This window comes from Amphiura filiformis, chromosome 10 (genome assembly GCF_039555335.1).
Source record: "Amphiura filiformis chromosome 10, Afil_fr2py, whole genome shotgun sequence".
Lineage (NCBI taxonomy): Eukaryota > Metazoa > Echinodermata > Ophiuroidea > Amphilepidida > Amphiuridae > Amphiura > Amphiura filiformis.
This window is the reverse complement of record NC_092637.1, coordinates 12699829-12762856: the sequence shown is the minus strand read 5'-3', so window position 1 is coordinate 12762856 and position 63028 is coordinate 12699829. Positions and strand designations below refer to the sequence as shown.

Below are 63028 nucleotides of genomic sequence, written 5' to 3'. Positions count from 1 at the left end.
ACACGGCTGGGTCTCAAAAATACTTTTATCGTCATTCTTAAACTGATCAACTGTAAATCATAATTATTATTATGATGTAATTTACGTCTACTTCTTATGGCAATAGCTCAACCAATCACTCCCGTGCAGAAAATTGACGAATCCATTAAGTACTTCACATCCGGAATATCGCACCGTGCAGATGCGATCGATCGGTGCTCGCATTATACGCTACACTCAACACACGAAATTCTAGAATGCAAACAATAATATGTGTGTGAAATATTTTGGATGAAAACCTTAGGGGAGTTAGTACACCCCCACCCCTTCGTGTTGCAAAAAATGTTTGTTTGTTTTTGTTTTGTCCTATAAAGGTGTTAAAATGTTACGTGAATTTTACAATACTCTGTTCCAGTCGTGCTAATAATTTAAAAAAATTGAATTACGTGCCTATAACGTAAGCTTTGCAATGCCAGGATTTTGGCAGATTCCAACTTAAATTTTACACTTATAAGAGTAAAATAAATTACATTAATATTGTCAACAATAGGCCTACAATAAAATTGCCAAAAAGATAGTTTAAAAAACACAATTTCCAATTATTGCACATTATGGCTTTAAGTATATGTAACTACCCCACACCCACTTGAGGAAACAAAAGTCGTAAAATACTTGTGGTTGAATTAAAGATTTAACCGAAATTTAGTTGAAATTGCACACGGAACAAAATCACACAAAATACCATACCGCAGCATTGTTCATGACTGAATAACAATGGATGTATTATTTATCTACTGTTTTGCCAGAACTGTTTAATTAAGTTTGTTTCGTGTGTTTGTGGTATTTTTCCAATAAAGTTATTTTCGGTTTCCTATCTTGTTAGCAGGTCTGTTTTGAAACATAAGCAAAAATACCTGCACAGTTACTGTTTTTGTAATCACCTCTTCTTCTGATCCTTATTTTCCTCCTCCTGATTCCTCTTCTCCTTATTCTTTTCCTCCGCCTCTTCTACTTCTTCCTATACTTATTTATTTATTTATTTAACTTCCTATTCCTCTTCTTCCTCATCCTCTCTTTCCTCTTCTTCCTCTTTCTCTATCTCCCTCTTCCTTTTTTTCTTCTTCTTCTTCCTCGTCTTCCTCTTCCTATATATTTTCTTTTCTTCTTCATCTTCTTCTCCTTCTTCTTCTTTTCCTCCTTCAGGTTAAGCTGCGATTGAAAAAGCATTCTTCTTCATCGGGGTTGAGAAATGAAATTCTTCCTTATGACGTCAGGATCAACGTTACTCTGTTTCCCTTTTCTCCCTATTTATTTTTGTTCTTTGTTATACATAATTTCCTCAATTTTGATAAAAAAAAGTAATATTGCTAGGAGTGGTGCGCCCATCTCCCCCACTCTCGACATCCCGGTTCTCCATCGTCATCTTTTCTTTTGCCTCTTCCTCTCCCGCTTCTTATATATTTTCACAAGAGGTTCAATTGCCTGTTAGATACCATTACCCTTTTCTGAAACATGACATCATTCTACATGTATGTATATTAACAACACGTTTGAATGTTCTAATTAAGTAAAAAATACCTCTTTCTTTATTATCAACGCTTAGAGTAACAACACTGATAGCTAAAAGTTAAAAGCGTATAATAACAACCAACAGAATAGAGAATAAAACATGTTAAGTGTTTTTCTTAAAACTCATTCAGTTATAAGTATTACTCGTCAATTACAGTTGTTATAAAGGAAGCCCTACATTGGCTACGATTTTGCCTACCGGGAGCACTTTCGAGGAACTTCCTCGTCGTAAGCCCAGAAAACAACAAAGCTAACATATTGAGCACATACATATTTACATTGTTGAAAAGAATCATAATCATCAAGTATCATTAATAAATTCATGGCATTTATAAAGTGTCAAATACAAAAGAAAATATGAAAAACAAATGCGTAAAGACCACTCAGTATTAGGAATAAAGTTAATAATAATTATTGTTCTCTAACAAGATAATACTTTAAAATAGAAACAAAGACTCAGATGTACGCTACATGAATACAGCAGTATACAGTCATACACAAGAATCTTCTTTTGAGCCTCTTCTCGTTCATCGTCTTTAAGGGTAGGCGAGGTATTGTTGGTCGAAGCAACCTAAAAATCGATTTTCATTATCTAGATCAATATATTATTGAAAATTAACACCTTGATGTTTTGCAAAAGTTCATCCTACAAATCGTATACTTTGCAAACTTGCTTAATTTATTGTTGTTAATTAGTTATGTACATTTTACAAAAGTGTTGTTGTTTCAGCCACCTTTATAACGTAACTCAAGAACCACAGCGCCTATAAAGGTATATCTGTGATATTTTAATTCTTCTACACGCTCGCTATGAATTGAGCAATGCAGTTTTTGCTAAAGCTCATTGCCATTCGTAAGATGCTGTGAACTACCAAATCACAACAGTTTAAAATAATTAATAACCTTAACTATCCTTCTATTCGATTAAACAAGACCAATAATGTTATCTGGGTGTGCCAAAAGCGAGCTACGATCGTTGCGTGAAAATGACACGCAGTTTTATTTGAATGGCGTCTTCGGAGTTCCTTCAATTCAAGAACTGCAGCTTGAACCAGTTTGCACTTGATGCATGATTACAGAGATTCGCTGAATTTAGAGACTAGACACAAATCGTTGCCTGATGACAGCCAATTATGGCATTTCCACGCAGTTTGTGGTGATTAAATCTACATACACACCATGACGCTAATCCACCTGTCATCCAGTTGATATCTACAGAAACTTGCGAAGAATATTTGACGGATGAGGAATTGTCCTGTACCTGCATCTTATCATTAATCTAAGGACTACTTTAAAGTGCGGATGGCGCCATGCGTAAATCAACGGGTTAAGTGATGAATTCACAAGACTTATTACCACCGCATAGACACGTAGGAAATCTGGAAGAGAATCAATGCTGTTAACTACAACGACTGGCATGAGACAGACTAACAACACACAGACGACAAGAAACAGGTTTTTGGTGATTTCTACCATGTCTCTTCTCTTCCTATTGTCCGAGGGATGATGCACCACACCTTTTGTATAAGCAGACGCGGATGGATTCGTGTTTGACATTGCGCTATGATCTGCGGTCACCGTGGATGAATAAGATGAAAGCTCTTGATGATCTCCAGCTGCAGATAAAGGTCTCGTATGGAGATGTTTTGTCTTCTTAAAGTGACGCTTAACGTGAATAAATATCAATACATAGCAAACCGCGATAGTTAAGAGCAAAAAGCCAGTCACAATACTTTGATATATATCATACTTCTCAGCTTCGGGTGTATTAATAACATCACTACACGTATGAAGGTGTCGCTCAAAACCGATTTTGCCAAATCCTAAGAAAGTTGGTATGCTTACTAGAGTTACCGGAATGATCCAACTCAAGACCACCATAACCGCAACCGCGTAAGGAGAAAATACCCTCTGATAGGTTCTGAATGATCTGGTGATGAGTATGAGCCTGTTGATAGCAATGAAAGTCATATTCCACATGCTACAACCGATTGATATGAAGACGATCATTCCAGCCGCTTGACAAAGTCCCTCCGTTCCAGGTAACAGCCATTGGTCCTTACTCAGAAGAGCGACGCTCCACCAAGGCATCGCAAGGCAGGCACACATATCAGCTATGGTTAGATTCACCACAAAAATGTTTGTTTTAGTCTGTAATGTCTTGGAGATACCAACGGCTGTAATTACCATCAGGTTACCAATGGCGCCAAAGGCAGAAATGAAGAGTACAATACAGGCAAGAACTATGCGTTCTTGGTAGCTGTTGTATGGCGTGATTGTACTGTTATCCATCGTGTTGAATTGTTCTTGAAATTGTGAGTTCGAATTCGGCTTGCTGAAAACTGGATTGCAGAAAGAACGTAGAAAAAACCAGGTCCAAATCTTTTTTTTAATCACGAATGTGCGTTTTTGCGACCGCGCAGCATTTAGATTCTCGATAATAATACCGAATACATGCAATAACACAAGTTGCTCTTTCAGTAGCAATGTCAGAATTACCTAAGTAAGTACAGGAAGCTCATCCACCGCTATTGACGTCAGGCTTTTTTTCATAATATTATCGATAATAGAACCGCAATATATTAAAAACACGTTTTTTCTGTATGAGTCTTCTAACGAAACTGACTTCTTTACAATCAAATACGCGTATATTTTACCCACTCATCTATATACCTGTTTTTTAATATTCATTGAATCGTTTAATTAGAAGGTCAATGTCAATGTCAAATCTACTAAAGGAATAGTGGACGATATGGATTGTTACACAATATGTTTATCTATGGCAGGCTACGGACAATAGAAGTGCTTCGGGTTTTCCCCGATGTAAAAGTCCTACCCATTCAAATATTTGTGGGGTTTCCCCGCAAAATCCACGCTATTCATAAACAAAGTCCTTTAAAACTTTTCATAAACAATTCGACTGATCAGTGCCAGAAGTGGGTAAGTGCAATAGCTGCCCTGCGAACATTTGGCAATTCACACACATTATATTGTGCTCATCGACATATTACAGCTACACGTGGCAGCCATTGTACTTACTCACTTCTGGCACTGAGCAGTTGAATTATTAATTACCCAGCAAACAAAAACAAACAAACGCTTTCGACAATATTCGCAAAAGGTTAGAAACGTTTGACAGAAAGCGTTTAAATGCCGGGTTATATAAAGGGTATAAAACGCTGTCATAACATTCAGAAACAATTTTTGATGACCCAGCAAACACAAAACGTTTTCGACATCATCGCAAAAGGTTATAAAAGGATGTCAGAAAACGTTTTCGTCGGGTTATATAAAGGGATACATTAATGGTATAAAACGTTTTCATAACATTAAATAACATTTGTTGGTAATTTACTGCACAGCAAACACAAATGTTTTACAGAAAACATTTAAATATCGGGTTATATAAAGGGTATAAAAACGTCTTAATAAAATTCCAAAAACATTTTTGAAAACTTGGTACAAATCATTCTAAACAGAATGTTATTTTGGGGTTGAAAAAATATTTTGCAAAAAAATGTTTGCCCAAAATATTTACAATAACGTTTTTAAAATGTTTTCACGACCGTTTTGTACAAAATTTTAAGAACATTTCTGTGTCTGCTGGGGTGGAAATATTCTAACATAGTGTTATTTAAGTGTTGACAAAATATTTGGTCAAAAATGTTTGGAAAAATAGTTTACAATGACATTTCGACAACATTTTAAAAATATTGTTGTAGTGTGTTTTCATACAAAACGTTTTAAAACGATTTCATTACCTTTATATAACCCGACATTTTAATACGTTTTAAAACGTTTTTACCTAAACCAAAACCCAAAATATAACTTATTTAAAACGTTTTAAAAACGTTTTTGTGTTTGCTGGGAACTTACTGCAAATATTCTAACATAATGTTATTAAAGTATTGCCAAAATATTTTGCAATCAATATTTGCCAAAAACATTTTATAATTACAAGACATTCCACAAATAACCATCGCAACCAGGATCAGCTCCCCGAGTTTCGTACGGGCTACAACAAGACAATTAGCAGTTAGTTCCTTGTCCAGGGGAATTTCTAGCTAACTCGATTTTTCCACGAGAGCGTACTAGGCACCGCCAGGGTTCGAACCCGCAACCTCTTGCACCATAGTCGAACGCCTTATCGATTGAGCTAATGAAATCAACTTCATTGTATACCTGCCAGAACACATTACACAAAATGCAAACTGCATGGATTATTTTTTTCTTATCAAATTCATTGTATACCTGCCAGAACACATTACACAAAATGCAAACTGCATGGATTATTTTTTTCTTATCAAATTCATTGTATACCTGCCATAATACTTTTGGTGTAAAGCCTTGTGTGATTTGCTCCCCAGCGACATCCTTAATCCTTGAATTTCTACTTTTTGCATGATTGTAATGCCCAGTGGTGTATTACAATAACACGTGAACGACTAATGCCTGAAGTGTTTAATTACAGTAAAAATGTGTATATTAAATCTGGAGATATCCGGTTTTATTCAGAGTTCACCGATCGAGTGCTTGTTAAAACGTCTCGTCAATGTCAGCTCATGTACACATGTATCATTGAATCATTGTCGTTTAAATTGTGTGCATATCGTTATTCGTCGTATGTCTGACGGTGTATATACAGTCTGCCGGTTGCTAAGGCCTTAATCTCCTGTTGTTAAACACATTTTAATGCTCCATTGACTGCACTGACGCTGCCCAGTGCAGTAAACAACACAGTTTGGGGACTAAAAATGAGTTAAAAGCACTCCAATTATGATACAAATGCCTGGATTATTTTGATTATCAACAACGTAAACTTGAACCCCGATTTTAAATCATCGTAATTGGCTACACAACGGCCGAGATGCATGCGGGTACGTTTTGTACACAAAACTGTTCAATTCGGCACATACACAGTGGCTAAAACAACGCTCAAAATTCGCCATTTGTTAAATTGTCCCCCTCTCAATTTCAGACTTAGCTTGAGACATGTTTTCTAGAAGTTCATAGAAAATCGTATGACGATGTGATATTGCGAACGAAGAAAGAAGTACGTTTTACTATCGCTATGGAAAACTTGATCCATTACTATTCGATCTTAATCCACCACACAACGAGCGAGATGCATGTGAATACATTTTGTACACAAACCTACTCAATAGTGGTAATAACGACGCTCAAAAGTCACTTTCTCTTTAATTATACATGATAAGACATGTTTTCAAGAAATTCACAGAAAATTGCATGATGACACGTATTTGTGAGCGAATGGGATATCTATAGCCAATTAAAATTCGAGCACATGAAGTAGATTTCTGGGGGTTGTGATACACTTGTTAACTGTGTCTGGATACGTCCCGGCGATTACGTTCACGAAAAGTGTAAAAATATTTAAAATGTTTGGCATCGTTGTCTTTCTGATATTTTCTGGATTATTACACAGATTTCTTTGAATCATTTTACCAAAATACACATTGAAAGTGGTAGACGCAAAGCAATATTTTATCTCCCGTTTTATTCACGTGGCGTAAATCCACCATTACACAACACTGATAGACTTTTGTCAAGTATGTTACGTGTAATATCTGGTAGAAATATATTATCGTCATCAGACATTCGTTAGAACTTACACATTACTGGAAATAGAATGGGACTAGATTAAATAACGTAGATATGTTACATCAAATATTATACGTCGAATACGTCTGTAGCAGCCCTTAGTGTACTTTCTTTTTCTTTCTTTTGATAGGTATATACTGTTTTCTGGACTTTACCTGTAGAAGTAAGATTTCAAGAATACACGCAGATGGGGACAACGGACAATATATAGGCGGATATATGAGTGGTGATGATACTGATGCTACAGTGACATTTGGAAGGGCAATTTCGACGGGCACCGGCGGTGGGCTACCAAAAGAATCATTGGAAAGTAATGATCCGAACTTTGGAACCGGTGCACGTATTTTGGATATGCCAGTTCAGGGTGGTAGGGAGCGTGTTGGAGCCTTCTATTGTCAAGCCGTAAAAGGAAACGTGACTGAACGGATAACAATAATTGTCATGGCTAAAGACAGTAAGTAAATTTGTATGGCCTTGTTGCCACATGCGCATGCAACTTTGCCTGTATGGAGCTAAAATATTTTTGATTTACTAAAGAGAAAGCGGTCTATATTTTCGTAAGGGGAGTGTATTGCAAATGGGACAGCGCCATCAAAGTTCCGAGTACAAAGAATACAATGGTAGCTACTGGTATCCAAGAGCTACCAAGAAAAGAAATAAACAACAGGGTGATTCGCTACGTGATTCGATCAGTCTAAATTTAGGCTAAACGCTATAAAAGCTTTGAAATGCAAATTGAATGTGCCGCGCTGTTATGTGTACTGTATTTAAGCACTTGATTGACATAAGGATTGCACGTCAAAGTCGCTAATAGTCGTAATCGCGAATATTAGCACTCGTCGCAACCTTTGACTATTATTATACTAAATAGCTGGGTACTAACCGTGATAAATGCTTATGGTAACAAATATTGTAAATAATGTTTCCAGTCTGATTATTTTGTTCTTTTCAACGTTTATTTTAATTGATCCATTCAGGTGTTATCACTCCAGAATCGATTTCTCACACTGTTAGCATCGGGGAAAGCTTAACGCTGACGGTACATGTAAATCAAGAGATAAATCCGTTTTATTGGCGAAGAAATTCGAGTTTAATACTTCCACGATCGGATTGGGATAACAAAAACATGATCGAAATTGATCACGTTTCTCTGGAACATGGCGGGATATATGACTGCCATGAGCAAGCGAATCGCACTGGTTTCCAGGCAATATTTCAAGTAGTTGTAAGAGGTATTTATTGTTGCTTTTGAATATTGTCTTTATTCAGGTAGATGACTCAAATTTCTGACAACCCATTATCCTATGAACTATACCAATATGAACCTAACACCGTCAGTATTGCCAATGCAAAATCTAGAAAATCTGCTACTGGCTGAATATTAGTTAGCTTCATGTTGATGTATAATTCATGCTGCAATATGATTGCTTGGATTACAAAAATAATGCCATATGGATTTTTTTTTTTTTCCTCATATAATTTTATTAACTTATATATTAAATGGTGTGTGAAAAAGATTTGCACAATTAGCACTACTTCAAGGGTTAATGGGGGTACCAAATTTTTCAATAGCAATAACACTAAACACGTCTATTTAGAACTCTTTGGAAGGATAATGTGTCTGTCCATTTCCATGGTCTGATATTTTTGATTTACTGAAGAGAAAGCGGTCTCTATTTCTTGCAAATGGGACAGCGCCGCGCCATCAAAGTTCCGAGTAAAAAGAATACAATTTTAACTCCTGGTATCCAAGAGATACCAAGAAAAGTAATAAACAACAGGGTGATTCGCTACGTACTTCGATCAGTCTAAATGTAGGCTAAACGCTATAAAAGCTTCAAAATGCAAATTGAATGTATCGCGCTAATGCATGGTCTATTTTTCAACCATACTACAGCTTGTGTGTCATACAAATGGGGTCCTAATTGTTCCTATGACTGCCCAATTTGTATTAATGGAGGAATATGTGACGATAGGTCAGGTGTTTGTGTCTGCGCACCAGGATTTATTGGAAAGAACTGTGAAGAAGGTAACGTTATCGTTAATCATTGTTATTGTTTTAATTTCGTTGTAACTGTATTAAAATAGCAAAAAAGAGAGCGTTTAAGCTTATGCAGTATAGTATAATTTAGTTTTTAAATAAAACGAAAACTTACTCACTTTTAATTACAGGCCAATAATTCTCTTTTTATGTTGCAGAATTAAAAGACAAATAACTATCTAATAAATATAAACACATAAACAACCATGTATACCTATATTAAGTATTTAACTTAAAATTGCCAAGTTCTTCGAAGAAATTATTCTACTTCTGACACCTTGAAGCAAGACAAGCAATTTGATTATTATAGGGTCAGCGCGGATCCAAATACGACAAATATAGCTAAAGGGGTGCATGTCAACCCACTTTTCCTATTAGACTATTAACACTTGATTCAGAGTTTTCCGTCGTCCCGTCTGTGTTTGAAATTTACACCGGCTTTTGAATTCATTATTGCGATTTTTTTCAAAAGTGAAAATTCAAATGTATTTTTTGCGGTAAAAAGAAAATCGTGTGTGATATGCCCTGATTACTTTAATTTGATTATTGATCTTTGTTTACAATTTGAAGCTATTTGAGATATTAGAGATGGAACCCCACTTTTAAGTAACCCTGCAAGAGTTTGTGTATCAAGACATAAATGGGGAATCTGAAAAACAAATGCAACTAGACTTAGCTGTGGTCTAAGACCACGAACACAGCCGTGTTGTGACCCCTTAATGGCCTTTGACCCCAAAATATATGAAAACCCCATAGACATTGGCTAATGTCAATGTATGTGTGCACGTGGCATAACTTTGCCATGTTATTTTTTGGCAGAAGGGGCATTTTGAAGGTTTTTTGTCTCAGACCGGAAGTGACCCCTTAATGACCTTGTACCCCAAATAAAAAATACCACGTATACACTGAGTAACATCAATTCATGTGTGAATGTACCGTCTCTGTGCTATATTTTTCTTGGCTGATAACGTTTTTTGAAGTTATTTCGTTTTATACCGGAAGTGACCCCTTAATGACCTTTGACACCAAATCTGTGTACACCCTATAGACACTGGGTAATAACAATGCATGTGTGCGAGTGGCATCACTGTCCCACATAATTTGTGGAAGAAGATGCATTTTAAAGGTATTTCTTTTTATACCGGAAGTGACCCCTTAATGAGCTTTGACCCCAATTAAAAAAAATACCACATATACATTGGGTGATTGCAGATCATATGTGAACATACTGTTACTGTGCTATGTTTTACTTAGCTAATAAAAATTTGTGATGGTTTTTCGTTTTATACCGGAAGTGACTCTTTAATGACCTTTGACCCCAAAACTGTGTACACCAAATAGACACTGGGTAATAACAATGCATGTGTGCAAGTGAGGTCGCTGTCCTACGTAAGATGTGGGAGAAGATGCATTTTTAGTTGAAATCACGTTTTTGACCCCTATGACCCCTGCGTGACCTTTGACCCCACGGGTTTCCTGTGACATGTAGGGGCACGGTCAATGATCATTGCGACCAAGTTAGGTCAAAATCGATGTGAGCATGTGAGTGCTAGAGCAAATGTAATGGTTGACAGAAAGAAAGAAAGAAACTAGATATATTGCATCCTTAGTAAGGCTGCGAAGTCTAGCCGTGACCTTGAAATGACATCTGATGACCTTGAAATGACCTTCACCACATTTTGCATCATATCCACATAACATATACTAATTTTCATTCAAATTGAATAAACTTTGTAATTTGACCCCTTTTGACCTTTAATTGACCTCTGGTGACCTTGAAATGACCTCCAATATATTTTGAATCATATCAAGATCACATATACTAATTTTCATCTAAATTGGACAAATATTAGAATTTGACCCCTTTTGACCTTTCGTTGACCTCTGGTGACCTTGAAATGACCTCCAATATATTTTGAATCATATCAAGATCACATATACTAATTTTCATTTAAATTGGACAAACTTTAGAATTTTACCCCTTTTGACCCCTAAACAGACCCCTCCTCCATGTTTAAGCCAAATCTGATTACAATCGTATATGAACATAATGCTACAGCCCTTTTGGCATTATTCTGATGATCACAGCACGTAATATGCAGAAAATATTGAATTTTAAAGTGATTTTCAGTAATCAACCATTTTTGTCCCCTGTTTGACCTTGAACTCAAAATCTGTGAGAACCCCATAGACACCAACTAATGTCAATGCATATGTGTCAATCGCATCTCTGTACCATAGAATCTGTAGGAAAAGAAGCATTTTGAAGGTATTTGGTTATGTGCCGGAAATACCCCCTTAATGACCTTTGACCCCAAATCTGTGAGGACCCCATAGGCCCCGGCTATAGCCAAGGTAAATGTCCAAATCTCGATACTCTACCATGTAATCTGTAGGAGAAGGAGCATTTTTGGTAAAAATCACATTTTTAGCCAAAATTACTCATGCGTGACGTTTGACCCCAAATGGGTCATGTCAAATTTAAAGGCTGGGGTAGTGGAGCTTGTGCCCAAGTTTGGTCATAATCGGTCAAATAATGAAGGAGCTAGAGCAAATTAGGTTAAATGTTGACAGAAGAAGAAGAAGAACTAGATATATTGCATCCTTAGTAAGGCTGCGAAGTCTAGCCGTGACCTTGAAATGACCTCTGATGACCTGGAAATGACCTTCACCACATATTTTGCATCATATCCACATAACGTATACTAATTTCCATGCAAATTGAACAAACTTTGCAATTTGACCCCTTTTGACCTTTGGTTGACCTCTGGTGACCTTGAAATGAAATCCATTATATTTTGAATCATATCAAGATCACATACACTAATTTTCATTTAAATTGGACAAACTTTAGAACTTGACCCCTTTTGACCTTTGGTTGACCTCTGCTGACCTTGACATGACCTCCAATATATTTTGAATCATATCAAGATCACATATACTAAATTTCATTTCAATCTGACAAACTTTAGAATTTTACACCTTTTGACCCCAAAACAGACCCTCCTCCATGTTTAAGCCAAATCTGATTACAGTCGTATATGAACATAATGCTAGAGCCCTTTTGGCATTATTCGGATGATCACAGCACGTAATATGCAGAAAATATTGAATTTTAAAGTGATTTTCAGTAATCAACCATTTTTGTCCCCTGTATGACCTTGAACTCAAAATCTGTGAGGACCCCATAGACACCAACTAATGTCAATGCATATGTGTCAGTCGCATCTCTGTACCATAGAATCTGTAGGAAAAGAAGCATTTTGAAGGTATTTGGTTATGTGCCGGAAATACCACCTTAATGACCTTTGACCCCAAATCTGTGAGGACCCCATAGGCCCCGGCTATAGCCAAGGTCAATGTATAAATCTCATTACTGTACCATGTAATCTGTAGGAGAAGAAGCATTTTTGGTAAAAATCACATTTTTAGCCAAAATTACTCATGCATGACGTTTGACCCCAAATGGGTCATGTCAAATGTAAAGGCTGGGGTAGTGGAGCTTGTGCCCAAGTTTGGTCATACTCGGTCAAATAATAAAGGAGCTAGAGCAAATTATGTTAAATGTTGACAGAAAGAAGAAGAAGAACTAGATATATTGCATCCTTAGTAAGGCTGCGAAGTCTAGCCGTGACCTTGAAATGACATCTGATGACCTTGAAATGACCTTCACCACATTTTGCATCATATCCACATAACATATACTAATTTTCATTCAAATTGAATAAACTTTGTAATTTGACCCCTTTTGACCTTTAGTTGACTTCTGGTGACCTTGAAATGACCTCCAATATATTTTGAATCATATCAAGATCACATATACTTATTTTCATCTAAATTGGACAAATATTAGAACTTGACCCCTTTTGACCTTTGGTTGACCTCTGCTGACCTTGAAATGACCTCCAATATATTTTGAATCATATCAAGATCACATATACTAAATTTCATTTCAATCTGACAAACTTTAGAATTTTACACCTTTTGACCCCAAAACAGACCCCTCCTCCATGTTTAAGCCAAATCTGATTACAGTCGTATATGAACATAATGCTAGAGCCCTTTTGGCATTATTCGGATGATCACAGCACGTAATATGCAGAAAATATTGAATTTTAAAGTGATTTTCAGTAATCAACCATTTTTGTCCCCTGTATGACCTTGAACTCAAAATCTGTGAGGACCCCATAGACACCAACTAATGTCAATGCATATGTGTCAGTCGCATCTCTGTACCATAGAATCTGTAGGAAAAGAAGCATTTTGAAGGTATTTGGTTATGTGCCGGAAATACCACCTTAATGACCTTTGACCCCAAATCTGTGAGGACCCCATAGGCCCCGGCTATAGCCAAGGTCAATGTATAAATCTCATTACTGTACCATGTAATCTGTAGGAGAAGAAGCATTTTGGTAAAAATCACATTTTTAGCCAAAATTACTCATGCATGACGTTTGACCCCAAATGGGTCATGTCAAATGTAAAGGCTGGGGTAGTGGAGCTTGTGCCCAAGTTTGGTCATACTCGGTCAAATAATAAAGGAGCTAGAGCAAATTATGTTAAATGTTGACAGAAAGAAGAAGAAGAACTAGATATATTGCATCCTTAGTAAGGCTGCGAAGTCTAGCCGTGACCTTGAAATGACATCTGATGACCTTGAAATGACCTTCACCACATTTTGCATCATATCCACATAACATATACTAATTTTCATTCAAATTGAATAAACTTTGTAATTTGACCCTTTTGACCTTTAGTTGACTTCTGGTGACCTTGAAATGACCTCCAATATATTTTGAATCATATCAAGATCACATATACTTATTTTCATCTAAATTGGACAAATATTAGAATTTGACCCCTTTTGACCTTTCGTTGACCTCTGGTGACCTTGAAATGACCTCCAATATATTTTGAATCATATCAAGATCACATATACTAATTTTCATTTAAATTGGACAAACTTTAGAATTTTACCCTTTTGACCCCAAAACAGACCCTCCTCCATGTTTAAGCCAAATCTGATTACAATCGTATATGAACATAATGCTAGAGCCCTTTTGGCATTATTCTGATGATCACAGCACGTAATATGCAGAAAATATTGAATTTTAAAGTGATTTTCAGTAATCAACCATTTTTGTCCCCTGTTTGACCTTGAACTCAAAATCTGTGAGGACCCCATAGACACCAACTAATGTCAATGCATATGTGTCAGTCGCATCTCTGTACCATAGAATCTGTAGGAAAAGAAGCATTTTGAAGGTATTTGGTTATGTGCCGGAAATACCCCTTAATGACCTTTGACCCCAAATCTGTGAGGACCCCATAGGCCCCGGCTATAGCCAAGGTCAATGTATAAATCTCATTACTGTACCATATAATCTGTAGGAGAAGAAGCATTTTTGGTAAAAATCACATTTTTAGCCAAAATTACTCATGCGTGACGTTTGACCCCAAATGGGTCATGTCATATGTAAAGGCTGGGGTAGTTGAGCTTGTGCGCAAGTTTGGTCATAATCGGTCAAATAATGAAGGAGCTATAGCAAATTATATCAAATGTTGACAGAAAGAAGAAGAAGAAGAAGAAGAAGAAGAAAGAAACTACTGGGATTCAAGAGTCTAGCCGCCGCTCGGCTAGACTAAGAAGAAGAAGAAGAAGAAGAAAGAAACTACTGGGAAACAGGAGTCTAGCCGCCGCTCGGCTAGACTAAGAAGAAGAAGAAAGAAATCGCCCAAAAAGCAGGAGTCTAGCCGCCGCTCGGCTAGACTAACTAGAGCAACTGTGCCCTTTGCAAGGGCACGAGGTAAGTTAGGCGGATGATTGTGACGATCTGATGAAGCAGCAATACTGTGCTGGATAAGATAAGGATCATTGCCTTTAAATTTCAGCTCAATTGAAGCATTTTGAAAATTGACCTTTGACCCCTTTAATGCCCCCTAATGACCTTAAATGAATTTTAAAATGTTTTTAAAATGTTCAGAACATCATAAGGATTATTGCATATAAATTTCAGCTCAATTGGAGCATTTTGAAAAACTTGACCTTTGACCCCTTTATTACCTCTTAATGACCTGAATTAAATTTTAAAATATTTTTTATATGTTTAGAATGTCATAAGGATCATTGCATTTACATTTCAGCTCATTTGGAGCATTTTGAAAAACTTGACCTTTGACCCCTTTATGGCCCCTTAATGATCTTAAATGAACATCAAAATATTTTAAACATGTTTAGAAAGTCATAAGCATCATTAAGTTAGGCGGGCAGCCTAACTTATTTCTTTCTTTGCATTTCTTTCTTTCTTTAGTCTAGCCGAGCGGCGGCTAGACTCCTGTTTCTGGGCGATTTCTTTCTTCTTCTTCTTCTTCTTCTTCTTCTTCTTCTTCTGTCAACATTTAACATAATTTGCTCTAGCTCCTTTATTATTTGACCGATTATGACCAAACTTGGGCACAAGCTCCACTACCCCAGCCTTTACATTTGACATGACCCATTTGGGGTCAAACGTCATGCATGAGTAATTTTGGGTAAAAATGTGATTTTTACCAAAAAATGCTTCTTCTCCTACAGATTATATGGTACAGTAATGAGATTTATACATTGACCTTGGCTATAGCCGGGGCCTATGGGGTCCTCACAGATTTGGGGTCAAAGGTCATTAAGGTGGTATTTCCAGCACATAACCAAATACCTTCAAAATGCTTCTTTTCCTACAGATTCTATGGTACAGAGATGCGACTGACACATATGCATTGACATTAGTTGGTGTCTATGGGGTCCTCACAGATTTTGAGTTCAAGGTCATACAGGGGACAAAAATGGTTGATTACTGAAAATCACTTTAAAATTCAATATTTTCTGCATATTACGTGCTGTGATCATCCGAATAATGTCAAAAGGGCTCTAGCATTATGTTCATATACGATTGTAATCAGATTTGGCTTAAACATGGAGGAGGGGTCTGTTTTGGGGTCAAAAAGGGTAAAATTCTAAAGTTTGTCCAATTTTAATGAAAATTAGTATTTGTGATCTTGATATGATTCAAAATATATTGGAGGTCATTTCAAGGGCACCAGAGGTCAACCAAAGGTCAAAAGGGTTCAAAATTCTAAAGTTTGTCCAATTTAGATGAAAATTAGTATATGTGATCTTGATATGATTCAAAATATATTGGAGGTCATTTCAAGGTCACCAGAGGTCAACTAAAGGTCAAAAGGTGTCAAATTACAAAGTTTATTCAATTTGAATGAAAATTAGTATATGTTATGTGGATATGATGCAAAATGTGGTGATGGTCATTTCAAGGTCATCAGATGTCATTTCAAGGTCACGGCTAGACTTCGCAGCCTTACTAAGGATGCAATATATCTAGTTCTTTCTTCTTTCTTCTTTCTTCTCACAATTTGCTACTACTTCCACATCCTTGATCGGATTTCGACCAAACTCAGTCACAAGCAGTATTGGGTAGCTGGCTACAAAAGGTATGGGTTGTTTAACATGAAAGGTCATCCAAGGGGTCACAGGGGTCAAAAAAGGTCATTTTAACAGAAAATGCTCCGATTGAGCTGAAATTTAAATGCAATGATCCTAATGACATTCTAAACATGTTTAAAACATTTTCAAATTTATTTAAGGTCATTAAGGGGCCATAAAGGGGTCAAAGGTCAAGTTTTTCAAAATGCTCCAATTGAGCTGAAATTTAAATGCAATAATCCTTATGACATTCTAAACATGTTAAAAATATTTTTAAATTCATTTCAGCTCATTAAGGGGCAATAAAGGGGTCAAAGGTCAAGTTTTCAAAATGCTTCAATTGAGCTGAAATTTAAATGCAATGATCCTTATGACATTCTTTACATGTTTTAAATATTTCAAAATTCATTTAATGTCATTAAGGGGGTCATACCTGTAGAGGTCAAAGGTCAAGTTTTCAAAATGCCAGCTTTCCACGATCAAGGTATATTAAAACGGCAATTGATGAAACAGTCTTATTAAAATCAATACTATCCAGCACCCAGCACAGTATTGCTGCTTGATCAGATCGTCACAATCATCCGCCTAACTTACTTCGTGCCCTTGCAAAGGGCACAGTTGCCCTAGTTGTATTTAAATTTCAGCTCAATTGGAGCATTTTTCGGTTAAATGACCTTTTTTGACCTCTGTGACCCCTGGATGACCTTGGACGTTGAAAAAACCCATAACTTTTGTAGCCATCCACCCAATACTGCTTGTGACTGAGTTTGGTCGAAATCCGATCAAGGATGTGGCAGAAGAAGCAAATTGTGAGAAAGAAAGAAAGAAAGAAGAAATGCAAAGAAAGAAATAAGTTAGGCTGCACGCCTAACTTAAGAACTAGACTTAGCTGTGGTCTAAGACCACAAACACAGCCGTGTTGTAATCCCTTAATCACCTTTGAAACCAAAATATATGAAAACCCCATAGACATTGGCTAATGTCAATGCACGAGTCCACGTGGCATCATTTTGCTATGCATTTTGTGGCAGAAGGGGCATTTTGAAGGTATATCGTTTTATACCGGAAGTGACCCCTTAATGACCTTTGACCCCAAATCTGTGTACACCCCATAGACACTGGGTAATGACAATGCATGTGTGCAAGTGGCGTCACTGTCCTACAGAATCTTTGGAAGAAGATGTATTTTAAAGGAATTTCGTTTTATACCGGAAGTGACCCCTTAATGAGATTTGACCCCAAATAAAAAATACCACATATACACTGGGTGACTGCAGATCATGTGTGAACATACCGTTACTGTCCCATGTTTTACTTAACTAATAAAAATATTTGAATGTATTTCGTTTTATACCGAAGTGACCCCTTAATGACCTTTGACCCCAAATCTGTGTACACTCCATAGACATTGGGTAATAACAATGCATGTGTGTAAGTGGCGTCTCTGTCCCACATAATTTGTGGAAGAAGATGCATTTTAAAGGTATTTATTTTCATACCGGAAGTGACCCCTTAATGAGCTTTGACCCCAAATAAAAAAAAAAAATACCACATATACATTGGGGACTGCAGATCATATATGAACATACCGTTACTGTGCTATGTTTTATTTAGCTAATAAAATTTTTTGAAGGTTTTTCGTTTTGTACCGGAAGTGACCCTTTAATGACCTTTGACCCCAAATCTGTGTACACCACATAGACACTGGGTAATAACAATGCATGTGTGCAAGTGGGTTCGCTATCCTGCGTAAATTGTGGGAGAAGATCCATTTTTAGTTGAAATCACGTTTTGACCCCTGTGATCCCTGCGTGACCCCGCGAGTTTCATGTGACATGTAGGGGCACGGTCAATTATCATCGTGACCAAGTTAGGTCAAAATCGATGTAAGCATGTGAGTGCTAGAGCAAATGTAATGGTTGACAGAAAGAAGAAAGAAAGAAGAACCTGTAAGAAAAAGACACAGCCGTGACTAACGTCACGGCTGTGTAAAGAACCTAAGAAAAAAGACACAGCCGTGACGTTAACGTCACGGCTGTGTAAAGAAAGAAAGAACTAGACTTAGCTGTGGTCTAAGACCACGAACACAGCCGTGTTGTGACCCCTTAATGACCTTTGACCCTAAAATATATGAAAACCCCATAGACATTGGCTAATGTCAATGCATGTGTGCACGTGGCATCACTTTGCCATGTTATTTGTGGCAGAAGGGGCATTTTGAAGGTTTTTTGTCTCAGACCGGAAGTGACACCTTAATGACCTTTTACCCCCAAATAAAAAAATACCACGTATACACTGAGTAACATCAATTCATGTGTGAATGTACCGTCTCTGTGCTATATTTTTCTTGGCTGATAAAGTTTTTGAAGTTATTTCGTTTTATACCGGAAGTGACCCCTTAATGACCTTTGACCCCAAATCTGTGTACACCCCATTGACACTGGGTAATAACAATGCATGTGTGCAAGTGGCATCACTGTCCTACGTAATTTGTGGGAGAAGATGTATTTTAAAGCTATTTCGTTTTATACCGGAAATTACCCCTTAATGACCTTTGACCCCAAATAAAAAAATACCATATATACATTGGGTAGACATAATTCATATGTGAACATACCATCACTCTCCTATATTTTTCTTAGCTAATAGAATTTTTTCAGGTATTTCGTTTTATACCGGAAGTGACCCCTTAATGACCTTTGACCCAAAATCTGTGTACACCCCATAGACACTGGGTAATAGAAGATGCATTTTAAAGGTATTTCTTTTTATACCGGAAGTGACCCCTTAATGAGCTTTGACCCCAAATAAAAAAAAAATACCACATATACATTGGGTGACTGCAGATCATATGTGAACATACCGTTACTGTCCCATGTTTTACTGAGCTAATAAAAAATTTTGTAGGTTTTTCGTTTTATACCGGAAGTGACCCCTTAATGACCTTTGACCCCAAATCTGTGTACACCTTATAGACACTGGGTAATTACAATGCATGTGTGTAATTTGTAGGAGAAGGTGCATTTTGAGCTGAAATCACGTTTTTGACCCCTGTGACCCCTGCGTGACCTTTGACCCAACAAGTTTCATGTGACATGTAGGGGCACGGTCAATGATCATTGTGACCAAGTTAGGTCAAAATCGATGTAAGCATGTGAGTGCTAGAGCAAATGTAATGGTGTAAGAAAGAAAGAACTAGACCACCAGCCATGCCGCGACATGGCACACAAGACGGCCCGAAAATGGATTTTCAACTTTTTGAACTTAAACTTTGACCATTTGGGCCGAGGCTATTATAGACTTCCCCCACCATTAATGGTGCATCACTGTAGCATATAGGGGCTTAATCCGTCTTCCATAGGCTGAGATATAGCCACTTTTCCGTAATTAAAAAAAAAATGGCAAATTTGACGTTTTGGCCCCCTTAATGACCTTTGACCCCGATATAAAAAAAACCTCATCTACACCGAGAAAATGCATTGTTACAGTTTAAATTTAAAAATCTACTATGCTTAGTTATGGAGATAAAAATTCTTGAAGTTATTTAGCTTAAAACCGGAAATGACGTCTAAATGACCTTTGACCAAAAATAAAAAATACCGTGCATACATCGGGTAACACTAATGCATATATGAAGTTTATGTCACTCTACGTTTTGAGATAAAAAAAATAAAAATATTTTATGATTTTTGTTTTTGACCGGAAGCGACCCTTAATGACCTTTGACCCCAAAACTGTAGACACCTTAAAGACCCTGGTTGGTAGCAATGCATGTGTGCTAATGGCAACACTCTGCTATGTAATTTGTAAAAACAGTGATTTTTTGAATATTTTTAGCTTTCAGACCGGAAATGACCCCTTAATGACCTTTGACCCCTTATCTGTGAACACCCTATAGACACCGACCAAAGTCAAGTCACATGACCTAAGCATTTTAGCCATTGTGAGCAGGTCAAAGGTCAAATGGAGTTCAATGTCATGTAACATGTGGGGACATGGTCAGTGGTGTTTGTGACCAAGTATGATCAAAATCGGTCAAAGCATAGCAGAACAAATCACGCAAAATGTCACGTTTTGCTAAGAAAAAGCAAAAAAATCTCGTTTTTGACCATTGTAGCTAGGTCAAAGGTCAGATGCAAGTCAAAGTCATATGACCTGTGCGGGCAAGGTAAGTGGTTATCCTTACCAAGTTTAGTCACAATCCATCAACCAACGACTGAGCTATAGGCACGAACGTGGTTGACAGAAGAAGAAAGAAGAAGATCCCAAGCAAGACAGGACAAGACGGCGCAGCCTGCGCCGTCTTGTAAGAACCTGTAAGAAAAAGACACAGCCGTGACTAACGTCACGGCTGTGTAATCATATATTTTTTCCCGATCTTGAAAATTCCTATTATGGCTCCGTATTACCATGACCATTGCATTGCATGATGTAGGAAAGTCCCCTTGGATGTAATAAGGTAAAAGTGACTGAGATAATTAATTATAGCTGGGGGATTTCCAGTATTCATACCTTGGAATAAAAAGTGAAAGCAAGAGTTTTCTCGTGGCTGATAGGATCAAGAGAGTGATGGTTGGTATTAATCTATGTTTCTTTAAAAAGGTACCAGTCCCTTTGCATAGCCAATAATGTGCTATTAATACAGCATGTGCAGGGACATACCTGCCTGTCCCCGCACAGGCAGGTATGTCCGGAGTTTTTTCTCTGGTATATCTGCCTATGCATGTTATGTTTCCATTTGTAAATTCATGTTTAAATGTGCTAGTGTAAGATGCGTAATTCTTCTTTCCCCTGTAAATCATATTATACTTTTCATTAAAGATTCAGATTTTGTTAACTGAATAAAACTAAGGTGTTATTGTTCTTTATTTGTGTGAGAACTGGGAAAAGGTAATTTTGGCCTTGAGTCATTACGGATCATAACACGAGTGCACCTTATTTCTTTTACTCTGAATCTGATTTCGCTTTGCGTAGACCTACACAGGCTGGAGAGAGCATTCCTAGAAACCTAGTAAATCGTACCTGAATACTGCGTTTAATCAAGCATTTTACCTGATAATGAAAAGAATGAATAATGAAAATGTTACCCGCTGTCGTATTTCCTGCAATTCAATTGTTGAACATTATTAACTATCATCGTGATTATTAACCTTACAGTTCTAGGAAGCAATAGATGGGGTCAAGACGGCCAACTCTTTTGTTCAGATGATGATCCACACAGTCATGCGTGTCAGGGTTCTCTCTTCTGTCTTCCTCATCCCTACGGATGCTCATGTGCTGCTGGATTCTATGGGATTGACTGTGATCAAGGTAAAGGAAAATGATGGTGCATTACGTACTGGACATTGGTAATCGACTTATCCTTATTTTCATGTTAAGCCATTTGATGGTATTTTTGTCATGCACTATTGAAAGGTGACTGTAGCTATAGGCTGTGGGCAGCCTATTTAAATGTTGAACCAAAGCAAAACGTATCAAAACGGGATGTTCTAAGCTTTTCAAATCTGTTCAAAATTCATGGACCGATAATTGGTAGTGTACAGGGGTGTAGCCAGCTTTCTGGGTCTCCCGGTTGCATTATTTTGACTTGGTATTATTAGTGGGATATACATATACCCTTTATAGAGAGACTGTGTATATAAGTCGTCGAGCGTCAGAAAAGGGCTTTCTTTGAAATGTGTCCCCGCGTATTTCCGCAAAAAGTTCGGGCTCCTTTTCCCTTCTCTTTTCTCTTTCATTTTTTGTCAGAGGACACTTTTCTCTTTCATTTTTTTATCAGGGGGCACTCCCTGACACACCACCACTACCCCAACACCCCAAAACCCCTCCCACACACACACACACACACACACCCACACCCCGATCCACCCCCACACTGGCTACGCTACTGGTAATGTAGCCCACATTGTCGCAAAATGTGCCCTTCGCAATCGCGGGCATTAGAAAACGGAGAAATCATTTATCACCTAAAGCAGGTGGCAAAATTGGGACGTTATTACTCTGACCTAATAGATATAAACTACAAGCCCATTGTGTTATCGATGGATGAAGGTGGGTGGGAGGTTCAAGGATCCATAACCGTTAAGGCAATTGTAGTTTTTTAATGATAACAATATTTTCATTCGGTTCATCTTTCTTGAATACTAATGAGATCCCAGGAATGAGATCATTATGGGGAATTGCATACCTGTAAAATATGGGAGCAGCGTGGCACACTGGTTAAGGTCTTTGCCTTTGGTGCGAGAGGTCCCGGTTCAATTCCCCGCAGGACCAAAAAAAATCTCCGCTCTCCTCGTGGTTCATTTGGTAATGGCGAGGCAAATGATCCATGATAAAGAACTCGTTTACAGGCGGTTCCGATCAGGGTATTAAACGCCCGATTGTCGGCTACACTTGCCTGTCTTGTAAAAATACAACGACCAGCTATCTACGGCGACCCCCTTCGTTCACCAGGTCACTTGTGCCTGGCCGATGTCAGCGTTATCTCCTAGATTTCAGCTGTTAATGCCTAGATATGCCCAACATAAAAAAAATAATACTGATCAATTCAGTATGTCCAGTATATCCATGCCTCTACGATATGGGAGAATGTGACGTTGGACAGTGTGCAGATGGGCGGTCTGGAAATAACTGTCAACGTAAGGCTGCACGTCAAGTTTAGTGCCATAGCGATATCCTGGGTTTTGAAGCAAAATAATGCAATGTTATGATGATTCTTTTTCGTTTCAATAGCCTTATTATTGTTAATAAGTATTGTGGCTTATGATTAAAATAATTTCAGTATGTCCAGCTGGTTACTTCGGAGCTGGTTGTAAGTTGGAATGCCATTGTGCTACTGGTGTATCCTGCCTCTACGATACGGGAGAATGCGATGGTGGACAATGTGAATGCGGATGGTCTGGAGTGAACTGTCAACGTAAGAGCATATTAATAAAGCCAGTTTTTTACTTGAACAAAATATGCCCAGTTCGTCAAATACGTTGTTATTATATTGCTAATCATTCAGATTAGCGCCAAAAATGGAACGTTACTGAACTAAAGATTATACTCCACGCGACAACTGCCTCTATTTGACTTCGTTGAATATGAATATGTCTTAGGCCTTCTGGAGCTGTGGGGCTTTTATTCTTGTTCTTGCTTCTGCGTTATGAAATGACCCTTGGACAAAGATAGAACAATGTCACATGTTCTGATTCTCTTAATGCCAGACACCAATTATGAAAATAAGGTTACCAATTGTAATATTACCCCCCATCATATCCGACATTAGGCTGGATCAGATCACATGACTAGTAAATGTTTGCATTCTACATAAAAACTTATATGTTTCACCGTCGTCATCAGGAAAGTCCTGACATTTTACTGTCATTTAGAAAGGTCCCGTTATGACATTCATTGTACAAACATAATACATATACAACAAACTTTGTTTAAATGATCTAACAATAAACTTCGCCCGCTCCACAACCAACGGACTTGTCATGACATTCATTGTTATCCCTGTCCATGTTGTCGTAGCTAATCTGCTTAGATCCGAATTGTTGTTCCTTTGTTATACTCACCGAGATAACACAAAAGGACCATTGCAATGTTAACATTGATCCTTTCTTTCTGTCATATGCTATCAAATGTAATCCTGTGTTGCCATCCTAATGATGCCTGACGTTTTCAATCATTTGATGACAGAATACTGTACTGGTAAGAGTGATAAACAAATAATTTTTAATAATTTGCCATAAAATGTGTTTTATATCGCCAATTTCAAAAAATCAAAATTACTTGATATCAGAAGGACATTCCTCGTATTCAGAATGCAATTTGATATGTCTGATGTCCTCTCATGTCCCCCAAAAAATACTGCAAACGTTGCTATTTGATCCCTTAACGTGTTTAATATTGCAAAAACTGAACATGCTACACAAACTTTTTATCTGCTATTGCATTCAGTTTAGTCTTATAAAATACGACATTGAATGTGTGATTGATTTATTGCTTGATTTATTGCTTGATTGCTTGATTTATTTATTAATTGATTGATTGACTGCATCGTGATGTCAAAAAAAAAAAAATTTTGCTGGGTATGAAGCTGATGAAAATGGTATCATCATAAAAAATATTCAGACTTGCTTGAGCAAGTCAGCCTGGGTTGAGTTAAACGAGATCTGCTCAAAATTAGCCATCGAGTTGGTTAAATCAAACAACGAAAACTTTGCGTATGCCATAAAGGCAGGTGAAACTGTTATGGTTTGTCACAAAGTAATTTATCATTTTATCATAAAGAAACTGACTGAAACTGAACTAAGCAACTGGAAAAATCTTGAATCACAGGGAAGACTTGCGGACCTTGAGAAAGCAGATTATGCATGTTCGATGGAGCATTTAAAGAATGGTGATTTAAGTGTCGACCTGATTAAGTTTATCACCAAAGCTAGACTCCAAATCGCTGAATCAAATTCATTGCTCCATGTAATGTTTCCTCAGGTTAGCAAGTCGTGCCCTCTTTGCAGAAATCCATATGATACAATTTCACATGTAGCAAATGGCTGCATGCAATTTCGTTACAATTACATTTCAAGACATAACCGGATCATGAATATCCTTGAAAAGGAAATTAAAAAATACAACAGGTGTGATATCTACCGTGAAAAGATCATCTCAGGTGCCCTGATCACGAATGACGATGATGAAATTGAATTCGCAAACATCTTTCAGGACATTCAAGCAAGAAAACCAGACCTATTTCTCATTGATCACGAAAACATGAAGTGTTTCATCTTGGAAGTAACTTGTCCTTTCGATGCTTTCATTGAGGAAAGTTACAACACAAAGTTCCAAAAGTATACTCCTCTTTGTAAATTGCTCACATTGTGCGGATTTGATTGCAAAATCCTTGTCTTCGTGATTGGGTCACTCGGCCATATTCATCACCGTTTCCGAAGTGGGTTGAAGCAACTTGGCTTCCCCAAACGTGTTGCCAAGGCTGTTGCCAAGTATGCTTCTGTCAGTTCCATGATTGGAACCAACATCATTTGGAGACTGCGATACAGGCTCACCAAAATCAATTAATTCTTCCTGTTCAATTTCATGTTGTTTGTAATTTATTCATGTAATGATTTATAATGCCGCTTTGGTGGCCCAAATGTATTTGTTCATTATTGAATAAAAAATTCGTATATGTATGTATGTATGTATGTATGTATGTATGTATGTATGTATGTATGTATGTATGTATGTATATTTGAAGTATGTATGAATAAGGGAGCTATAATTTTCTTTGGAAGGGAGTCCCAGATCAAATAATTTTTCTAACCCACCATCTGGAGTTTATCAGCACTGTGGCCCCTCCCTTGAGAAGAACCTTCGTTGCACTGAATGCACTCACAGCATGATCCACCTAATGGCGTCAACAACAATTTTGTGACCCCTTTGCAAAGAAAATATCAGTCCCTTCCTCTTTTCATCATGATAGCATATCATTTGATTTGTCATATATCACGGTTACATTCTCACTATAATTTAACTTTATATCATATTCCTTAAAACGGGCTGATCATGGTGATCGCTAACTTAGTAAGGAGATACATTTCATTACTATTCTACAAACAAACTGGAACTGTGTTTTGTTTATTTCACAAATAGCACCATCTGCACCACCATGTGCTGTTACCACTTCTTCTGTGACATCCAGAAGCATTACTTTCCAATGGTCGAAACCACCATGTGAACACATAAATGGTCCAATTACGTCGTACTCTTATATTCTGCGTTATGAAAATGGCGACGTTATAGAAAAATCTACTGTACCAAACACAACTACAACTGTGACTATTCATGATTTGACTCCATATACCAACTACAGTTTTGAGATATCCAGCTCGACTGACGCGGGAGAAGGACCTTCTCACACATTGTCAATAACCTCTAACCAATCAGGTATATAAACAGTGGGAGAGGTTTCATAAGAATTAGTAAGTGTTCTTAGCGGGTTTGCCGTGGGCGAACCCGCTAGTTTTGACAGTTCGAATCCAAGCATGTCCGACGAAGAATCCGGTAAAAAACTTACTAATGAGGCATATAGTTGTATTTTTGAAACACAGCAATACGTGTAATAAATATGGTCGTGTGTCACAACCTGGGGTACCTTTGTGTTACATAGTGAAAAAATAAAATGCTTCAAACATTTTACCTACACATCTCATTTGAAGTGGTTCATCCTCCTGAGCATTTTGACACCTTTTTTATGGAAATCGGTTAAAAAATGAGAGAGTGCAGGCAAAAACAATCACAAAGTAGGTGGGATTTAACCCCACCTCTTTTTCCACATTTACAATCATTCTGAGCAAGTATTAGTCTTTTACATGACCTTCTGTATTTATTTACTTGGTTTAGATGTCTGGGAGTTCATTTAGACATTTTTTTACTAGATTCAAATTTTTAATGGGGGTTTTAGATCAAATTTACGATACGAATCCCTCCCCTAATCCTCCCCCCTAATCCTCAGCCACCCTTGGCACATTTCATGGCAAACGTCATAAGAAAATAATTAAACATTATTTTTAAAAAGGATAAAAACATGAGTAATATAGAATAAATTAGCCTCGATTTAAGACCTAATTGAATCTTCTAAGTGAAGGAATACTCAGGCGACACTGTTTTGAAGTCCAAACTGCACATCAAAATGTAACAAAGCCACCTTTTTGGGTATCCCAGTATAAGACACAGGATCATATACTAAGAATTTAGCTCAATCGGTTCAGTGCAGAAAGGAGCTGCTTACCCTATTTGCAATGGTATGGCCATTTGTCGCCTTTAAAGTAACCGTCGTCTATTATATTGTGATTTTGCATTGTGTTTCAGTTGTTCTTGCTAACAAACAAGTTATCGGAGGATGGCACGATTTCAATACATGCTATTCCCCCATAGCTGAATGACTTTGACCACCACTCCCCAACTATGATTTTCACACCGGTTTGTCACTCCCGTAGTTTGATATGGGAGCCAATATGCGCATTTGGAGGCTCTACAATACTGTGGGAACAAGAAGCAGGTTAACTCAATATGAACAGATCATCGCAGTCCTATACTCTCACATGCTTACTGAAAAAGGGGGCTTTCCATTGATACCAAAAGCTGAATTCTGATGCCAAATATCTATTTATATTAAAAAATTGTCTCTTTTTATGCTGTCACGTAATTTTTCCCGACCTGGCTACATTAACTTATACTTTGATCAGCTCGTAATCGGAGCGCCTTATAACACCACGGATTAATATCGAAATATTTTATTTTGCGAATTGTCTTGTGACATCTCGCCAGAATCACAACGAAATATTAATTCAATCCTATACTTTGTCTACTTTCTTTAACACTCAAAATATAGCCCAGACGGGTCAACTAATAGCACTCTTTACGTGGGTCTACTTGTAGTGGTAAAAGCCTAACATTTCCCGCCTATTACGAGCTGATCAAACTATACGTATTGTTTGTCATCTCACAGAAGTTTATGGAATCACATGCGTCAGTTCACTTTCACGAATAGATATTAACGGCGACGACAACAACACCATTGGCGTTTACAAAAATGACGCAGGTATAATAGAAGTATCATTCGGTCGTTTGTTTAGAACTCATAATATTGGAGGTGACTTCCTGCCACCAGCAGCGACAGAAAAGGACATTCTAGATGGAAGAGCAAGGCTATTGACAATGAGAGTGGAAGACACAAACAAACGAATTGGAGTGTTTTACTGCGACTCTACGAAGAATGGTATAACGGAAAAAATCAACACGATTATTATGGACAGAAATAGTAAATATTATTATTATTATTATTATTATTATTATTATTATTATTATTATTATTATTATTATTATTATTATTATTATTATTATTATTATTATTATTATTATTATTATTATTATTATTATTATTATTATTATTATTATTAAATGTATTAAATAATATGAAATATATCATAATATAGCACTGTTAATTTCACCTAGGCGTCATCACCCCTACGCAAATATCGCAAACTGTGAGCGTCGGAGAAAATGTAACATTGAGTGTAGTAACAGATATTGATGACCAACTAGTGTGGAGGAGAAATGTTGACGGAGACAAGCTGGTTTTTACCAAAAATAAATACTTAACAAAAAACAACGTCACCGTGGCTAATGCAGGAGTTTACGAATGTCACCCACAAGGGATTCGCACTGGCACACAGGCAATATTTCAACTGGTCGTTAGATGTAAGTTTCTTCATTATTCTTACGTTTATAGTTTATCATTTCAACATTGTATACTATGTAGGCTGATTAGGGTTCCGCGACTGTACAAAGCTATGTTCCTGAATGGTGCTAAATGATTTGATAAGGTGTGCGTGTGTCGTTGACCAGTGGTCAGCGAATAACGCTAGTGCGTCGAAACCTGTGTTCTATATTCACTGTCGTCAATATTGGGTTCCATTTGACTCATTTTGTTCCTCTGTTCCTTTTTACTCAACATTGATTGATTTGTACTATTATTCTGTGTCATTTTAAGCAGTATTAAAATGACACAGAAACAATCCCTTTACATTGTTTTCACTGTTTATTATAAGTATATCCTCTTCTGTAATCTGTTTGATTATGTGTTGTTCCCTAAAAAGCGTGTCCATCTTCAAAATGGGGCCCACGCTGTACATATAACTGTTCAAACTGTCTAAATGGCGGTATTTGTGACGAAAGATCTGGTGTCTGTGTCTGTGCGCCTGGATTCATTGGAAACAACTGTCAAACAGGTAAGCCACGATATTATGAAATGGTTATTGCCATGATTAGTATGCATTAATTTCTTTAAACGGGTGGATTGAGATATTTTAATAGCTAAAATGAGATTTCTCTGCACCTTTGGTCGTTGTTTCGCTAGAGTCTTGGGTTGGGTATAGTTCGCTCGATTAGAGAATCTCCTATTATATATTTGGCTATAGTACGGCTGAGAGTGTAGGTACTTGGTATTAAAATATGGTCGATTCTCACGACAAGTGGACAAAAAAGTGATCTTTACTAAATCACATTTCGTCGGGTGCATCACATACTGGTCTATCTTGAATTTTTGACTTTTTTGAGAAAATTGGTATATAGTTCTTTTTTACGGAGCTCTTCAAATACAACAAATTACAGACCTCAATTTTTCCTAGATAATTAGTTATAAAATGTTTAATTTAAACTATCTATGATTTTTTCGAAATACGTATTTTCACATACTGATCTATCTCGAAAAAATCACGCATTTCTAGAAAATCGCAATTGAAGATCTTCGTATTAAGTTTACCTTTCTATAATTTAATTAGACTACGGATTTTCATGAAAGTGGTTTTAAATAAAGCATATACTTAGCAGATTTATTTAAGTGGAATCTTTAATTATATTTACGTATGTAATATTGCTTAAAACTACACTTAAGTTGTAGTTCTGTATGTGAAATCGTTAATTTCCCGATATCGTATTGAAAGTGCATTACATACTGGTCTATCTCGAGATAGACCAGCATGTGATGCGTCTAAAGTCACATCATTGTTCGCGAAATCGAGATAGCCCCCAAGATAGACCAGTATGAAAAGAATTTTAAATACGATGTCGGGAAATTAACTATTTCACATACAGAACTACAACTTTAGTGTAGTTTTAAGCAATACTGCATACATAAATATAATTCAAAATTCCACTTAAATAAATTTGTTATGTATATGCTTTCACACCTAACTAAAGGACATAAAATTTAATTTAGATATTCAGCATGCAGTGATTATTTCTTCCCTCATACGGATGTGCTCTATTTCAGTTCTTGGAAGTAATCGGTGGGGACAAGATGGTTCATTTGCGTGTTCTAGAGCTGATGGCGATGATCCGCACAGTACTGCTTGCAAAAACCATCTTTTCTGTCTTCCTCATCCCTATGGATGCTCATGCGCAGCCGGATTCCATGGGATTGACTGTGATCAAAGTAAGCTTACTACTACCGTATTCACAATGTATTTTTTGTTTTATGATATTTGCACAACCCTTTGTTTATCATGTTAATTGGCATCATAATAATTGTCTTTTTTATAATTAATATTCGTGTGGCATTCAAGATTTAGTTTGTACATTAATATTCGTGTGGCATTCAAGATTTAGTTTGTACATGTGTTTCTTCGTTGTTTTATGATTTTGTTATTATTAGATTTATATTTAAACATTATTATTATTATTATTATTATTATTATTATTATTATTATTATTATTATTATTATTATTATTATTATTATTTACTTAATGCTTAATAGCGTCAACCGTAAACACCGATAAAATTTCAATCATATTCCACGTTTTAGGTTGTAAGCCTGGTTATTTCGGAGCCGGTTGTAAGTTGGAATGCCATTGTGCTCCCGGTGTATCCTGCCTTTATGACACAGGAGAATGCGATGTTGGACAATGTGAGTGCGGATGGTCTGGAGTCAACTGTCAACGTAAGAACAATAATAAGTTGCTAATACTGCTTTACCGAAACAATGAGAGTGGTTGTCGTCTACTAGTCTGCTTTCATCAGAATTGCCGTTTGTTGTTGTTTTGTTATACTCGCCGAGATATAAAAAGGAACAATTCCAATTTTAACATTGCTCTTTCTTTCTTTCTGTTTATATATGCCATCAAATATAATCCTGTGTTGCAATTACTGATGATTTTTTTCAAACCTTTGACGGCAGAAAATTGCACTGGTAAGAGAAATAAAAAGATGACCTTTTTTTACAAAATGGACGTGAATGAGGGGCTGGGGGTTATGTTGAGTAAGTGAGTTGAGTGGGAGAGTGAGTGAACATGGTGAGTGATAAACGAACAGCAATCGTGACGGCACCAGGAATTTAGCACAAATTGCCGCAAAAAGTGGACATTTTTGCAATTTTGGGTTCTTTGCATTAAAAGTGCGAGAGACATAGGGCCTGCACTTTGGCTCGACATTTGAAAGGGGCGTGAATTCATTTTTGGATACGCCCCTATTATAATTAGGTAATACTCGACTCACACACATTCCCTATTATGTATATACATGTACCACATGTAGTAAATCTGTCTGCTTTATCTGTATTGTGCCGTTCTTAAGCAAATAGTTAAACACGATTTCATCAAACATAATAACAATAGCTCTTTTACAGTGTGCAATCATCCCGGGCAATAATTTGGCAATAATAGAGGATGTGCGTGAAATTATTGATTGGCTCCATACAAAGGATTTGAACCGGTGTCCTTCACCGTAATCATGGCGCAATGCAGTGCATTCAATCAAACGGTGTCGTCAACCTATTTGATCGTATAGTGCATTAAATTTGTTATGTGTGTGAGACGAGCTGTCGCGGTAGATTGCAATTCAGTATCGAAGTTACGTAATGTTACTATGTCAACGGGATCACGCGCCAGAGTAATGAACCACGATCGAAATGATCACCACATAAAGTATATGGCACTCGAAGGCATACCAAAGTAGCGTGATCCGGTAACCAAGAGAATTACGTAACCACTTCGATGCTGAATAGCTTGTAATCATGCTTTTGTTGAATGAATTTGAGTACTCCGCCATATGTACGGTATGCTACGTCATAATCTAGGTGATTATTTGCATTGGATGTCTTGAATACGCTGGCGAAGTTGTGTAATAATCGGACTAATGCTATAACAGTAGGTGAATACAAGTATTGAATATAGGCCTATCGCGTTGCAAAGCCCAATTCAGTGATCCCAGCGAAAGTGAAAAAAAATCAAATTGTTACTTTTATAAAAAAATTTAATGAAAAAAATTGGCAAAAAACCCAAGAAAACGGCAGTAGGCCCTATCGACGAAGTTGAAGCCCCATTCAAATAGGCCTACATGTAGCTAATTTATATAGGCCTACTGTCTGTAATTACAGATTCACGTAAATGCATTATTTTTGTCTTAAATAGGCCTACACGGCTTTTGGCTGAACCACTAGCAGAAGACACCAAATTGATGTTTTCATGACCTTTGACATTCTTTTGTGGCGAGTGACATGGTCAGTTCAATTCACGCCGAGTGTCCTTGACAGGTTTGACCCTGCTTCAGTGGTCATGAAAGAATTCAAAAGATAACCTCTGCTCCAACAATCCCAAGCAATTGTCTGAAACTGCTTTTCGGATGATGTATCATAAGAACTCAGTCGTCAAATGATGATAGTCATATAATGACCAAAAGATTATTACTGACTACTATATCATTGAAGACTGAGTTCCGCAGTCCAAACTCTGAATTTTGATGATTTTTACGATCGTCCGGATGAAAAAATCACTGAATGTGCCGTTAGTTCCCGCCTCTCCTTACCTTGGCAATATGAATCAAAGAAAAATAAAGAAAAAAAAAATAAAACAAGAAAAAAAAAGACAAAGAAAAGAAACAATAAAAGAAAAACAAATATGAAAAGTTCGAACAATATTTGGTTTATAAAATTAATGTGACCGTGATGAGGCTCGAACTCACCACCTTCCGATTTAAAGTTCGAAGCGCTCGTGAACAAAATTCTGATGCCTTACCAAGTGAGCTGTGCTCCTGAGATACGAAATAAAGATAAAATAATGCACTGTATACCTGCTTGTGTCGGTAATTGATTTGCTCATATTCCATAATGGTACAGTGCAACAGAGCAAAAATGCCCATAATTTAAAAGCTATATAATTTATGAACAATATACACTACACATAAAAATACTTATACAAGGGCATTTCAACATAAGAATCCAAACAATTAAGTACCAACATGCACAGCTTTGTCCTTATATCACATTTGGGTTTTAACAAAATGTTATCAAACCTCTACTGTGATTGGCAGCTGCACAAGGCATCTCTTTGATAGCTGATAATGGCCATCCATTCAGCAAGTGGCTACTAACTGACCTTGACAGGCTTGAATGAGCACTGTCATCTGCTACAAAACCATCACACTCTAGGTTTGACAATGGAGTGAAAGACTATTATTATTGATTAGGCGCGGATTTTAAAAGTACAGCTCCTATGCGTGTATAGCAAAAAATTGGAATAGAATGTTTGGAGTCATGTAACTAAAATACTAAATGCATTCTGCAAAATGTGCTCTATCTGACCAATTTATAAAGCATTTCATTAGCTTTAATTTGACACATTGTTTGACATGTTTGGAATTATGGTAAATCATTAAATAAAATATTTATTAATTAATCAATTATGTCAATTAATTAAAAATTTAATGCAAATATGCATATTTTCTCTGACAGAATTGTAGGATTTGACAAGAGCCATTTTTCTTGTAAGTTTGATTCTTATAACATACCGGTATCGTATTGCGTCCCATTATAGTTACAGAAAAAAATACGCGTGCAGGACACACATACGCACACCTACACACCCCCACCCAAAGGATCGTACCGTTTTACAATCGTATAACATTCTTTGGCGCTAGTAGTAGTAGTAGTAAATTCCAATTGTCTTTGCTTTACCTCACTTGTTCTGCTCAAAATTAAAAGGGGACATATCTGACAGTGAAAGCTTACATTTTATGGAAATTATGTTTAACTATTTGTTTAAACAGCACAAAACAGATAAAGCAAAATTACTATACATAGGACTATACATGTATGGTATGCCAGGGACTGTTTAAGAATATATCATTAGATTTATGATATTTACTTCGAGGACTGTTATATATCAAAAATGTGAAAAATATCAAATTTTAATAATTTGTCATAAAATTTGTATTATATCATAAATTTCAATGAAATTTATTTGATATCAGAAAGTCATTCTTCGTATTCAGAATGCAATTCGATATGTCTGATGTGCTCTCATGTCCCACAAAAAATACTATCAAAACGCTCAAAACGCTCATTCCAGATCCCTTAAAGTCATAATGTACGATCTTATAATATGAATTTGGTTAATTTTTTCAAACCTGATTTTTAGCATATTTGTAATGTTTACAACTTGCACCTAAATGGAATCAGCCAAATTGCTTGTGTTTGTAGGTAAATAGAGCAAAGTTCGACATAAAGTCATAATGTCCTCCCATAGAACTGCGTGTTAAACGGCCAAAATAACAAGCAGTGTTTCTTTCACTTATTATTATTTCAGCTAAAATTAACAGAAACCATTCCCGATAATTATTACTAGTATTATTTCAGCATTTTGAGTATATAATGACAAATTTAAAATTTGAAGGAAATCGTACATTAAGTCTTTAATTTGGTTAATTTTCTTTTTTTTTTTTTTTTCTTTTCTTGTTTTATTTATTTTTCTTTGATTTATATTGCCAGGGTAAGGAGAGGAGGAACTAAAGGAATATTCAGTGATTTTTGATTTTTTTTCATCCCGACGATCATTAAAATCATCAAAATTCAGATTTTGAATACTAGACTGCGGAACTCGGTCTTCAATGATAGTCAGTAATTTTTATATTTTGGACATTACTATGACTATCATTTGAGGACTGAGTTCTTATGATCCGAGGAGCAGTTTCAGACAATTGCTTGGGATTATTGGGGCAGAGGTTATCTTTTGAATTCTTTCATGACCACTGAAGCATAGTCAAACCTGTCAAGGACACTCGGCGTGAATTGAAAGACTATGTCACTCGCCACAAAAGAATGTCAAGGTCATAAAACACCAATTTGGTCATTTGGTGTCTTCTGCTATCTAAAGGCCTTATATGGCTGATTTTGTATCTTTCGTCATTGTCATAGATGTGCTAACAAAGCTTGCTAGTGCAGTGGTTCAGCCGAAAGCCGTGTGTCTAAGGCAAAAAATAATGCATTTACGTGAGTCTGTAATTTATATACCGGTACTGACAGTATATAAATTAGCTACATGTATTTGAATGGGGCTTCAACTTCGTCAATACTGTCGTTTTCCTGTTTTGTTTTTTTGCCATTTGTTTTTCATTAAAAAAATTTATAAACGTAACAATTTGATTTTTTTTTCACTTTCGCTGGGATCACTGAATGGGACTTTGTAGCGCGGATTATTCAAAACTTGTTTTTACCTACTGCTATATATATAGTATTAATCCGATTATTACATAACTTTGCCAGCGTATTCAAGACATAGGTTATGTAAGGGATAAACTGTACATGGGTATAGAGGCCCTGCATGCTTTTATTGATTGGCTCCAAACAATGGATTTGAAAAGTGTCCTTCACCGTAATCACGGCGCAGTAGCCTACAGTCCATTCAATCAAATGTTGTCAGTGTACGAGACGAACGATGTATAAATCTGGAGGTCACATCATCACTTATCATGCTTATTGTAAAAAGTTTGTCCAATGCATATACTGTGTGTAGGCCTAGTGTTCCCGGGTATTGTCAATGCAATCAAGCAAACAGGTATTATATTTTGAAAAGGCCGCTATAGTATATTCACATGGGTGTCTTGAATGGCCAATCATATGGGACATAATCAAATTGCAGTGACTGCTTCCTTTGTTACCACATGTCAGTCATCTTGTGATTATTGGACCATGTAAACCTGCAAAAAACGAGCCAAAGTGCAGGCCCTATGAGCAAGTAAATTACAAATGCCCCCTTTCCCACCCCTAGTGCCGCCACTGCCCTTTATAAACAATTACTCCTTGTATGAGATTTACATCAAAATTATACTTAAGGGCTCTGTAACCCACCTTTGGACAGTATGTTTTGTGGGACCTGAGAGCACATCAGACACACCAAATTGTATTCTGAATACGAGGAAGCTCCATAACCGTATGTCATAGATAGGTCAAAGTATACTTTTTTTCTGAATCCTTATTGCTAGCGGATCACGATAGCGCGGTAATTTTGAACTTGACCCTCTGTGCAAAGTTCAATGACCTTTTCCCACTAAATGGGTTTTTTGTTGGAATGTCTCCATAATAGCCTAGATTAATCAGCACTATAAGTACTATTACTCTGCCAAATATGACAACATTAGCATGCTTTGCATGATAGAGGTGCATGTGAACGGATCGATTGCACCATTTAATTATTTGTTATCGAAGAGAGCAGATGTGCCTTTAATTGATATCTTACAAACAACCTAAAACCATGACAACCGTGTTTTGTTTATTTCACAAATAGCACCATCTGCACCCCCATGTGCGGTTACCACTTCATCTGTGACATCCAACAGCATTACTTTCCAATGGTCGGAACCACCATGTGAACACATAAATGGTCCAATTACATCGTATTCTTATATTCTGCGTTATGAAAATGGCGACGTTGTCGAAAACTCGACCGTATCATCACCAAATACAACTGTGACTGTTCTTGATTTGATTCCGTATACCAACTACAGTTTTGAAATATCCAGCTCGACTGACGCAGGAGAAGGACCTTCTTCTCATTCATTGTCAATAACCTCTCAGCAAGCAGGTACATAGTTGTATTTTTACAATCACAATAATAATGCATTACGACGCATTTAGTTTGTTTCAGTGCAGCGAGCTGATTTTATTATTATGGCCATCAAAGGAAAGTGACCTTTCATTGAGGATGGTGCGATTTCAACACATGTATGCTATTTCCCAATGTTTAATGTGTTTGATCCCTACAATTTGACATGTTCACTGAAAAACTTATCTATTTCATTTTTGTAGAACCAAGTGCACCCACATCTTTCAAGATAGTAAATGTGACAAAAAGATCGATATCAGTTTCTTGGGATGAACCAGAACATCTTAATGGTATTATTACCGGGTACACGGTGAGACAATTTTACCAATACGTTTTAATCATTATTTTAGTTACATTTGCAGGCTGCATTTACTTAATTACCGCATTTCCTTTATTTTCCCTTTTAATCTTTTTAAAATGGCACCTACTCTGTGACAGATAAGCATGAAAATCATAGGAAAGCCGTATGAAAAGTTCGACCCCGATTTGGAAAATGAGAATGTGACTGATATCGACAGAGAGGAGAGAAAGTACACATTATATAACCTGACACCATCCACTGAATATGAACTAAAGTTATCTGCCAAAACAGAAGCTGGAAAAGGACCTTCCAGTGCCAAAACAACTTACACAAACCCAGCAACTGTTGAAGGTGAGTAAAATGTACCAGAAAAAAATTCCTTGCTTTACCTCAGATGATATGTCGTATAGTAAGAAGAAAAACGGCAACGGCGAGCTCCGGGCAAGTTTTACCCATCAGTTACGTTGTGTATTCGATGGGTTGCCTCTTGCAATGCAACAGTCTTGAGAAATATGTGAACATCTTGAAATCGATCAGTCATATTTTTTTCTAAAATTAACACATGATGTACATTTATATTAGAAAGGTACTTTTTTAATAACATATTGTAACATATTATTTCATAGACATTCCAAAGCCAAAAATTTTATCAATAGATGAAGAAAGAATTACTTCCACGTCTGTCACAATCAATATTCCAAAAAGCACGGAAGCCTTAGTAACGTGAGTATTTTATTACTATATAAGCTTATTTACAATTCTCGCTTTTCACAATACAATGCGCCGCCAGCGGTTGCTCTTGGCAGTCAACATCGCCGTTCTAGAGTCGACATCGCCGTTATAGCTGCTATTGAATTTTCACGCGAGTCGAGTGTGATAATAAATATGTTGAAAACAGCTCTACGAAGGATTCTCTGCGATAGAAAATAGATCTACTATAACTGTAAATTGTTGTTTTAGTGTGCATTCGCATCATTATAATGACATTTAACCCCCAATGATGTATGTTCCTGTATTGTATTCGTATTACGCGGGCATTGAATATCGACATTTTCCCATGATGCACTGCGTATTTTGGCCTCGACCCAGCGACCGCTGGATGCGCATCGTATTGTGAAACGGGAGAATGAAATTGACATTATTTGAAACATGTTGATCATGTCGTATTAAGATTAAATGCATATTCTGGAATTATTAAGCTGTTCGAAAATTGGATATAGATAACAATAATACTAGATTATTTTATTCTTTACCTATAATTAGCCATTTGATACCAATTATTCAATTTTAGGGTATATCAAGTTGGTGTCCAACTGGTAACAAACATGGATAAAAGAGAGGCCCTTCGCTTTGGACATGTATTTGAATCTTCTAACATGTATATTACTGCAGAATTTCCTGAAATCGACATAACTGATAATTTCAAGTTCGTTGTTGGTGATAACAATACTTACGGAAGGTATTTCAACGCGCCACTCAGATCAGAATCAACTTACATGTTGCAAATCGGTTATGCAACTGATTTCAACAATACGGTATGTCATATTTTGTATAAATAGGTAGATCAAAATTATATTTCGACGGTTCTGTGGTTGTGACCTGGATTTGGGTAGGTGGAAATCATGCCGTTAAACATAGATACAAGGAAATAAGTAAGCACGTCAGCTTTTACATGGGTTTTCACGTCGAAAAATTGAGGTTAGTCTCAATTATTTTTGTGTTGAATTACTGTTTAAACTTTGTTTGCACCATCGCTTGTTGATATTAAACTTATTAATATAAAATAACAAGATTAATCATTTCATTGATTTCAGATATCTGAGACAGCTTGGTCTGATGGATTAGAGGTATTAACTTTGCCGGAAAGCAAGGCTGTGAAAGGTTTGTCTTAACATATCTTGCACCCAGTAAATAAACATGGGGTACTAACACAGAATTAAAACCAAAGAACCCGGACTCGATAGGATCATGATACACGTATGGGGCACAATTTGAGAGTATTCGGTTCCCGGCCCCCGCACTCCGTGCATCCGCGGGTATTCATGCTTGTCGGTGAACTTTAAAAACACCCCTTTTGCATCTCATTTCGCGAAATTTTCAGGGAAATACACCCCTTTTTAGCGATTTCGCGAATTATTTGCCCTTCGACAATACCCCTATTTTCGCTAAAACACGAACGATATTTCTAATACCCTTTTCTGGCAAAAACGCGTATAGAGTTGGCTCACAGGTCCCATGGCTAAATGTATGAACTTCAATCACTTGGCCAGGTGCACACCGGATATATGCGCCAAACGGAAAATTGTGAAACTGCAATATTTTCGTAAAGCCACAGAAGATATAATAAAATATTACCTCTTCTTTGGTAAAAGCGAGAGAAGTAATATTTCGATGAAAATACATTTTTTTTTCAATTTTGCGAACACATGGTTTGAAAAAAACACCCCTTTTTTGTGTGTTTCGCGAATCGCGTTTCTAGCTTCATTTGAAAACACCCCCAATTTCGCGAAAGTTTCGACGAGCATGAATACCTGCGGATGCACAAAGTGCGGGGGGCCGGGATTCGGTTTCGCTCTAAATGCGCTCGATGCAATCGCTGTGATGTGATAATACTAGAAGCATTTGAAAGACGCAGTTGATTCAACCTGCACGCGATACCTAAATGTTTCAGACAAGACGCATAATTGAAGTCATTCGTTTCCGCGCACTGTCAGCAATGATCACTAGTATCTCCAATTTTCTCCCATAGCTGCCTTGGCGGTATCGGGAGTCCTCTGGAGCAGGGCTTACGCTTAACTTTTTTTATCAACTGGTCCGCTGTTTCAGGTTGGACCAGGTGCTGTGTTTTACAACTTGCTCTCCAGCATATCAACTTGCCATTACATTTTTGATTTTATCCATGTACCCACTCAAGCTGTTTATAAATACCTCTAATGTCGGTCAAACACCAAAGGGTCAGGAATTTCACTTGCTTTTTTTTTCTCATGAGTATTTGACTCCTGCAGTCATTGCTTATTTAAAGGCAGTTCTGTAGGAAAGGGCGCCGTCGGGAGTAATTTGAGTGCATATTTCACAACTGGTCACACGGGCAAGTGTCTGTGGTGTTACAGCTTGCCCAAAGCGTTTACAACGTACAGGTGCTAAAATTCGAGCCCTGCTCTGGAGTACAACATCCCATGAAGACAATTTTGCAAATGTGTGTCTTTTCGCACTCGCTAGCCCCACACGCCGCTATCTAAAAATGCACACCACAAAGCCGATACACCGCTAGTCCAAATCAAAAATGCACGGTGCAAGTCCAACACGCCGCCAGCCCGGATATGAAATGCAATGCGCTAGTCCTTTACGCCGCTAGTCCAAATCTGAAAAACACTGCGCTAATTAGTATACTGCGCCCAAAAAAGTATCATTACGCTTCGAAAAACAATCACAATTTCAAAACTGAACCATATTGGGGTTAATTTGCTTTATTATCTAATCCGGTACATTATGACACCACATTGAATCCAATGTGACTTCATGAAGCAAATTTACAAGCATTTGATTAGACGAAGGTCCCGTTTTAAAAGTGATAAACTGGCCTATTCAAAACTCCATCTGGTTTGAGAGTGGTGAATGGCTAATTTGTGCGTGCCTTTCATTTAAAACAAAAGGAACAAAAGAAAACTGAAACAAAAGAGCTGACAAATAAAATGAAAGTTATGATAAGTACAGAGAAGTAAAAACTGAAATAAAAACTGCTTCAAATAAAGCTTGTAACTTTACTTCTTGAGGTCACATTGGATTCAATGTGGTGTCGTAATGTGCAGGATTATTATAACGCATCTTTTATAAAACAAATCTACCTCAATATGGTTCAGTTTTGAAATTGTAATGGTTTTTCCAAGCGTAAGAATACCTTTTCGGCGCAGTATATATGGACTAGGGTAGTGTTTCGCAGATGCTCTCTCTCCCTTTCTCTATCTTTCTCCTCTCTCCCCCTCTCTCCCTCTCCTTTTCTCCTCTTTCCCCCTCTCTGCTCTCTCCCCCTCTCTCGCCCCTTCCTTATCTCTATCTCCACCTCCCTCTCCCCTTCTCTCCCTCTCTCCCCTCTCTGAAAGACGCTTTATTTATTTTTATCGTTTTGTATTTCCTCCCATTTAGGATCTTTATCTTCCGCATGGCTGCCTGTGGTGTGTGTTTTAATCGTTCTCATTCTACTCGCTCTAATTGCTGGTGTGATCTTTGTTAAGAGGTACGTCTCTGTAAACGAAAGTTGCATTTTCTATTTATTTCGTATATTTTGAGAACAAACTTGTTAAATTGCGACTTATTTGATTATTATGGTATAATTATTTTATTTTCCAGACGGAAACAAAGCAAGACAACTAAAGATACCGAAGAAAGTGACATTGGTCTCACCCAAAAACCACAAAAGGCCCCCAAAAAAGGTAAATCCGGCCGTGATTACTGCGCCTCGTTTAAGCTGTTGCCAGTAAGAATATGTGGTACGAATGACTGTTTCTATGTTTGATTTTCACAGAAGCCGTCAATGTCCCTGTTGGACACAATAACAAAGTGATTACTAAGGATCCCGATGCCTCCTCAATAAAGTCGGATTCTATCAAGGAAAATGCCACACCAACAAAAGTTTCAGGTGCTTCTGATGTGAAACCTACACCAGAGCTAAAACCATCTTCAGCAGATGCATCCACCACGATACAACCAATACCAACAGCAAACGAAGCGGCAGCAGACACTTCCTCGGTAGAGCCGTCAACAACAGCAACAAAACCAACATCAGCAGTTAAGCCAGCACCACGACCAGATCCAATCAAATTGGAGGCATTTCACGAGTATGTTCAGGCAAAGAAGGAGGCCAACTTATTTAGGACCGAGTTTGAGGTACGATCGTGTAGCTTTCAGAACAAATAAATTGCGAATACATGTTTGTATCTTCCCCTGTTTAGAACTGTTAGTAAGGTGTGTATTGAACAAATTAAGTTACAAGTTGAAGTAAATAAATTGCAGATTTCTTGGACTAGTGCACATATTACTATTGTGAGGGCATCAACCATGCCTCAAGTCTTCGTTGATAATACTTAACCTAGAAAACATCAGCGGGTCCGAAGACGAAGTATAATACATGTATACTTTTAATAGCTCTGACGATTCCATATGCGATACTGGGCCATATGGAAGAACAGGAGAATACTTAAATTTTCCCCTGAATATGGACTCAGTATAAAGAAGAAATAAACAAACATCTTTTTTGGTCCTACAGGGTGTATCAAAATGATTGGTACCCACCAGTTTCCAGTGATTATAGGCAAGACTGCCATATCAAAATGCAACATTCGATGCACCTAATTTGTAGATAAATGTTCTGAAAGGCTGTAAACTACAAATTGTGGCCATTTCAATATGATCCTATGCTGCATTTGGAAGCAGCAGGCTTTTCAATCAACTGGAAACTGATGGGTACCAATCATTTTGATACAGCCTGTATAGCGCTATCGGTACCCGAATAGGTACCGATGGCACTTTTTATCGTACCCTGAACATTTATACAGTAACAACAATAACACTACGCAACTGTTAAATATTATGCTTGATGCAATTTATTACATCTCCAGGGAGTGCTGTTAACAGTCATCGGTACCAAACCGGGCACCGATAGTTCTATAGGACCAAATTGGATGTGGTGCCTTATTACTATAATCAGACTATTCTATTTTATTACAGACTTTGCCTGAGGATAATCTCCATCCATGGAGTGTCGCAAAGGATCCAGCGAATAAAACGAAAAACAGATACTGTAACATTGTGGCATGTAAGCAAATCGAAATTAAAGGTTCATTATATCCCCATCGCACATAAGAAAGTGTCATATGCCATGGTAGCTACCCGTGAGTGCAATGGAAAATTGACTATTGCTCTCGCGCGGAGTGTCATAGTCTTTTTGCAGCTGACGCTGAAAATAGCATATTTAAAATAATCAACAGAAATGGATAATTAAATGATAAGAATCGTTCTATGAGTTATATTATCTCCAATGAGGGCCACGTTTAAGATCATCCTTACCCTTTACCCTGAAAAGGGCGATTTTTGTTCCATCTTTTTTCTTCTTCTTCTTCTTCTTCTTCTTCTTTATCCAGACGATCATTCCAGAGTAGTATTGACACCACTGGAAAATGTTTCTAATTCAGATTACATAAATGCAAGCTTCATAGATGTGAGTTGCAATCTTTTAAGGCATAATAATATTAATGGGGTGGGTTGGTGTATCTATATGGTGGTATATTTGTAGAAAACAAAACTGCGTATGCCGCGCGGAGACCGCGAAGTAGTCATTAGGTGACCTTACCCAGCAAACACAAAAACGTTTTAAAAACGTTTTAAATAAGTTATATTTTGACTTTTGGTTTACGTAAAAATGTTTTAATAACATTAAAATGTCGGGGTATATAAAAGTCATGACAACGTTTTAAAACGTTTTGTACGAAAACACACTACAGCAATATTTTTAAAATGTTTTCAAACTCTTATTGTAAACTATTTTTGCAAACATATTTTGCCAAATATTTTGTCAACACTTAAAGAACATTATGTTAAAATATTTGCATCCAGCAAACACAGAAATGTTCTTAAAATGTGTTTTTCAAAACGTTTTAATAACATTTAAATGTCGGGTTATATAAAGGTCATGAAAACGTTTTAAAAACGTTATTGCAAATATTTTGGGCAATCATTTTTCACAAAATATTTTTTCAACCCCAAAATAACATTCTGTTTAGAATGTTTTGTATCAAGTTTCCAAAAATGTTTTTGGAATGTTATTAAAACGTTTTTATACCTTTTATATAACCCGACATTTAAACGTTTTCTGTATAACATTTTCTGTTTGCTGAGCAGTCGATTATCAAAAAATGTTTTTAATGTTATGAAAACGTTTTATACCTTTAATATACCCTTTATATAACCCGACATTTAAACGTTGTCTGACAACCTTTTATAACCTTTTGCGAATGATGTCGAAAACGTTTTGTGTTTGCTAGGTAGTAGCCCTGCGGAGGTCTTCTAAAGTTGCACCTAAATCACAAGCAAGTCTTTACTATGGAAGTCGCTGTCGCTTTCTTGCGCTTGTTTTATAGTAATTCCTAAAGATCGTAGCCTCCGCGTGGAGCTGCGGGTTTTTTCTTCGAATATAACACCATAGTATGAAGGGTGTTTGATAGGGGTGGTGTGCGTTTGGGGTTTATGGGGGTTAGTGAGGGTATGGTCGTTTGTGTGGTGGGATGTACTTGTGTTTGCAGTGTGTCAATGAATAGGCCTAAGCATAGATGTTGTTGAAACATTTTGTTATGTGTTATTGTATTCTTCCTACAGGGAATGTACAAAGACCAGCAGTATATTGCGTGTCAGGGTAAGTGCATTATTGAATCGATCCTCTATCATGGCTAGCGGCTTCAAAGGGCGAAGTTTAAACACAAAATAATCTAAAAAACTTTGTTTGTGTAATTATTATTTTGTAATTATAGGGAATTATAATGCTGAGATTTCAGGACATCGTATTTCATAGCTTATTTGTTTTCTTTTTCAGGTCCAAATATGGCATCAAATAGTGATTTTTGGAGAATGGTTTGGCAGTATGATGTCAGGAAGATTGTTATGCTTACCAATCTCATAGAAAACGCAAAGGTATGGTGTTGAATGTTTTCGTATTTTGTTTGGTTGGTTGGTTTTTGTCTGCTTTTGCTTGTGTTTCTCAAATCATAATTTTTCCCAAAGACTTTTCTTTGATGATGATGTCCACTTTTATCACACACACTGCAAGAAATATTGCCGGTTCTCACGGGTGCCGATAGACTACCCCGTAGTCCACTTGCCCATTGTGCATACTCTGGATATTGTATTTCAGCTTAAAACTCTGATTTAATTAATGTGTGCACAATTGATAGATTTTCGCATCTGATCAGTCACCCTACTCCCTCTGTTTGTTAGCTTCCCAAGTGGACTACTGACATTGCCTTGCGGTTAAGATTTTTAACACGGGACTCTATGGAGAGTTAGGCCAATTTCTGGCCTAACTAAAATTGGCCATGATGTAATGCATCTTTAAATGGATCTGCCTTGTGATTGGTGTGTTTAATGTAAATTCATTAGAATACCTCGCTATGGTTTAAATCGTCTGGGCCTGCGCCATTACCATTAACTACACCGTAAACAACTGTCTGTGGTATTTGCGGCGCTTTTGTGTTGACGCGAAAGTTAATCTCTCATCAAACATCTAGCGCGTCCCGGCGCGTCCATGCTTAGTACTTGTGGTTAATGGACTGATAAACAAGTATGCTTGACAGTGTGTTTTTAGAGAGCAAAGTCCAGGGGATAAAGTTCTGCTTACAATTCAAAGTTCATAGTCGAATTATCGGGGTTCGCTATCAATAAACTGGTAGATTCCAAAATCAGAATTGTTCAGTATTAAAGTGAGCCGTTATAATTATGCAAGATAATGTTGCATTCAATTACTTTTATTTTCACTAATCGTCTGATATTTTTAACTCTTTATGACCATTTTACTATTGAATACTTTAATTTTAATAAACATCAGTATAATTTTGAGTTCAACGAAATGGGTTCATCATGACTAATAATAACATATTTTTAATAAAATTCGACTATGGCATAGTCTAGGGTGCCGAGAGCTTCTGCGGGGATTTATTATATGTTACTAGAATACAATTCTGTCAGATGATGTACAGCATGAGGAATGAGTAACACAAGACAGAAATATGTATAGATGACGTAGACAGACGGTAACAAGTCTTGTTCTAGGGGCACCTTCACACAAACATTATAGTTGTTTTGTTTGTTTTTCTGTCATATGAAGCAGATTTTGTTGTTAGGTTTACATTAGGAACATTGACAAACGCTGCTCGTGTTTGACTTAGAATGTTTTGTTTTGTTGTTTTTGTTGGTGATGTTAATGTTGTTGTAGTTGTACCGCTAATTCTTAAACACTTGAGAATGTTCTTGCAATCTTATTGGTTCCCACCCGTGTGATATGACACGATATCACATACTTTATAGCTCTTTGCGCGTCAACACGATACTCATACACGCTTTTTGAACCACTCGGAGGTGCATGGCAACAACGGGACTGATCGATTCTAGCCTTAGGTAATTCCTTGTAAAATGTGGGAATTTGTTTGATTAAAATTTGGTATACTTATGATTGATACATATATTTGAATTGAAGTGTTTAAGAATGAGAATAAAGGTATTGTTTTTAGCCGCTGTCATGCATCTATCGTCTCATATAACACGCGACATCATTATTTTTGGCGTAAAACAAATCGGTTTCCCCTCGTTGTTTTACTAAAAAATAATGATGTCGCCCGTGTTATATGAGACGATAGATGATGCACTCTAAAAACAATACCTTTATTCTCTAATTCATATAAAATTATTCTTGATCAACCTCTTTTCGTAGATAAAGTGTGACCAGTACTGGCCAGACAAGGCTACGCAATATGGAGAAGTAAAGGTGACGCCCACTGGAGAACAGATAGTCACCAATTGTGTAATAAGAACTTTCAACATTGCAGCAACTGAAGTAAGATTTTTTTTTAATGTCAATACAAACATAAGTATTTGAAATTTACACTGTCAAAAACATTCAACCACTCCAGTCAACTAGTGATGTCATCTTCCGATTTATGGTATGCTTCAAAACAACAATTCCACGTCCTTTTTAATTTCAGGTAGCCGAAGCTGAAGCACGTGAGGTGTACCAATACCATTTCACCGCTTGGCCTGATATGGGAGTGCCTCAAGCCCCATCTCTACTACGTTTTATGAAACGCGTCAACGGCAATAATCCAGAAAAAGCTGGACCAATAGTGGTGCATTGCAGGTAGAATTGAAATCCCAAAAGCTTTCTAAATAAACTATTCTTCAAATGTATTATATAGATCTATGTATCGCGGTAAAGTTCAATCCTTGAATACAAGCTCACACGTGCTGGTGATATGCAATTTCCAAAAGTTTAATCTGACTTTCAGTACAACAAATTCAACAAAGCTTTTGATGTATGACACACGTTCAACGCCATCATTCGATCTAAAATCGCCAATGGCCAAGGGCAAGTCTAACACAACATCATAAAATAGGATCTTCTTGTGATGAACATGTGTGCCACTCATCGAAAGTCAGTTTCAAAAATTGAAATTTCGTGCATAACGAATGGTAATGTGCACTATACCATTATTATTATTATATTAATCCACCCAAATGACGTTGTAGAGAGATAATAAAACGAGTACAGTAGGTCTGTAGATTAAGTGCTCCAGGAGCATTATTGCTGGTCGGTTATCATGGTCTGCATGGTGATGGTTTATTCGGTTGTGATAACTAAAATTTGCTAAGTTTGTACAATATAGTGGTCTGTGGAGTGATGAAAGGGAAGGTGGTTTTAGCTCGGGAGTATTTACCACAGATGATACCGAGACTGTGGGACAATCTACAAAACTTGCAAAAACGTGCGATTCATTTATTCACAATACGATGCACAGCCAGCGGTTGCATTTGCCAATCCATTTTTGGATATCCATCGGCGACTTTGCCGTTCCCGTCACCATTGGATTTACACGCAAGTGTCGAGATATAAACAATATTCAAATCAAATCAAGTATTCCGGGCGATCAGAATATTTTCAGTATAATTGTAAATCGTTATGTCAGTGTGTATTATGTGTTTAACACCATTAAACAAACATTGCCATGTGTTCCTGTACATTTCGCGGGGCTTGGATATCAACTTTTACCAATGGCGCACTGCGTATTTGACCTAGTCTCCTCCGCCGTCAATTTGATTCCTTTCACTCTACACAAACCGTCTACAAATGATAACATCACAAGCCCTTCTTGATTGACTGAAATCTTTCCCTCAAATTCTGCGCGCCTTGAAACAAAGCTTTCAAAATACGTAACAATCATTAATATTAATGAGTCTTGACCATCAGTACCATAGTTATGTGGAGTGATTTTTTACCACAGAGCTCTATCAATTTATTATTATGTTCTCGGATGTAATTTTCTGTGTAATATCTAAAAGCCAATCAGAAACAGCGTTATACGTTACAATATTGGCAGGTAGTTTGTGTGGCCTTACCCGAGCAACCGCTGGCGGCGCATTATATTGTGGTTCGACCGAATTAACACTTCAACGTGCGCCGTTGTTAAAACGATTTATAGGCCCTATTACTAATTTCTATAATCATATGATATTTTAAGTGCTGGTGTTGGACGAACAGGCACTTACATCACTGTCGAAGCTATGACGGAACGATCCAAACAAGAGGGCGCTGTTGACGTGTATTCATTTGTGTCAAAGATGAGAAACAATCGGATGAAAATGGTTCAAACTGCGGTAAGTTATTGCGGTTTTATTTTAGTTGATAGAAGTGTTATGGTAAGGGCACTGTTTGCTCACAGATTGATGGAATGAGTTACAATTTAGGATCTAAAAAACATTGAGAAATGTCTTGTTTGTAAAGGGCAGCTGTACATATAACTTGATGTAACCAGGTTGGTTCGTAAGATTTCAGTATATGAGAATTCCAACTCAATGGTTGTATGATTGAAGATCACTGTGACAAAACAGGGTGATCTAAAATATTATAAAATAGGATTGTATTAAAGTTTATCATAAACTAATTACCGTTCTTGTGACAGTGATTTGATGAATTCTAATTTGTCTTGATTGTTCCTTGTAGTTGCAATACCAATTCATATTTGACGTCCTGGTAGAAGCTTTCCTGTGTAACGATACTACAATGAAAAAGGACACTTTTCAAGCAGAATTCGCGAAATTAAAGACAATTAATCCATCGACGCAGAAATCTAGCATCGAAGAACAGTTTGAGGTATAGTGTGCATATAAATAATGAAAAACGGCGTGTTTTATTTCAATAACCCTGTAAAGTGTGCCGAGGCTTGTGGATCAACGTCTAGGCGTTGTGCCTATGCTTAGCGCACATTTTGCTTAAATTAAGTTTAAAACAAGTTGTTAACCTTCAAGGTTCTTGTTCCGTATGGGCCTTCCACAAACACAAAAATGTTTTAAAGCTTTATCTCCTGATAATACAATAAAATATTCTGTCTACTTTTATTCGTATAAAAGGGTGTAACACCAAACACGAAATTGTATTCCGTTTTTTCTCTTTTGTTTCACTTTCTTTTCACTGCATCTAAAAGGCTGAGATTATCAGAGATATAGCGTAAACATGATAAAATTAAAACTGTAAAGCAATTGTTGAGAGAATATTCGATGCATTCAAATGAACCTGTATAAACCAAAACCACTATCCATCGGTTGATGTTGCCGCTCTAAAATACATAAAAGTTAAAGTTAAAATTATTCATAGTTAATCCTTTGTTACATGTTGTCCAGTACACTGGTACTTGTTGTAATTATTGCGATTGTGATTATTTATTGCATCCTACTTTTACAGGCTTTGGAAAAGATAACTACGTTTCCTAAAAAGGAGAAATGCAAAGGAGCCCTCAGCGATGAAAATGCACCCAAGAATCGATGTCCCGATATAGTACCAAGTAGAGTGTTTATATTATTAATATGATAAAACGAATAAAGAAAATTCATATTGTAACGATGAATTATTTCAAACCTGCGATAAACATGATAAAACTGACCCAAAATGATGCCTATCGGGACTTTATTATTATCGTTGACAGTGATAGGCCAATTTAATGATATAATAACTACATTTCCAATATTACCTCCTTTGTCCTGTTTGGATATTGAGACAGTTTGCAAACAGATATATTGATTTGCGTGACCCAAACCACAAAACCTATACGCTTAAATAATTATTTAAAACTCTTACAAAACCTTTTTTTTTTTTCATTATTTTTTGCAGCTGATTCGGTTCGTCCTTACCTGATGACCCAACTAGAAAACAGTACCAATTACATCAATGCTGCATATATTGATGTAAGAACTTTGTTAATCACTTTTAATCACTTACCAATTTTCTAAAATATCTAAAATCTCGGTATCAGTTGATAATCGACCGATTAAACTTTCTGCATCATTTACTGTCATATTTACTGTCATATCTGCTGTTCTTGTGTACTTACGTAATTTTGTTTGTGTGTATTGTATACCTCGACTGCTTACATTAGACCCAGTTTAAACCACCGTTTATCAGTGGGAGCCGGTAGCTTTAAATGGAATAGAGCCAGGGGCGTAACCAGACCTGACCTTCCGGGGGGGGCAAGATTGAAAAATTTCCCAATTTTTGACCAAAAGTTGTATTATTTATGTGCGCATCGCGAGCGGCTTGCCGCGAAGCGATAAACGGGTGGGGTCCAGGGGCAAAGCCCCTGGCGGGGGTCAAGGTTTTGGCATATTAGAAGCTAAAAATCCAGTGTTCAGAGTACAAAATTGCACACTGAAAGTAGTATAGATCTTCTTCCCTCTTTCTTTCCCTTTTCTCTTCTCCTTCCCTTTCTCTTCTCCTTCCCCTTTCTCCTTCCTTTCTCCTTCTTCTTTCCCTTTCTCTTCTTCCCTCTTTTTCCCCTTTTTCTCTTCTCCTTCCCCTTTTTTCTTCCATCTTTTTCTCTCCTTCCCCCTTTTCCCCTTCCCAATTTTTTGCTCTTCTTCCCAGTTTTTTGTGTCCGGGGGGGCAGCTTGCCCCCGGCTCCCCCCCACTGGTTACGCCACTGAATAGAGCGTCCGTCTGGAGGTTGGAAGGTCGTAGGTTCGAATCTCATGCAGGCACAGTTTTTTTTTCAAGTAGGCTTGTGTTTATTTGTTGTCTTGTTTTAATTGGTATACTGTTCTTTCTTGTCATATTTACCATTTATCTTATATCCAGGGAAATCAGATGAGCAACCAACACCTCGTAACACAAATGCCTCTTCCAGACACGGTAGCTGATATCTGGCGTATGGTGTATGACTACAAGTTCTCTTCAATTGTTATGCTCAACACTTTAGACATGGAAGACACGGTAAGTTTTGTCCCAACTAAATTCCTGTATTTCATAATAAAGGCGTTCAGTGAAGGCCCGAAAGCTTTTAGTAAATTCAGGGGACATGAAAGGAAGTGAAATAGACAAAGGAAGTGAAATGGGCAAATTTGTAAATCAAAATTCTGCAACTCGTTCATCGGGACTTCATCAGACTACGCAGATACTTTAGGTTGCTTGGTCACGTGGTGGTAATTGTCAGGAAACTGTTTCACGACGGAGTAACAAGCGTGCGATAGCGTGGCAATCACTTACGTGACGAGGCTATCAGTCAAGTTTCTGCGCAGTCTGACGAAGACCTGTGAACGCAACGTTACTAAAAGCCGTTAGTGAGCATAGTGAGTGGAGAATTTGATTCATAATTTTGACAATTTTCTACTAATGGATGACTCAAAACATTCAGGCAACAAAATGTTGAAAGTTAATGTTGTATAATAAAACCCGAATTGACAACTAATTATATGAGAACTCTTCTTTTCTAACCCATATCAATTTTCGACATGCACCTGTACCTGAACAAGTGTTAAGCAGCGGAGAAGACTGCATGTCTCGTTATAAATTCCCATATTTAAACTAAAACTGATTTTACACTCTATTGTATATTATATTATTAAGAAGCAAAACCTTTTGAAAAAAGTAATGTTTGTTATTAGGTAAATAGGAAAGTAATTTTCTTTCAATTATACCGTTACTCCGCAACTCTTACATTTCTAAGCTTACCAGATTGGACTAATAAAGTCTTATTTTGTTTCAGTCAATGATAAAGTACTGGCCGGACAAAGGAGACACTATTAGTTTTGGCCCATTAAGAATTGAATGTACCGAAGAAGACAACAGTGTCAGCGACGTCGTAGAGAGGACATTTCTTCTCTCCAATATAAAGGAAAAGGTAAGTTTTAATCTGTTGTATAATAATCACATTATCATACCAATATAATCCTAAATGGTTTTTTTGTTTTTGTTTTGAACGCTCCAAGATAGCGTTGTCATGGTTCTGGTATTTCCAAAGATGCCAATAACTTTTGCATTCGATTTGTTGTGAGCATTCTTTCTTTCATGTTTAATTCCTTATGTTTTAAAAATCAGCCTGAAGCTGATAATGAAAGGATGACAATGGATACCCATCGGTATTCGCCAATATCATGCCTTCTCATGCTTATGTGTTATCAGATTCATTACAATGCATATTCATGAGGTCAAGGGTCATTTTCAATCGATTTATCGATTTAAAGTGACCTTTGACGGCATGAATATTTTTTTTAAAAGCTAAAAATGGCTGGTTTACTGCTAAGATGTGGCAACGTTTCAATTTATTCACATACATCTTTGCTTCATTTTAGGATAACGGGAACGACAGAACGGTCCATCAGTTGGCTCTGCAAAACTGGCCATCTAAAGACGACAAGCCCACCTCACTACAATCTGTCTTTACCTTGATAGACCGTCTCAACCAATGGCAGAAACAGAGCAACAACCAACGAGTAGTCGTCCATTGCATGTAAGAACAGTAGCTATATTTATTGTGATTCCATTACCCTCCTTACTCCTTATCTTTGACCTATCATTTGGGATTCGTTGTCGCTTATGGAATGACCGTGACAGAAATGGTCTCATTGCCAGCGACATGTTTTGTAACCGCCCATTCAACAATCATAACCTAAAACTTGACCTCAAGTTGAGAGTATAAGTTTTTGTACCTAAGACATTCAAAGTCATTCTATCAGTGTTGAAACATACTGAGGAGAAACCTCTGTGTCCTGACAATTGAGATATATAGGGCCTACTTGAGGTCCTACGGTGTGATTCTCCGTATTACCTTATGTAGTCAAATTGTCAAAAGCTTTGAGAAATGGCAATTGTAAAAGGCAGCAGTAAGATCGCAAACAACACGTAAAAAAGAAAATGTAAAGATGGACAACCTTCTGTGCGGCCGTAGTTAGCCGTAGTTATTAAAGGTTCACGTTTAACCTTGACTATCCTAGAACATGCGGAAAAAATGTCCCACGTTACAACATATTTTGTACATATATCAAGATAATAATTAAGTTTTAAAAAATAACACCTACAAATATCAATTAATGCGATAGCTAAATTATAACGTCACCCTCATAACAAAACTGCCTAATCAAATTTCCAGCCGTATTCTTTATGAACTTGTGGAATACATCAAAAGAGATGTATTCCACCAGTTAATGAAGAATGCGGCTGGAAATTTGATTAATTATGGGTTTATTACTCAGAAAATCAAAATTGCAAATGAGAAACATATAAGAATGACTTTTTGTTATGAGGGTGACGATAAGTCGATCGAGTATTTTATCTCTGTAACAGAAATGGAGTCGGTGCCTCCTGTGCGTTTCTTGCGATCATGTTGATACTTGAAGAACTGGACAAAGAAGACGAACTTGATGTCTTTCAAGCCGTGAGGAAACTCCGACTGGCCAGACCGCAAGCTGTACAGAACTTGGTTGGTTGCTCAGATTTGCAGATTTTGTAAAATTTTGGTCATTCGTAAACATTCCTAAGTCTAGTTAGAGTAGTTAGCTGTGAATGGGTCGAATCGTGTTATCCTGCATGTGAATAATGACGAACAATTCAATATCACAGTTACGCTTTTGTAGGTCTAGTAGTTCTTGTTTTATGCCCGGGGGGGCACTCACATGTTAAGGTGGTACGGGTATGTGCGGCGGTCAATGGTCCCTTTTTCAGGCTCTCCGGCAGTTCCTTAAGCCCCACATTTCGATTTTGAAATAATTTAGAAATTTTTAGCTCAACAGCCTATAATTTGGCCCTAATTTCAGTTCTTCAAGCCCCTATTTTGCCCGAAAATCAGTTCTTAGTTCCCAAAGTTTGGCGCTCCGCGCCACACACCCCTACCAAAATTTAAGTTGAGTGCCCCCCCCCCCCCCCCGGGGTTTTATGATGTAAAGAGTGTCGAACGGAACATATTTAAGCAATTTTTTAAGTGCATGTTTTCTTAGGCATAAAGTGACTGGTTCCTTCAAATTTAATACATTTTTTAAGATCAAGATCTAGACAGTCATAAAAGATGACAAAATAAGTGCAAGGTAAAGGCTCAAATTTAAGGATACAGCTCGTCGAATGAGATCTATGTGTTCTAATCGAATCCACAAAAACATTATGTTATTGATCAAATTTGTGTTCCTCTAAATGTTAACCAAAATAACAGCAAGAAGATAATTTCAACTCAAATATTCATAGAATAGGCCATTATTTATGACTTGATACTAAAACACAATTTTCATAGATTTTTTTTTCTTTATACGTTTGGTTCAATCACACATACTGCTACTAGGCTGTTTTTATTTATTTATTTATTTATTTATTTATTTATTTATTTATTTATTTATTTATTTATTTATTTATTTATTTATCATTAGGACCAGTACACATTCTGCTACGAGGCGATCCAAGCGCATCTGGACAGTTCCAGTGGTATATACGAGAACTACCGGAGCCCAACAGACCAACCAAATATTACAGACGATGAGATAGACACAGATATATATGCCAACGTGTTCACATAGGCCTCATTACTACTCAAACAATTATATGATCAGAAACTTACAATACTAATTGCATCCTTTCTATGGCTATTCGCCGTAGAAGTGATGAGGTAACAGGATTAACTACTGCCATAACAATAGGTTAAAACAATATTTGAATATATCGCACTGCACTAGTACGTTCACGCGGTAGCTCTGCATTGAACCATAGATGTCACTGAGAACAGGGATAGAGACCTGGGTCGTAATACTATAGAATATTCATATCATGCTGATCACTCGCACCTCTAAGATTAGTATCTTTGAAAAGAGCGGTATTGTATTCAATCAATGATTGCAGATATACAATCCTCCCAACGCCACACAGTGTATTTTACCCATACGAAAAATCATTCCCTACGGACCGTACCGTGCATGCACAGATCACAGACAGTCACGCAATCAACCAATCAGCAGTTGGAAAATCGTTAACCCAATGACGTCATCGCTGCATTTTCATTGATAAAATTCAGAATCGTTCAAAAACACGAATTTTTAATTGCAAATATTTAATTTTTGTAATTATGAATGTCACTGTCTATCTCAAATTAACATTGTGTATTGAATGCGCTGCAGCTTGTGAGGCGGATCCGTTGCAAATTTGGCGGATCTTTTGTTTTTTGTGACATTAAAAATCCATCTTTCACATGGCCGCTTTGTGTGTGTGTGTGGGAACGGGCTTCAGCTATGCACGCGCTGCATGCATAAACACTAGTAGTACTAGTAGTACTGCTGACTGCGTGTACCAATCGTAGCAGGGTGTAAAATATACAACAAAGTCAATGTTTAATCTCAATACGTTATTGGGTAAATATAAGCATTTGAATAATTTAACAATAATTTGAATCTGAAAAATAAATGAACATGAAAGTTAATGAGTGATTTTACAACATATTTGACTGTTGGATAAATATGGGTGCTGCAGCTTTGGAGCTAAGGCAATATGGCGCATTACTTTGAAGTTGGTAATGGGTAAATTACACTGTGCTCCATACATAAATTCTCCCAGCCACATTTCCCTAATATGAAATTAAAATAAAAAGTAAATTAAGATCGGTGGAGGTTGGGATCGGACCCACACCGCGCCGCTATCATGCATACAGCATCGGCCTAATTCCAACACCTCAGACCGCTCGGCTACCTGACTTGTTGTAGCCATCTTGAAACTTATTTGAACATATAATCGCAATTTTAAATTATACCAGTACCACGTGACAAGGCAGAAACCCCGCAGAAAACATACCATATTTTGAAATTTTATCTGCTTAAAAACATTGATATATATTATAGCGCTTAATTGTTGATATTTGCGTGTTCTACATACATTAATATGACAACACATGGACCTATATACATGCACAATACATTATCGATTTTGACTCTCCGAACTGCCCAGGCGAACTGCACGTGGCTATATAGATCAGTATAATGGAGCCAAACATTTTTCTTGTATAAACGTTCTGGGGTTTTCCATTTATATAAAAAAAAATCCACATTAGACCCCAACTTTTATTTCAGAAAATAAAAGATTAGATTACTATAAAAACGAAGCAATAATATTTGGCGGGGTCTAATGTAATTTTTACATAGAATTTCAAAATTTTTACACCAAATTAAAAAATATTTTGGAGTATATAAAATTTAAATTAAATTATCTGCCTCCTAAACCACATAAACTGTAGCACACTCGGGTATCACGAATCGTTATATATGATGTACAGCTAATATTCATATTCTTTTATGTATATGATGCTTCTGTGTTACACACAAAATTATCTCCTTAAAAAACCCTCACTCGGCTATTTCAAAAAGGTCATCAGGCTTCCCTAGAATGTGCAATAAATTAGCATTAAAAATTTTCATATTTTAACAGCATTCTAGAAACACTTGGCGTTTAGCGAAGAGAGGAGTGACAGTTATACACAAGTGATGAATGCAACTTGCTTGTAATGAAGGGCGATATAGACGAATCCAATTTCACGCATTCCTACACATCAATGGCAGCCACTGCTGGGTCCCCCCTTAGGTCTATTCCACCTAAAATGTGAAATGATGTGGCCTTGGCGGGGATATTAAACTGCATTCCATCACCCGTGTTACACTTAGACAAAAGAATGATGAAAGTTTACAACACAATGCAATTCAACATCGATTTTTAAGCGGATTTAATCCACTCAATTGGGCAGTAACAACACCAGTTTGGTGCAGACGGGACCCAGTAATGGCCGACTTAATTCGTTTATATTCAAAATTGGCTTAACCCATTGCTATTGTAGTTAATCCTGTTACATCATCACTTCTATATGGTACTGACCAAAGTGTTTCAGTGTCTTGTGACTGCAGTACTTTGATTTTTTGAGATTTTCTCAGAAACTTAAATTTTGCCGGAATCTATTATGCTAGTTGAATTCCTTGCATCATTTCCTATCTGAAAATATACTTTTATATACTTCTCATCATTACATTTAGAGATACAATAAAAAGCAATCTCTAAATTACTGACTCAAAGAAGGTAAACAGACTATTATAATAGTCCCAATATTCAGACCAAGTCATTATCATGATTATCTAGCTGTTGATTTAACATACTGCAGTTACTGTCCGTTTTCCTATACACAATACACAGTGCTCTCACCATTGACGCGCGACCTTTACAAATAGTGTATGATAGAAGTATAGGCATTTGCCTAGTTAACATCACTGTGTGAAAAATAACCGGCCAATATTTAAAGTATTCTCCAAACTTCTAGCAAATATATTTCTCTAACATGACCTAAAATTACAGCTAGGTTAGATGTTCAGAAATAGTCGCACTTTGGTAAAATATGAGTGAGGGCAAGGCATAGCTAGCTCCGTAGCTAGCCAACTCCCCGTCTTAATTGAATGGAGATTTGACCGAAAATATTGGTAACGGACCGCTCACTTCTGAAGGATGCCACAAAAAAACGGTACAAGCTACATTTAAAGTATTCTATGAAATTCTAGAAAATATAGTTTTGTAACATGTCCTAAATTTTTAGCTAATTTAGGTGTTTGGAAGTATTCGCACTTTTGTGTTTTAGGAAGGATATGTAAACGACAGATAACACCAAAAATATGAAGAAATTATTTCCAAACCGTGTTAAGTCAACAATCATTATGTTGCTCATTTTCAAGAATGCTGGTTGACAATAAGCAGACCATTGTCTCATTTCGTGAACAAAGGCAACATACCATTGTTACCTTGCGTTTCCTTTATAATCGGTTACCCAACTGAAACTATAATACCAGCTCATTGCGATACCGCACAGATAAAACAGACACATGTGCACAACCAGAGAAGATCTGATTTAATCAGTTCAGCTGTTTTCAATGAGTGTTATCTTGGTTTAATAGCTTTTATGGGGTTTAAGTCCTGCAAAGGTCGTGGTGAATTCTACTGTAGACATGACTGCATCATGATTGGTTTTTTTCTCGGTTAAGCTCTGTAAATTTATTAGAAATTAGAGTATTTTAGGAAGACGTAATAATCATTATTGTACCAGAGTTAGGCGGTAATACTGACCATTACTGACTGACCAATATAAAGTATCACCCAGAACAAGCCTAGAGCTAGAGTGAGAGATGAAAGAGGTCGAGGATGTTGGGGAAGCGGGGAGGAAGGGTGCAAGCTAAAGGAGAAAATGTAGACCTCTCCGTAGTCCACTTGCCCATTTTGCATACTCTGGTTATTACACTTAAGGGGTGGGGTATGAACGTTTGGACAGTATTTATTGTGGGGCATTAGAGCACATCAGACATATCGAATTGCATTCTGAATATGAAGAATGTCCTTCTGACAGTCAGAATTAATAGGTACATTTTCACGGGAAAATTTTCTGGACACGTGACACCCATGGGCGCAGACATATTAGCATTATGGAATGTGACCCCGAGCACGGCGGGTGTTCTTCCAATGTATTTGAATAGGAAGAATTCTTCCTTTGAGGCAAAATAAGTTACTTGTCGCAAGTTAATAATGTTATGGTAAGAGTTTCCGTAGATAAATATTTTTTCCGTAGATAGATATTTTTGAAATTACGTTTTGATGATATTGTGAAAAAATTAAGATAACATAATATTCAATAAATTTGCAATGCACAAATTTCGATCAAAATTGCGGTCAAAAATACTATTCCAATTCAAAATTACTAAGACTTGAATAGCGAGGTCACCGCCGGGGGTCAGAGATCAGGCTCGAGGTTACACTCACATTGATACGCATTGGTCACGTGTCCAGAACATTTTCCCGTGAAAATTTACCTATTAATGTTGACTGTCTGATATCAAATAATTTTTGAAATTCGCAATGTAATACACATTTTATGGCAAATGATTAAAAATTGATATTTTGATATTTAACAGTACTCGAAGTAAACTTTATAAATCTGATGATTTATACTTAAAGTGTATGTAGGTGGGATGAAAAGCCAACGATCAATTGAAAATTTTGATCGTTTGTATTGAAGATATGGATGTTTTTTTCCAAAACACCAAAAAAATTAGGTCTTTTTGGGAAAAATATCCATATCTTTAATATGAAAGGTCAAAATTTTCAATTGATCGTCGGCTTTTCCTCCCAGCTACATACACTTCAAGAATATATCGTGAATTTCACAAAATGAAAATTATTTGATATCAGAAAGACATTCTTCGTATTCAGAATGCAATTCGATATGTCTGTTGTGCTCTCTTGTCCCACAAAAAATACTGTCGATACGCTCAAAAAGCTCATTCCAGATCCCTTAAGCATAAAACTCTGATTTGTATTATTTTTGTGTCCAATTGATAGATTTTCACACCGTACTCCCTCTATTTGTTAGTCCCCGATCAAAGTCCTGCTCAAAATTCAAAGTACATAGTCGAATTTTTACTCGGGCTTTCAATAAACTGGTAGATTCCATTATAACTATGCCAGATATGTTGCATTCAATAACATAGGCCTTGCGTATACTTTACTTTTACTGTTATTTATTATATAAACTCTTTATTATATAAAGTCCTTATACCCTTTGCACACTGTAGAGTCCGTGCGGATAGGTTTGGAGACTGACAGATTTAGCCTAGGCTTAAACCCTTTGCACACTGTATAGAGTCCGTGCGGATAGGTTTGGAGACTGACAGATTTAGCCTAGTCCTTAAACCCTTTGCACACTGTAGAGTCCGTGCGGATAGGTTTGGAGACTGACAGATTTAGCCTAGTCCTTAAACCCTTTGCACACTGTATAGAGTCCGTGCGGATAGGTTTGGAGACTGACAGATTTAGCCTAGTCCTTATACCCTTTGCACACGTAGTAGAGTCCGTGCGGATATGTTTGGAGACTGACAGATTTAGCCTAGTCCTATACCCTTTGCACACGTAGTAGAGTCCGTGCGGATAGGTTTGGACCACGAACCTATGAAACCTGCAGTTCGTGTCATCTATGGTGCATGGCAAGGGACCATGATGGGGCTGATGGGGCAGCCGTTCATATAATCAACATAAACTACAACACCAATGTCAAATGCACAACAACCAATATTTTGCAATATTTTCTAAATCTATTCATATAGGTCACGGCTAAGATTAGTAGGCCTACAACCCGGGCCTACAACTTATTTCTGAATTATATAATGAAAAAACCAGGAAGCAGGAAAGAAAGAAATAAAGAAAGAGAGATAAAAAGAAAATTAACGACAAACGTATTCCTTTTCAGATAAAATCACTGGATAACCAGACTGTTACCTAAAGCTAGGCCTATATACCTAATATAAGGCTAGTACATAACGGTACACTGTATGAAACTAGTACAAAAAGTGGAAAGGAAGGAAAAGGAAAACAAACGTATAAGAAAAGCAGAAAAAGGAAGGAAAGAAATGGCAAATTTGTTCAGTGTTTTTTGTTGTTGTTGTTGTTTTCTTTTGCAAGTTTTCTTTTGTTGTGTTACTTTTTGTTTTGTTTTTTGTTGTTTTGTTTTGTTTTTTGTTGTAGGCTTATGTTGTTGTTTTTTGTTTTTTGTTTTTATGTTTTGTTTTGATGGGTTTTTTTTTTTTTGTTGTTGGGTTTTTTTTTGTTTTGTTTTTTATCGTTAAAATCATAACCGGACCGATCTGGGATGCTGCCATAATGACCTAAGGTTGCATGATTATCCTACACCGTCTGATACTGGTAGCCTGCTGGCAGTTGTATTTACGCCCTCAATAAAACAAATATTTATCAACGATATGTTACCCTTCAAGAGGGCGTAATCTGATTCAGAAACAAGCGATCAGGTGGTGTGCGCCGTGCATTCTCTAAATTCAGTAAATTTCCATCGTCAACCGTGTAATTGAATGGGATTATTTTGAAATTTTAAAACGCTTGAAATATCACAAACAAATAGGCCTATGTTAATAAATAATATAAATACAAGCTAAAACCGTTGGGGTTTGATAATAAACCCCACAAAACTAACCGAGTATAATCAGTATGGAAAATGCCATACGGCCGAGGGGTTTTGCCGGCTCTCTCCCACCGACCATCATGCCACTCGCCGCCTGCAAGCGATGGAGTACGTATGTTATAGAGACGAACGTTTATAGGGACGTTTGTAAGAGCCCAATACGTAACAAAATCCCAGTACGTATCAATTTGATACGTATTGGGCTCAACCTCTTCTACCTAGAACAAAAAGTGGCAAAAATAATTCATCCCGCCCAATACGTAACAAAACTAAAATTTGATTAAAATTACTTTATTCATACTCCCTCCCTCTGTAGTGGTTTTTGTTACGTATTGGGCTCTATACATTTTTTTGTTACGTATTGGGCTCCGGTTGTTTTTCAAGCAAATTATGGATATTATGTGCATGTGTTTTTATAGAAGTACTTTATATTGACCAAGTAACTCATTTTGAGTCTTTCTAGAACAAAATATTTGACAGTGTTTTATCTCTAGACTTGGAATTTATTTGTTACGTATTGGCCTCTGGTTATTTTAAAAGGACATTATCATGATTAAATGCATGTTTTTGTTATAGAATTACTTTATATTGACTCAGTAAATCCTTTTGAGTCATTTTGAGTCTTTCTAGAAAAAAAAAAAAATTTGACAGTGTTTTTTCTCTAGACTTAGAATTTTTTTTGTTACGTATTGGGCTCTGGTTATTTTTAAAGCAAATTATGGGTTTTAGGTGCATGTTTTTGTTATAGAATTACTTTATATTGACTCAGTAAATCCTTTTGAGTCATTTTGATTCTTTCTAGGAAAAAAATTTTGACAGTGTTTTTTCTCTAGACTTAGAATTTTTTTGTTACGTATTGGGCTCTGGTTATTTTTAAAGCAAATTATGGGTTTTAGGTGCATGTTTTTGTTATAGAATTACTTTATATTGACTCAGTAAATCCTTTTGAGTCATTTTGAGTCTTTCTAGAAAAAAAAATGTTGACAGTGTTTTTTCTCTAGACTTAGAATTTTTATGTTACGTAATGGGCTCTGGTTATTTTTAAAGCAAATTATGGTTATTAGTGCGTGTTTTTGTTATAGAATTACTTTATATTGACCCAGTAACTCATTTTGAGTCATTTGTGACTCTTTCTAGAGTCATTTTGAGAATTTTTAGAACAAAATATTTGTCAGTGTTTTTCGGCTGGATTTTTTTTGTTACGTATTGGGCTCTATACATTTTTTATGCGTTTTGGAGGTTACACTGTCGGAAAAGCTCTTTTATCCGGATTTTTTTCGCATATATGGACATGACTTGACCTCCGGTTAATATTTATCGAAGAAAGAAAACAATTCGAGTGGGTCTAGATTTTTTGTTACGTATTGGGCTCTATACATTTTTATGTGTTTTGGAGGTTACACTGTCGGAAAAGCTCTTTATCCGGATTTTTCGCATATATGGACATGAGCTGACCTCCAGTTAATATTTATCGAAGAAAGAAAAAAATTCGAGTGGGTCTAATTTTTTTTTGTTACGTATTGGGCTCTTTACATTTTTTATGTGTTTTGGAGGTTACACTGTCGGAAAAGCTCTTT

General features: G+C 36.9%; 1 protein-coding gene and 1 long non-coding RNA gene across 2 annotated transcripts; both read left to right on the top strand.

The window, feature by feature from the left end:
- The first annotated feature begins 7521 nt into the window (after nucleotides 1-7521).
- Nucleotides 7522-55590, top strand: LOC140161674 (uncharacterized). The gene is made up of 26 exons (XM_072184975.1): nucleotides 7522-7624; nucleotides 21846-21998; nucleotides 23470-23604; nucleotides 28186-28455; nucleotides 29336-29467; nucleotides 30511-30672; nucleotides 31043-31177; nucleotides 37316-37422; nucleotides 37551-37764; nucleotides 38806-38948; nucleotides 41929-42297; nucleotides 43138-43225; nucleotides 43551-43627; nucleotides 44782-44818; nucleotides 44996-45093; nucleotides 46886-47008; nucleotides 47157-47308; nucleotides 48687-48822; nucleotides 49169-49318; nucleotides 49907-50006; nucleotides 50324-50406; nucleotides 51293-51427; nucleotides 52200-52334; nucleotides 52786-52943; nucleotides 53777-53912; nucleotides 54847-55590. The coding sequence occupies exons 1-26, from the start codon at nucleotides 7522-7524 to the stop codon at nucleotides 54991-54993; spliced, it is 3678 nt and encodes a 1225-aa protein (XP_072041076.1). The 3' UTR covers nucleotides 54994-55590.
- Nucleotides 39227-41843, top strand: LOC140162123 (uncharacterized). The gene is made up of 3 exons (XR_011860197.1): nucleotides 39227-39294; nucleotides 41557-41647; nucleotides 41761-41843. It is a non-coding gene; the product is annotated as an uncharacterized lncRNA (long non-coding RNA).
- Nucleotides 55591-63028: the final 7438 nt, after the last annotated feature.

Excerpts from the sequence above, each read along its gene's own strand:
- LOC140161674 (XM_072184975.1), top strand. The coding sequence starts at position 7,522 with ATGCCAGTTCAGGGTGGTAGGGAGCGTGTTGGAGCCTTCTATTGTCAA. Across the intron at positions 29,468-30,510 it reads TGGAAACAACTGTCAAACAG|TTCTTGGAAGTAATCGGTGG; the intron begins GTAAGCCACGAT and ends GCTCTATTTCAG. Across the intron at positions 50,407-51,292 it reads TCAATGCTGCATATATTGAT|GGAAATCAGATGAGCAACCA; the intron begins GTAAGAACTTTG and ends TCTTATATCCAG.